General features: G+C 45.0%; 2 protein-coding genes and 1 pseudogene across 16 annotated transcripts; 1 reads left to right on the top strand and 2 right to left on the bottom strand.

Moving 5' to 3' along the window:
* The first annotated feature begins 28700 nt into the window (after positions 1–28700).
* LOC127334703 (serine/threonine-protein kinase D6PK) lies at positions 28701–32442 on the top strand. 3 transcript variants are annotated; one of them, XM_051361232.2, is made up of 3 exons: positions 28701–28978; positions 29454–31172; positions 31359–32442. In XM_051361232.2, exons 2-3 carry the CDS (start codon positions 29653–29655, stop codon positions 32212–32214), a joined length of 2376 nt encoding a protein of 791 aa, XP_051217192.1. In that variant the 5' UTR covers positions 28701–28978; positions 29454–29652; the 3' UTR covers positions 32215–32442. The 3 variants fall into 3 exon arrangements, with proteins under 3 accessions (XP_051217192.1, XP_051217193.1, XP_051217191.1); XM_051361233.2 differs by lacking the exon at positions 28701–28978 and adding an exon at positions 29062–29328; XM_051361231.2 differs by lacking the exon at positions 28701–28978 and adding an exon at positions 29062–29367.
* Positions 32443–33812: 1370 nt separating this feature from the next.
* Positions 33813–45468, bottom strand: LOC127334702 (uncharacterized). Of its 13 annotated transcripts, none has more exons than XM_071826444.1 (16): positions 44903–45454; positions 44672–44789; positions 44450–44515; positions 44116–44234; positions 43566–43881; positions 41685–41784; positions 41422–41577; positions 41065–41114; positions 40621–40705; positions 40183–40257; positions 39633–40091; positions 38672–38764; positions 38428–38523; positions 37973–38066; positions 35039–36424; positions 33813–34179 (listed from the first exon to the last, which is right to left on the bottom strand). In XM_071826444.1, the coding sequence occupies exons 2-5, from the start codon at positions 44781–44783 to the stop codon at positions 43789–43791; spliced, it is 390 nt and encodes a 129-aa protein (XP_071682545.1). In that variant the 5' UTR covers positions 44784–44789; positions 44903–45454; the 3' UTR covers positions 33813–34179; positions 35039–36424; positions 37973–38066; positions 38428–38523; positions 38672–38764; positions 39633–40091; positions 40183–40257; positions 40621–40705; positions 41065–41114; positions 41422–41577; positions 41685–41784; positions 43566–43788. The 13 variants fall into 13 exon arrangements, 9 of the variants coding, with proteins under 9 accessions (XP_071682545.1, XP_071682549.1, XP_071682541.1 ...); XM_071826448.1 differs by having other exon boundaries at positions 38449–38523; XR_011752314.1 differs by having other exon boundaries at positions 35039–38066; positions 43991–44234; positions 44903–45466.
* An 18258-nt stretch (positions 45469–63726) lies between these two features.
* Positions 63727–65091, bottom strand: LOC127329106 (neutral/alkaline invertase 3, chloroplastic-like; annotated as a pseudogene).
* Between the last annotated feature and the right edge of the window lie 6721 nt (positions 65092–71812).

Below are 71812 nucleotides of genomic sequence, written 5' to 3'. Positions count from 1 at the left end.
AAGGGGTGGCCCGCACCCAGGTATGGTGTGGGGGCCCCCTGGCCCATCTTCGTCTCCCCTTCGGACTTCTGGAACCTTCCGTGAAATATAAGATCGTGGGCTTTTGTTTCGTCCAATTTCGAGAATATTTCCTGTGTAAGATTTCTGAAACCAAAAACAGCAGAAAACAGGAACTGGCGCTTCGGCATCTTGTTAATAGGTTAGTTCCGGAAAATTCATAAAATCATTATAAGTGTGAGCAAAACATGTAGGTATTATCATAAAACTAGCATGAAACATCAGAAATTATAGATACGTTGGAGACGTATCACTGAGCGGAAGCGCCGCTACGGCACCGGCGGCTAGAGTTTAGTGGGGAGGAGATGAGATGCTCGCGCCCCTGTTTATATAGGTCGGAGACAGGGCGACGGCCGCGCCACGCGGGGCGTCGCCATTTACTACGTGCGGCACAGGCTTCGCCATTAACGCGGCCGTAGACTGCTGACACGACGCCTCGGTGATTGTACTGGCGGAGAAGACGCATCGACGCTGCGCACGCTTGCGGAAGCCGAGACACGCCATTAACGCGGCCCTGCAAAGGCTGCAGCGCGCTGGCCGGAAGTAATGCCGCGGAAGACGAAGCAGTTGTGCCGCTGCCAGGCGGGCCCGTGCGAGGACCGAGCGGACATTTTCCGCGACCGCCGGGCCAGGTTTGCGTCTCCGCGGACGACCCGGTTACTTTGCGTCGCGCCGCTGGAGGTGGTGCCAGACGCATTTCCGGTCACGACGGACACAAACGGTCGCTCAACGTCCGTTTGCGTCGGCCGCTGGAGATGCGTTGAGCGATGAGCCCATGACGGACGAGCTCTGCCGTGCAGACGAGCTGCAGCTGCTGTACAGGGACGGGACCCGATCGACCCGGCCACGAGTGAATGCCACCGGCGCCGGCTCCACGCTCGCATGTGTGTGATCCGTGTCGTGCATGTCACCAGCGCGCGCGGCTTTGGATACCGTCCCGTCGGAACTCGGCATGTGTGGCCACGGCGCGCGGTGCGTGCTGCCGTGGCGGGTGAGGTTGGTGCCCAGCCGACGGGGACAGGATCAGATGAAGGGTGCGTGCGTCTTGTCACCATCTTCTCTGCCTGCCTTCGTGTCGACATGCGTGCGTGTATCCCGTTTTTGTCCCACCACTAATCCACGTGTAACGTGCCGAATCGGGCGCAGGGGGGAGCGAACCATCTGCGATCGTCTCCTAGGTTCAGCTAGCCCGAATTCGCAATTCGGAGAATAAACTGTGCGATGGTCAACAGTCGGATCTCTGTTAAGGTGTTTTATACTATATTCGACATTTCTCTTAATGTGAGGGTTCTGTTTCAAAAAAACAAGTCGTCCCAACAGGTCTAACGATGTACTGTAGTATTATTTCGCGCTGTTTCTTTTCTATGATTGGTCATCGAAAATGACAACATCCGTTTGCGGCGTTCCTGAAAAAAAAACCCTATTTTGCAGTGAATTACAATAAAAAAACCTGTGTACAACTTTTTGTGTGGTTTTCATGTGTCTAGCAATTCCGTGACCTCCAAATGTCAATGGTTGATATCAAAGAAGAGCAAAAACAACTCGAGTAGCACGAGGAACCATCAGACAAAATGTGTTGGCCCGGTCTCACGGTCCTAATTGCTGCACTGACCATTGCCCTATGGTAGGAGTAAACAAGACAATTTGCCAAACAATCCAGGTAGGAGGAGTTTGATTAGCTTAGTCAAGGATTACTCGCTTACTTGTATTCTGATATGAAAATATACAATCCGTATTTGTTTCATTCCCCGTGGCATACCCACTATCATCATGAACTGAATTTTCCCATGTCTAATCTTTCATCTGCAAAAAACACCACTTACTTTCAATTTACTTTATTTATGTTATTTACTTTCAAACATTGTTTAAACCTCTTTTTCACAATCCACATTCACTAGTTTCCACCTCAATGCTTGCAGTCAATTCACTGAAGACCGGCGACATGTTGGGTGTGACAACAATGTCCATAAGAGACACTTGCCAAGGCTCTTCGTTGAGATCGATATAACAACATGAATAATATTTCCACAAATTTACTTGCAAGCATCACTCAGGCAACCGCTTGCATACCTCGGACAAACTATTTCAATATAATCTACATTCTACAAATTTGAAGATCAACTAGCAAGTCCTTCAATAATACTATCTAGATAGTAAACAACGAATTTAAGCTACATTAAAATTAATGACATCTAATAGAGTAGGTAAGACTATTTCATTTTCTGTTTTGTTGATTAGCGAACATTAAACCAATGTGTGAAACCTAGAATGTAGACTAACATGGAACCAAAATTTATTCTAGAATTTAGATTATTGTGGGATAGACTAAGTACGTACTTGGCATACACATTTAAGATTTTTATAAGTATGAAATGTGCAAATATCTTTATCTCACTGCTAGGAGAGAAGCAATTCTTTTATATATAGATCCACGGAGAAATACATCTTCAGGGTTTAGATTTTCAAACACAATCTCGAGTGTTAGCTTTTTTTTAAAACGGGATTCGTTCTACTAAGTTTGAATTGAACGGTACTTTGCGGTGGTTACGCCATACCGAAGAAAAGTCCAGCGGATTGCGATGACCGAGGTCGTGCACGCTTCAACCAATATAAAACTGCCCCCGCTGTAGATTTAAGACAGAGCTCAACTAGTAGTCACAAGCGTTACTGATAAAAATTTCGTGCAACTTATAAAACTGCCCCCGCTGTCACGAGGCAATACAGTCACTACTTGTCACGAGGCATGCTTTGCACTTGATAACATGTTCAAGATCGACTTGGACAAAGGCACAAAGAGTTGAATAATGGACAGCAGAATCCAAAGCCGCAGGATCATAGGATTCATGCATGGCCCAGATCGTCATCCAGGCATGCCTACGAGTAATGGATGGTCGGTACCGCTCGCTTATAATTTGGGAAGACATCTCGATCACCCCCATGCACGGTCGAGTAATGGATGGTCGGTACCGCTCGCTTATAATTTGGGAAGACATCTCGATCACCCCCATGCACGGACCCGTCGCAATGTTTATCCCTGCCACCTTTTCTAACGGTGACCAAGTACCGTTATTTAGGGGCTTCCCTAGCTAGCGAACGATTGCTAGGGAGAGAATGAGCGATCGGTTTCTAACCGATTTTTTTTTCCATTTTTGGCAAAATTTGGACTGTAGTGGAGGCTATTGAGGAAAAGTTCTGCATGCATGTAGAAACAGACGAATCTGCTGATGTCAGCGGAATATTTTCCAAATTTCCAAATTCAAAATGTTTTAACTTTCATACGACAACTCCAAATTAAGATCCGCTTTCACCAATAAATCCGTCTCGACGAGATCTTCAAAACTAGCACCCATGTTGATATGTTTCGAGAAACTTTTTTCTGGCTAAAAGTTATCAACCCTCTCCTATTCGAATAATCAACCCCTCCGTACTTGAGTGATCAACGGTAAATGTATAAAATTATCAACCTCGTGCAGGGTATTGAGGGAAAGTTCTGCATGCATGCACAAATAGACGAATCTGCTGATGTCAGCGGAATCTTTTCCAAATTTCAAAATTCAAAACGTTTTAACTTTCAAACGACAACTCCAAATTAAGATCCGCTTTCACCAATAAATCCGTCTCGACGAGATCTTCCAAACTAGCACCCATGTTGATATGTTTCGAGAAACTTTTTTTCTGGCTAAAAGTTATCAACCCTCTCCTATTCGAATAATCAACCCCTCCGTACTTGAGTGATCAACGGTAAATGTATAAAATTATCAACCTAGTGCAGGGTATTGAGGGAAAGTTCTGCATGCATGCACAAATAGACGAATCTGCTGATGTCAGCGGAATCTTTTCCAAATTTCAAAATTCAAAACGTTTTACCTTTCAAACGACAACTCCAAATTAAAATCTGCTTTCACCAATAAATCCGTCTCGACGAGATCTTCAAAACTAGCACCCATGTTGATATGTTTCGAGAAACTTTTTTTCTGGCTAAAAGTTATCAACCCTCTCCTATTCGAATAATCAACCCCTCCGTACTTGAGTGATCAACGGTAAATGTATAAAATTATCAACCTAGTGCAGGGTATTGAGGGAAAGTTCTGCATGCATGCACAAATAGACGAATCTGCTGATGTCAGCGGAATCTTTTCCAAATTTCAAAATTCAAAACGTTTTAACTTTCAAACGATAACTCCAAATTAAGATCCGCTTTCACCAATAAATCCGTCTCGACGAGATCTTCAAAACTAGCACCCATGTTGATATGTTTCGAGAAACTTTTTTTCTGGCTAAAAGTTATCAACCCTCTCCTATTCGAATAATCAACCCCTCCGTACTTGAGTGATCAACGGTAAATGTATAAAATTATCAACCCCAAAAGTTAATTTTATTTTAAAGATTTTACCAAATATTTTTTTGTTTAGAAGCTATCAACCCGGTGTCCTGTTATTTATCAACGGTAAATATAAATAACTACCAACCCTAAAATCTAACTTCATCTCGAATATTTTGGCGACTCTTTTTAGTTTACAAGTTATCAATCCTAAGATTCGTTATTTATCAATGGTAATTATAAAAAAACTACCAACCCTAAAAAGTATTTCATTTAGAATATTTTAGCGAACATTTTTTATTTTACAAGCTATCAACCTGGTGCCTCGTTATTTATCAACTGTAAATATAAATAAATAATAAACCTAAAAAGTATTTCATTTAGAATATTTTAACGACTCTCTTTTAGTTTACAAGCTATCAACCCGGTGACCCGCTATTTATCAATGGTAAATATAAATAAATATCAACACTAAAAATTTAATTTAATTTAAAATATGTAGCGTCTCTTTTTTTGTTTACAAGTTATCAACCCGGTGCCCCGTTATTTATCAAGGGTAAATATAAATACCTAGCAACCCTAAAAAGTAAATTTTATTTAGAATATTTTGGCAACTTTTGTTAGCTTATAACTTAAAAAACAGTACTTAATTTGAGTAGCAAGTGGTAGTTCATTTGAGTTGCAAGTGGATCTTCCCACCCGTTATTTTCCCCCTTAAAAACCACTGGCCCGAAAAAAGGGAATTGCAAAAGAAACCCCTTAAACATGAATTACCGTACGAAAAATAAAACCCAAAAAGGGAATTGCAAAAAGAGAATTGAGAGTCTGCCTCGTGCTGAAGAAAGAGAGTGAGATGCTATGTGTATGCATGCAACAACTTATGAAAGCGTGCTGAAAAGTGGCTCATTAAATGCAAATTCATGAGATGCTCTGTGCATGTGCATGCATGCAGTGTGAACGCTCTTGGCTGCATGCAACTTGCAAAGTAGTAATACAAGCTGTTAGTGTAAACACGTGTGAACGCAATTAAAACACTATGTGACAAAAAGGGAATTGACTCGCTCCGCGAGCGCTTTCGCGCCATAAAAAGTGATTGCTCGAGCAATCGATTGCTAGGGAGGGGATTCGGTTATTTAGGGGTGCCGTCTCGATCTAGCGTGGAGTGCTCGCATCGCTGACTGGTTCTTGCTGCATTACGTATGATGGATACGGCTGATGCACGGAACAATTAACTCGAGTGATGACGAGCGGTCCACATGCAAGTATAATTAAGCACCGCAGTTCGTACCTGCATCGGAGCCATGAATATACTACACACAGACTTGCCCCCTAAAAGAAACGAATTTTGGCACGTAGATGCTATGCACCTCATAAACCCTAAAGTTCGTAGTAATTTTAAAAATTAAAAAAAAATCTGAACTTTTCTGAAACAAAAGATGACCAAGTATTGTACCCGTATAAATTATCTTGGCTCGAAATAATTCCATGGCATCCTGGACAAAAAAGACAAATCTATGACGAATATAGCATGAATAGTACATGAACATGGAGATTTCTGATTTTGTCTTTTTTTCCCAAGATACAATGATAGTAATTCCCTTGCGATTTTATTTATATGAGTACAATAATTGGTCATCTTTGGTTTGATGTACGGGGTGCTTGGCACCTAAGAGCATGGATATATTTTCCCTAAAGAGGAGTCCTACTACATGCAAGAGTAGTAGAGCCACTAGTGCAGGGTTCGTTTTGAAAAATTCGGGACAGAAAGATCCAAGGAAGGAGCGACGGCATGCTACAAAGCACCCTGTCCTTCCGTTTTACAACAACCGGCAACCGTCTTGGCCGGCGAGCGATTCTCCTCCTTGTGTTCCTCCATGTATACCGATGTGCGGCTAGGTTAAGTCTAGGCGGCACAGAGTGCAGGTCGGTTGAGAACGACCATGGAGTATTGAATTGATGCACTAGCCAAGTTTACCAAATGTTCGAACTGTTGGAAAGGGGAAAGGGCTAGGTTATGTATTTTAACACCCCCCCTCACATATAGGCTAGACAAACGAGAATACACTAGATGTGGGTAATCGGTGGCCGCAACTATTTGGAGTAAATTAAATAGTGTGTTGGGTAGGATTTGATCTTGTGACCTTGTTGCTCTGATAACATATTGAATTGGTGCACTAGACAAAAGTTTTCCAAAAGTCTGAACTATTGGAAAGGGCTAGGCTATATATTTTAACATAGAGCGCAGCCACGCACATGCCATGGGGGAGCTTGGCCATCGCGAGCACGTCTCCTGCAAGTTGTCCTCCCCACCTCGACCCATCTCCTCTTGTGTAGGTGCTCCCTTGGGTGGGGGGGGTTGGCCATGGAGGTGCCTCCATGGAGATACTCCAACAAGACACAATTTCGGTTGAAATAGGTCAAAACCGAACCTCCCTACTGGAATCGAGTCTTGTCGTGGAATTGAGATTGGCCAGGGCCGGCGGGAGTGTTAACTCGCATCCAGTTCACCACAAATGTCCACCAAAAACTGGCTCTGGGAGGTATTGTGGTGTCAACATTCGAGACATTGCAAAATATTTTGCAGTTTTTACAGTTTTTGAAAATCTATTCGGCGCGAAAAAAAGACTTGTACTAAAAATATTTAAGCTTAACCATTTTTTAGGGATCTGCTAGAGCCCTCCCGTACAAGTCTCTCGCTGCAGCTATTGATTATGAGTGCACGCAAGGCACTTTCTAAGGACGATATGAATGCACCCCCGTTGATTCATGTTCTGCCCATAAACGCGGTTGATGTGCACACGTTTGTCGACCGTGCTGCTGCACAACCGCACCTTGAGCGGTTTGGTGATCAACATTTGGTTGCATGCACGGCTGCAGCATTTCATGTGTGGCCGGAGGGTTTGGCGATCAGTCAAGTCAAGCCCACGTACGTAAAAAGGAGGAGTTTGACAAACAAGAAGGGGTACTAGGATCGATCATTAGCAGGTGCATCAGGTAAATTAAATCAATGGACTATGTTTGGTGCCTACGGATAGATGAGAAAAAGATGGATTGTTCTAGTGTAGTATTATCTGGGTGGTGTAGTCGTGACGTGGTCGTGTTGACTCGACAAGAGTGACTGCTGGTCTGATAGTTATTTAACTACCTGTCCAACAGTAAACAATCTGGCTAGCTCAAAGAAATTTTGGTGGGTGTGGATAGCTAGAGATAGGAATAGGAATAGGATACTGTGGTGATGGAGGAATGAGGATGCTGGCTGCCCACCTGCCGTGAGCGCGAAAGCACATATACAGCATCTGAGAGGCAGGCCAGAAACGATGTCAGATAATATCTGTGACGGTGATGATCGTGAACATCGATGGGCTTGCAGTTGCACCCAGGTCCCAGGTGCCAGGTCCCGGGGGAGGGGAGCGATGGATCGGCGCAGGCGGAAGCGTCCAAAAGGAGGGTAGAGATCTATCGATCGCGGCGCAGACGAGAGCAGGGCATTGCGCGGCTAGGGACGTACGGGGCCACGAGTGAACGTGTGTGGGTGGAGTGACCACGCGCGCATGGTGGCGTAGTAACAGATTTCTTCTATGAGAGACCGTGTCATGCTCGTGCATGCCACTAGCGGTAGCGGCGCGGGCTTTGGATACCGTCTCGTCGGCGGACCGTGGCGGGTGAGGTTGGTGCCCAGCCTATGGGCGACACTGCGACAGGATTAGAGGCGCGATGCGTGCGTCTTGTCACCATCCTTCCCTTCCATCATGTTTGCCTTCGTGTCGACATGTGTGCGTCTATACGGTGGTTTATGTACACTCCGCATTTTTAATATGTAGGTATATCTAAATCTTAAAAAAAAAAGTTGTAACACCTTTTCGGTACGGAGGAAAGTACCACTCAGGTGTTGAAAACGTAGCAACGAATTGCAACACACTATGTTCTCCTTGCTTTTGTTCTTTTGTTACCTTGCCTACAACTCTTAAGTTAAGGCCTTGTTTCATAAACTAGTGGTTCTGAGACGATTAGTGGGGTTTAATCTAAAAGGGATCGGGTGAAACCACTTCCCTTGGCTAATCCCCTGAAAAACTCTTCCACCCTCTTCCGCAGCAGGTTGTGTCGGTCAAGAACCGTGAGATCTTGGGGTGGCTACTCAGATAGGCATATATGATGCATCGGGTGTCGCTCGTGCCTCCATGGACGACGTCGCCGCGGTGGGCCGCAATCTCTCCAGTGGGAGTAAGAGAGGAACACACGAGGATGGAGATAAATGCGAGGTCTAGATCATTGATAAGGGATACAGAAAAAAATCGCTACCATCTCGTGGTTTCCCGGGGATATATGGGGATCAACCCATCTAAACCCTGCCTACAAAACGGCCCATCGAGGATTATTTAGGATCTCAGTATAGGCTTGTTTTATCCCCCAAAATTACCTCTGAATACCCCTCCACAAAATGTGGCCTAAGTGGGTTTGTTGTCTCGCTAACAACTATTTGACCGATACAATAATATTTTTACAAGTATGAAGTGTGCAAACCTCCTTTTTTTTCTAACGCGGCTACGAGATCGACCTAGGTCACGGTGGTTCTTACGGCTATAAGATCGCGTGAACAAAATTGAGAGGGGTCTAAGCTTCATGGAGCCACGTAGGAATGACTTCGTCTTCAACCCGAGCTTGTCGCTCTGCTTCCTCGCTGACCAATTTCCTGACTTAGTTGACATCCATGAGATGCGCCTAGGCAGCACCAAGTTTAACCCATAGGACACCTAGATGACCCCAAAAGTGGAATTATTCGAGTAGTATTGGCCATTTTCCCTACTTTTCTCCACATTTTATTGAGCGGTCATGCTACAAATAAAAACAGCATGGATAGTTATAAAGATGGTATCCTTACGAATTGGATAAGAGAATTCTTACTATTCTCTCTCTCTTTGTTTCAATTCAAGAGGCAATTGGAAAATAGAACAACAAATACAAAAATATGTAATGAACTTTAGTACTGAATGGTACGGTCCGGTCCAATGCAACATTTTAGTCCCTCGTGTTTGACTGTTTCATAGTTCTATATACAGTTGGAATGAGTTTTCCATTGGATGAACCGCATTGCTGATATTTGTCATGAGAAGAAAAAATAAGAGTAGTATGTTTATCTAACTCCAAAGACAGAGGCTAAGCTGTTGTACATCATGCAATATAATATCTTCACTGGATTATTCTACGCCGTGTTTCTCCACCATGTGTAAGCCACCCGATGGATATTGCCATCACGAAACCACGGCAGGCGTAGCGCCAATCGAACACCTGACTCTCGTAGAAGGGTTCTTTTGCCTAGCACCTAACAAAATGAACAGGGCATCGACCGCAAATCATGATCCTGAGATTGACCAAGGATTAGCAAAACTACTAGGAATAAAATTCTAGTGCCGCCGCGCTAAGTGTGCGGACTAGGCTGTACGTGCGTTTAATTTTGTTATCGAGGTGACTAAACAGAATAGCATTACCCGAATCTTGAACTTAAGACCACAAAACTCTTGCACCCTAGTAAATTGATGTACTAGCCACTACGGGAGAGCTCCAGTCTACCGACGGCTGCCAGCCGTTGGCACAGCAAAGAAGGCCGTCGGCACATCGCCTGGCCGTCGGCGTACGGCAATTCTCCCGTAGTGAGCTAAACTTTCAAAAAATCTATGTTATATTGTGATTCAAATTCATATACTAAAGGGAGTCTAACTTCTGACGAGCGGAGTGAGGCCCGTCGTCGGTAGGTTTGGGACGAAGTGTAGCGGAGTCTGAAGTTATCCCATTCGTCGTGCCCAGGGACGCCTGCGAAGGTGGTGCGGGCGGGGGGGGGGGGGGGGGTGCGGCAGCCCCCTCGATAGGTACGGATCGTTGGCACCGCCTATATATACATCTTGTAAGCCGTCGGCTAGGGTTTATCAGATTATAAGATAACCCACGGCGTTTGTAAACACTTCTCGATATAGTGAAGTTTTGCTGGCTGGCGTCCATGATTTTTCCCCTTCGGTGTTGGAAGGAGTTTTCCACGTTAAATCTTGTATCTCCGCTGCATTTACTTTTATCGTTTTTTGTTATTTGCTTATCGCTTTTATAACAATCTAAACTATTGAAAAAGGTAAGAAATATATTTTAACAGCCGCCGGTATATGTTTGGGCCGTACGTGCCCTTAGATTTATATCGATCGAGGTGACTAAATGGAATGGCGCTAGGGGTGGTTGCAACGGACCGAAGAAAATCCAGCTGATTGTGATGACCGAGGTCCTGCATGCTTCAGCTAATATAAAACTGCTCCGGCAGCAGATTTTCAAACATATTTTAGACAGAACTGGAGTAGCTACTTACAAGTGTACTGCTATTATAGTGTACATTTTTCGATCAATGAGCATAGCCTCAGCCTCAGCATCAAAATAATGCACACAATTTTTTTCTTTATTAAATTATTCGTAATGCTTTACAAGGGGAGTACAAAGATCAATCTCGGAACCTTCTTCATAGCGATAACTCGCTATACCTACGATGAAGGGGGGGGGGGGGGGGGGGCCATGAACAAGACCATACTCCCTGATGGTACACCAACATACATCATCCAAAAAGCAAAACCCTGAGGGTGTGCCATTACACACGTCGAAGAGTTCGCAACCGTCATCTATCTCGAACTCATCTCCAAGCGAGATCAAAGTATTGACCGTGCCAGGCCTGCCGTCGATATCACCATAACACCAAATAGCTCCACCATCCTGCCCGCGTCCAGCAATTCTCGCCCGTCTTCGATACCCCGCAGCTCCACGCCGCTGAGAATCATCGACGACAACGTGGTAGATGAACACCACTCCACCAAAAACCACCTCCATCCAGTCGTTGCTCAAAAAATGATTCCCCAAGAGGTAGCACGATGCAGGAAGGGCCGTCATCGTCCGATCCTGGCTGGATCTAGGGTTTCCCCCAGAGCAGCATGAGTGAGTTTCTGCGGACTGCGACGACGATGCCTTCAGAAAGAAAGCGACGCTTAACACCGCCATCGCCCGCCAATCTTGACACGGTTTTCACCGACAGCCGCGAGTCCCCAACTCGGCGAGAGCAAACGGAGAGGCAGCAAAGATGATGTCTTCGCAGGGGAACGGCGCCAATAGCCGCCGCCATCATCCGCCAAGAACGGAGTCAAGGCTCGGTGTTCACCGGTGGCCCCTTCGCCGCTAGCTCGTCGTCGACTAGATCTTCATCGCCGGGGTAGAGGGATCTCGTGATCCGCCACCCCAGCAACCATGCCGACCTCCTCCGGCGAAGAAGAAGGCCACCTCCACCGTCGAATCCAAGGCTACTGCCCCGGACGACCTTGTACCGCGGGAGAAGCCCAAGATTATCGGCGAGATACATGGCATGAACCATGCTTTGCACTTGATAGCATAAACTTTATTTTTCTCCGAAAAAGTCCATCGTTCTATTAGTACAAAAACCCTAAAAATAGAAGAAAAAAAAGGCACCCGACAATTACAAACATGGCAAGTCATGTACTCTTGTACGTAACATATACTCCTCACGATCATTGTACTAGCATTGTATTTCCTTTCAAAAAAAAATACTATACTCTATTTCCCCATGCATCCTCACGATCGACTTTGACAAACGCACAACGAACTGAGTAATGGGCAGCCGAATCCAAAGCCGTGGATGATAGGGATTGCACGTAGCATTTCACTCCAATGAAATGGGATCTTATGTGATCGGAGACTTGAAGATGGACCGCGACCGATGGCCTCGGCCTAGATCGTCAGCCAGGCAATGCTTACGAGTAATCGCTACACCGTGTCGATCGTACGTGCGGAGTGTGGTGGTGCACAGTGAGAATTAGGGAAAAATATCGATAACTACCCCTGCCACCTTTCTAACGGTGACCAGGTACCGTTATTTATATGTGTCGTCTCGATCTATCGTAGAGTGTTTGCTTCTCTGACCGGTTCTTGCCGCATACGGTGATACGGATATGGATACGGCCGAACGATTAACTCCAGTGACAAGCGGCCGGAGGACCCCGCGCCCAGCAGGCCCACATGCCCGTTGAATTAAGCACGGCAGTTCGTACAGACAGACACAGTTGTTTATGGTTTTGAGTACTTGCAGAGTGTAGCGCTGGGTTCGTTTTGAAAAGCTTGGGGAGGGAAAGATCCAAGGAAGGAGCGACGGCACGCTACAAAGCGCTCCGTTCTTCCATTTTGCAACAGCCGGCAAGCGTCTCGGCCGGCGAGCGATTCGCCTCCTTTTGTCCCTCACCGCATACCGATGCGCGGCCAGGTTAAACTCTAGGCGGCGCGGTCACAGAGCGCCACGGAGGAATTGACACACTGCCGCTTTGCTTAGACGATCTTCAACACTTTTTTTCTCTTTTCCAAACGGGTATTTATCCCTTTTCATTCGATGCAAACGGAAATACTCCCTCCATCTATAAAACGATATTACGGATTTGTTGAAATTTAAACGTATCCATACACTAATAAAGTGTTCAGATACATTTAGATTTAAACAAACTTGTGAAATTCATTCATGGACATAGGTAGTAGATTGTCAATAATAAATTACAAGGATAGGATAATTGTGTCAAACAAAATTACAAGGATAGGATAGGAAAAGAGAGGAAAAAAACCCACCACGGCAACGTCACTATGCGATGAAAACTGTAACAACTATAACAACAAATTTAGATTACACTACTACAACAAAACAAAATACACAAAAATCAACATGCATGGGGACCATCTCCCCCTGCTCTTGTTCGTCATGGACATAGGCCCACTCACTCAGATACTCGGAATTGCCACTAGTAATGGACTTCTGCGCAAGGTTCGTGGACGGGGTTCTTTTCGAAAATGGACACTTTAGTACTTGCGCAATAGTCCGGCCTCTGCATAACTAAGATGCACACAGCCGCACACAGATTCGTTACAAAACCACACAGGTGTTCTAATATAAAACATAGTTCAAAAACATGAACAAAGACTAGCTAGGAGGATCCAGCCGAAGATCAAGCTGCCACCCATGTTGGGAGAAAATATCCCTGGCCGTATCCTCCAACTGTGAAGACACCTCCGTAAAGAGGTTCCAGTGCTCCACACGCTGCAACGGTATCCATGAACGAAGCAAAGTTGTGCACCGGTAGATGACCTGCAAAAAGGAAGAAGAAATATTATTAAAAATCTTGTCATTTGTACATAGCCACAACGACCAAATGATTGCAATCGCTCACATCCTAATAAGACATTTAAACCTAATATCCACACCATTGAGCCAGTTGCCAAATAAATTGACAACCCTTCTGGGTGGGTATAAGGTAGACCCTATTTGGACGGCTGACCATATAGACCTAGCTAACTTACATTGGAAGAATAAGTATTTAATTGTCTCGTCCTGATGGCAGAAGACATACTTTTTACTTCCATCCCAGTTGCGTTTGGCAAGATTATCTTTAGTAAGAATTACCACCCGACGAAGATACCAGGCAAAGTTTTTTGTTTTTAGTGGTATCTTCATCTTCCAAATTTTGGAATTATTATTGACCGGAAGTTCAGGCTGAATTAAAGCATTGTACATGAAACCACTGAGAATGAACCATTCCCGGTAAGATTCCAATGAAATACATCCGGTCCTTGCGTCAATTGAACTAACACAAGCCGTTGTAACAATTCCTGCCAAGAGGTTTGTCTGGGACCGATGAGACTTCTTCTAAAATCCACATTTGGTGGGAAATTTTGCAACACCTTAGCGATAGTATCGCTTTTGTGGCGCACTATATTATATAATGCCGGATATTGTTCTCGGAGTGTGGTGTTACCCAACCATTTATCCTCCCACAAACGAATTTCCGATCCATCCTTAATAGAGAAAGATCCATATAGAAAGAAAAACTTCTTTGTTTCCATAAGACCAACCCAAAAGTGTGAATCTCCTGGTTTCCAAATAACCTGAGATAAAGCCTTTGAGCCAATATACTTCCTCTTGAGGATTGTTTGCCATATGCCCTCTTCGGTAAGTAGTTTATACAACCATTTACCAAGAAATTCCATATTCTTGACCTGGAGGTCTTGAATACCAAGTCCTCCATGATCTTTGGGTTGACTGATACGTCTCCAACGTATCTATAATTTCTTATGTTCCATGCTTGTTTTATGACAATACCTACATGCTTTACTCACACTTTATAATGTTTTTATGCATTTTCCGGCACTAACCTATTAACAAGATGCCGCAGTGTCAGTTCCTGTTTTCTGTTGTTTTTTATTTCAGAAAAGTTAGTTTACGAATATCCTCGGAATTGGACGAAACGAAAGCCCACGGTCTTATTTTTCACGGAGTCTTCCAGAACACCGAAGAGGAGACGAAGAGGGGCCACGAGGCGGCCACACCATAGGGGGGCGCGGCCCCACCCCTGGCCGCGCCGCCATATGGGGTGGGCCCCTCGGGCGTCCCCCGACTCTGCCTCTTCGCCTATATAATCCTTCCGTCACGAAAACCCTATGACGGAGAGCCACGATACGAGAATAGTTCCAGAGACGCCGCCGCCGTCAACCCTATCTCGGGGGTTCAGGAGATCGCCTCCGGCACTCCGCCGGAGAGGGGAATCATCACCGGAGGGCTCTACATCACCATGCCCGCCTCCGGACTGATGCGTGAGTAGTTCATCCTTGGACTATGGGTCCATAGCAATAGCTAGATGGTTGTCTTCTACTCTTGTGCTATCATGTTTAGATCTTGTGAGCTGCCTATCATGATCAAGATCATCTATTTGTAATGCTACATGTTGTGTTTGTTGGGATCCGATGAATATGAAATACTATGTCAAGTTGATTATTGATCTATCATATATGTGTTGTTTATGATCTTGCATGCTCTCCTTTGTTAGTAGAGGCTTTGGCAAGTTAATATTTGTAACTCCAAGAGGGAGTATTTATGCTCGATAGTGGGTTCATATCTCCATTGAATCTGGGGGAGTGACAGCAACCCCTAAGGTTGTGGATGTGTTGTTGCCACTAGGGATAAAACATCAATGCTTTGTCTAAGGATATTTGTATTGTTTACATTACGCACAGTACTTAATGCAATTGTCTGTTGTTTGCAACTTAATACTGAAAGGGGTGCGGATGTTAACCCGAAGGTGGACTTTTTAGGCATAGATGCATGCTGGATGGCGGTCTATGTTCTGTATCGTAATGCCCTAAGTAAATCTCATAGTAGTCATCATGATATGTATGTGCATTGTTATGCCCTCTCTATTTGTCAATTGCCCAACTGTAATTTGTTCATCCAACATGCTATTTATCTTATGTGAGAGACACCACTAGTGAACTGTGGACCCCGGTCCATTCTTTTACATCTGAAATACAATCTACTGCAATCATTGTTCTCTTTTGTTTACTGCAACCAAACATAATTCTCCACACCATACGTTTAATCCTTTGTTTTCAGCAAGCCGGTGAGATTGACAACTTCACTGTTAAGTTGGGACAAATTAGTTTGATTGTGTTGTGCAGGTTCCACGTTGGCGCCGGAATCCCTGGTGTTGCGCCGCACTACACTCCTTCACCAACAACCTTCACGTGGCCTTCATCTCCTACTGGTTCGATAACCTTGGTTTCTTTCTGAGGGAAAACCCGCTGCTGTACGCATCATACCTTCCTCTTGGGGTTCCCAACGGATGTGTGCTTTACCGTCACAAGCAGCTACTTTTCTGGCGCCGTTGCCGGGGAGATCAAGACACGCTGCAAGGGGAGTCTCTCACACCCAATCTCTTTACTTTGTTTATTGTCTTGCTTTATTTTATTTTCTGTCTTGTTTGCTTTCTTTATATCAAAAACACACAAAAAAATAGTTACTCGCATTTACTTTATTTATCGGTTTACACTTGTTTATTTCATCATGCCTCTCCCTAAGTTCACTTTGAAAGATATATCAGTAGGGCGTGGGTCTATCATTGGAAGAGATAATATAGAAGAATTTTTCACTCATGTTAGTAGGGTTAACGATTTTGAAGATAGATCCTTGGTGGAACTTGCTCCTAATTATGAAATTGCTACTGCCTCTTTAATGCACATGTTGGAAGCTAGATTTGTTAATCTTAATCCTATAATGCAACATATGTTTCTTACACTCTGTGATATGGAAGAAGGAGAGAAGAAATATTTTGTTTTAGAAACCCTTCTTAAAGAATTTGGTGATGTAGCTAGAGAAGCTAGAAAAGTCTTTATTCAACATAAGATGCTTGGCTTTTGTACCAATTTTGCAAATACCCTTGAAAAGATGGAAAAAGATAGGCTAAAATACACTAATGAAGCCAATTGTGAGGGGGAGACTAAAGTACCAATACCTTATAAGCTCATAAGAATGCATGAGGCACTAGAAAAGAATTTTGATTGGATTGTTCTTGAAAATCTGTTTGACGAGGATAGTAAGCCTAAAAGTAATGAAAGAGGAGCTTCTGAAACTTACATAGATAAGATACAATACATTGTTGAGAAAACCCCCAACTCCTCTGTTGACGCTTCTTCTCTTGATGATACTTGATTTACACTTTCTGCGCCTAGCTGAAAGGCGTTAAATAAAAGCGCTTATGGGAGACAACCCATTATTTTATTTCTGCATTTTTTGTTTTATATTTGAGTCAAGGTGCTTGTTACTACTGTAGCAATACCTTTGTATCTTTATTTTATTGCATTGTTGTGCCAAGTAAAGTCTTTGATAGTAAAGTTGATACTAGATTTGGATTTCTGCGCAGAAACAGATTTTTAGCTGTCACGAATTTGAGTTGATCTCTCTGTAGGAAACTTGTAAAATGCTGAAAAAATTCATGCGTGATCCTCAGATATGTACGGAACTTTCGTTCAACTAGAGCTTTTCCATCTGAGCCTGTTAAGTGCCTCGAAAAAATTCAGCTTTACGGACTGTTCTGTTTTGATAGATTCTGCCTTTTATTTCGCATTGCCTCTTTTACTGTGTTGAGTGGATTTCTTTGCTCCATTAAATTTCAGTAGCCTTGGGTAATATCCAGAAGTGTTGGGAATGATTGTGTCCTTGCTGAACATGTGAATTTTTGATTATGCACTAACCCTCTAATGAGAATGCTTTGAGTTTGGTGTGAAGGAAGATTTCAAGGATCAAGAGAAGAGGATGATATGATATGATCAAGAAGAGTGAAAAGTCTAAGTTTGGGGATGCCCCCGTGGTTCATCCCTGCATATTTCAAGAAGACTCAAGCGTCTAAGCTTGGGGATGCCCAAGGCATCCCCTTCTTCATCAAAACTTATCAGGTCACCTCTAGTGAAACTATATTTTAATTCCGTCACATCTTATGTACTTTATTTGAAGCGTCTGTGTGTTTTTATTTTTGTTTATGTTTGAATAAAATCAGATCCTAGCAATCCTTGTGTTGGAGAGAGACACGCTCCGCTTTTTCATTTGAACACTTGTGTTCTTCGTTTTTCATGTTCATGGCGAAAGCTGAAAGCCGCAGCACTTATACTTATTGTTATTTGGTTGGAAACAGAAAATGCTTCATATTGTCTTGAATAATTTGATACTTGGCAATTGTTTTGAGCTCTCAAGTAGATCATGTTTAAGCTCTTGCATCATGTAGTTTAAATCTATTAGTGGAGAACTACCGTAGAGCTTGTTGAAATTTGGATTGCATGATTGGTCTCTCTAAGGTCTAGATATTTTCGGGTAAAAGTGTTTGAACAATAAGGATGACAATGTAGAGTCTTATAATGCTTGCAATATGTTATGTAAGTTTTGATGTACCGGTTTATACTTGTGTTTGCTTCAAACAACCTTGCTAGCCAAAGCCTTGTACTGAGAGGGAATGCTTCTCGTGCATCCAAAACCTTGAGCCAAAACCTATGCCATTTGTGTCCACCATAACTACCTACTATGTGGTATTTTTCTGCCATTCCAAAGTAAATTGCTTGCGTGCTACCTTTAAAAAATTCATTCCTTGTCTTTGCAATACATAGCTCATGGGAAAGTAGCCTAAAAAACTATTGTGGTAAAGAATATGTCGCTTATGTATCTTAGTTCTTATAAGTTGCTTGTTGAGCGGTAACCATGTTTCTGGGGACGCCATCAACCTGTTACACCTTTGTTGAATATCATGTGAGTTGCTATGAATGTTCGTCTTGTCTGAAGTAAGGGAGATTTGCCATGAGTTGAAATGGTTTGAGTATGCATATTGTTAGAGAAGAACATTGGGCCGCTAACCAAAGCCATGTATCATGGTGGAAGTTTCAGCTTGGACTTTAATCCTCAGAATCTCTTATGAGAATATTATTGTTGTTGAATGCTTAAAGCATAAAAGAGGAGTCCATTATTTGTTTTCTATGTTGTCCCGGTATGGATGTCCTTAAGTTGAGATCTATCAAAATCGAGAAATCAAATGCGATTTATCTCCTTGGACCTTTGTACAGGTGGCATAGAGGTACCCCTTTGTGACACTTGGTTGAAACATATGTAATGCAATGATAATCCATGGAAGTCTGAGCTAATTAGGACAAGGTGCGGGCACTATTAGTATTCGATGCATGAGGCTTGCAACTTATAGGAAGTTTTATGCATAACACATATGAATTATTACTACCGTTGACACAATTGTTTCCATGTTTTCAAAATAAAAAGCTCTAGCACATGAGTAATCCCTGCTTCCCTCTGCAAAGGGCCTTTCTTTTACTTTATGTTGAGTCAGTTTACCTATTTCTTTCTATCTTAGAAGCAAACACGTGTGTCAACTGTTTGCACTGATTCTTACATGTTTACTTATTGCACTCATCATATTACTTTGTGTTGATAATTATCCATGAGATATACATGTTGAAAGTTGAAAGCAATTGCTGAAACTTAAATCTTCCTTTGTGTTGCTTCAAAACCTCTTATTAAGAATCTATTGCTTTATGAGTTAACTCTTATGCAAGACTTTTTGATGCTTGTCTTGAAAGTACTATTCATGAAAAGTTTTTGCTATATGATTTAGTTGTTCAGTCATTATCTTTTTGTTAGCAAAACTATATACCATTGCTTTGAGTCACTTCATTCATCTCATATGCTTTACAAATATTGTTGATCAAGATTATGTTGGTAGCATGTCACTTCAGAAATTATTCTTTTTATCGTTTACCTACTCGAGGGCGAGTAGGAACTAAGCTTGGGGATGCTTGATACGTCTCCAACGTATTTATAATTTCTTATGTTCCATGCTTGTTTTATGACAATACCTACATGTTTTACTCACACTTTATAATGTTTTTATGCATTTTCCGGTACTAACCTATTAACAAAATGCCGCAGTGTCAGTTCACGTTTTCTGTTGTTTTTTATTTCAGAAAAGTTAGTTTACAAATATCCTCGGAATTGGACGAAACGAAAGCCCACGGTCTTATTTTCCACGGAGTCTTCCAGAACACCGAAGAGGAGACGAAGAGGGGCCACAAGGCGGCCACACCATAGGGGGGCGCGGCCCCACCCCTGGCCGCGTCGCCATATGGGGTGGGCCCCTCGGGCGTCCCCCGACTCTGCCTCTTCGCCTATATAATCCTTCCGTCGCGAAAACCCTATGACGGAGAGCCACGATACGAGAATAGTTCCAGAGACGCCGCCGCCGTCAACCCTATCTCGGGGGGTTCAGGAGATCGCCTCCGGCACTCCGCCGGAGAGGGGAATCATCACCGGAGGGCTCTACATCACCATGCCCGCCTCCGGACTGATGCGTGAGTAGTTCATCCTTGGACTATGGGTCCATAGCAATAGCTAGATGGTTGTCTTCTCCTCTTGTGCTATCATGTTTAGATCTTGTGAGCTGCCTATCATGATCAAGATCATCTATTTGTAATGCTACATGTTGTGTTTGTTGGGATCCGATGAATATGGAATACTATGTCAAGTTGATTATTGATCTATCATATATGTGTTATTTATGATCTTGCAGGCTCTCCGTTGTTAGTAGAGGCTTTGTCCAAGTTGATACTTGTAACTCCAAGAGGGAGTATTTATGCTCGATAGTGGATTCATGCCTCCATTGAATCTGGGGGAGTGACAGCAACCCCTAAGGTTGTGGATGTGCTGTTGCCACTAGGGATAAAACATCAATGCTTTGTCTAAGGATATTTGTATTGTTTACATTACGCACAGTACTTAATGCAATTGTCTGTTGTTTGCAACTTAATACTGAAAGGGTGCGGATGCTAACCCGAAGGTGGACTTTTTAGGCATAGATGCATGCTGGATGGCGGTCTATGTTCTTTGTCGTAATGCCCTAAGTAAATCTCATAGTAGTCATCATGATATGTATGTGCATTATTATGCCCTCTCTATTTGTCAATTGCCCAACTATAATTTGTTCACCCAACATGCTATTTATCTTATGGGAGAGACACCACTAGTGAACTGTGGACCCCGATCCATTCTTTTACATCTGAAATACAATCTACTGCAATCATTGTTCTCTTTTGTTTACTGCAACCAAACATAATTCTCCACACCATACGTTTAATCCTTTGTTTTCAGCAAGCCGGTGAGATTGACAACCTCACTGTTAAGTTGGGGAAAAGTAGTTTGATTGTGTTGTGCAGGTTCCACGTTGGTGCCGGAATCCCTGGTGTTACGCCGCACTACACTCCTTCACCAACAACCTTCACATGGCCTTCATCTCCTACTGGTTCGATAACCTTGGTTTCTTTCTGAGGGAAACTCGCTGCTGTACGCATCATACCTTCCTCTTGGGGTTCCCAACGGACGTGTGCTTTACCTTCACAAGCACTGACACAGCACACTCCATTTAGCCAGCCGATATTTACGTTTCTCGTAATCCCCTTACCAGAAGAATCTTGATCGGAAATAATCCAATCGTTTTAAGACTCCTCTGGGAAGTTGGAAGAAAGATATCATATATAGTGGACGGGGTTCTATATTGAGAACTTCGATTTTTGTGGATGGTGCGGCCATTTTCATTGCCCCAATCTAGGAAGATATTCAAAACCTTTTATCCATCTTTGAAAGCTTTGGTGAGGACACCGGGCTTTGCACTAATTTTTAAAAGAGCTATGACCCGACTCTACGACTCGAGTAGAGTCTCGGGGGCTACTGACATGGGTATACCATATCAGATACTCAGTATTACCATCCCTCGTGCAAAGTCCGGGAAGCAATAGGCGAAGGCCCATGAAGAAACCGACATGAAGTCGAAGCCTAGTTCACATGTAAATAGGAAAGTTAGGCCCATATCGGGTGTACCGACATAGGTTGTGCAATTAGACCCCGTGGTGGACTCTGAGACCTAACCTACTATATAAGGGCTAGGAGGAGCCACCGAGAGGGGAGAGATTCCACAACTCGCAACACCCTATAACCTTAGATCTCGAATAATACAATCTCGACGATTTGCCTTCGATCATACTTTTCGTCGGCTACCTAGTATGGCTAACATATCTGTTGATTCACCAGCGTTCTCCTTCCTTGAAAACCAAGTCCATCGTTATGAGCATTGATAAGTTTACCCCTTTTCATCGGTGGCCTCGGAGTGCTCATTATTGAGAAATTTGCAAGAGCCCTTCATCTTAGACGACCATGGTTTGAATGGAAGTACAAAACAAAAATTTGGGTGGGAATGGGCAACATGTGCTCCAACCTTGACATGGATCTTTTCTATGGCGCTACCTTTATCACGGTATGGAATGGCCACATGACACCTTTTCGGGAGGCACCGTGGCTAAATAGTTCCAAGCCAAAATATGTCGCAGCACTCATTTTCAACGCATCCAAGAGAAAGAAATGGAATGTCAAAAGTGCCATGCATGATGATTCTTGGATAAGAAAGATAACTCTAGATGAAAATTTCTCCATGGCACATGCTAGTCAATTTGTGGATCTTTGGGCAAAGATAAGAGAGGTGCACCACAATAAAAAGCATGGAAGGTGACATTGTTTGGAAGCTAGCGCCAAATGGGCAATACTCTACGACATCGTCATACAACGCACAATTCTTAGGCGTTATGCTGACATCAATGTACACCTTGGTTTCAAAGATTTGGGCCCCTCCTAAGATCAGTTTTTCGCTTGGCTTGCTCTTCAAAACCGGCTTTGGATGGTTGATTGTTTGCAAAAGAGAGGTTGGCCTAATTGTGTATTGTGCCCGCTTTGCAAGCAAGTCTCGGAGTCCGCTTCTCACCCTTCCTCCAATGCCGCTTCACCATCCATCTTTGCAGATTTCTGATGGATTGGCTTGGCCTACATGATATTCATCCCGAACAATGGTTCACCCTTTCTCTGAAGAAATGGTGGTTAAATATGGTGTATGGTTCCACTACCAACCGCAAGGTGGTGGTGTCTCTCAACCTCCTTGTCTCTTGGGAGGTGTGGAATGAGATAAATGCTCGGGTCTTCCGCAAAAATCATGCCCCGCCTTTCGTGATCCTCTCCAACATCAAGAAGGAGGTTAGACTTTGGGTGATCGCGGGTGCAAAAAAATTTGAGCGAATAATGTCGGGAGAGTAGTATTTTGTAATTTCGGATCCTCGTGAACTCTTCACGTAAAACCTCTTCTTAATTAATCGAATGGAGCAAATCTTTTCGATCTCGTTTAAAAAAACCAAAAACACTCAACATGGATGGAGACGGACTCAAACTAGATGATTATCATAACTCAACAAGAGCCTCCATGGAAAACACCCTTCACCCAATGCTTCACACTCCAGTGAACATCAACAAAACCTCATATCGATGTGCCCTTGCACCGGTATGCAAACCAAAGTTATGCATCATTCCACTAGCTACTTGCTTCTACTTGTTCGTTCCATCAATCAGCAAATCCTTGCCATCCATTTCTAAAGACCTGCCCAATAGGGCAATAGATCAAAAGTGAAGTTATATGGAAAATAATCTCGCATGGAGTCCTCAAATTTTTTCTTCTGAAAATCAAAAGTAACCATGTTTCTGATGTTGATCTCCCAACAAATGGCAGCCATGCCCACCATATGATGAGCATCCCCATAAGGCAAGAAAGCATGAAATCAGGCCATCGCTGGCCACATGGAATTTGGACATATATTAGTATCCAAAACTTTACCCACAACCCCCCCAAATGACTCTAGGATGAACACTGGAAGAACAAATGTTGCGAGGTCTCCATTTGGTCACAAAATGAACAAAGATGTGATCCTGGCCATTTTTTCTTGTTCATTGCCCCTCTAGTCAAGACATTGTCCTGAAAAAGTTGCCACATATAGTTCTAGATTTTTTACGGTATTTTTGATTTCCATATGCATCTATATTCAAGCCCATCAAAATCTTTGTCTAACCATTTGTAAATAGATTTAGTGGAAAAGTTGCCAGACTTATTCAAACCATAGGAAATCAAGAGCCAAGTTTAGATAAGATAATATTCCATTGATCCACGCATCAAACAAGGCTGAAAATTGGTCACAAAAAGGAATATTGTCAAAGATGAGATCTTTACACAATCTCACTATATTGCCACTACGCAACACCTCTATTCTACCCACAAAATAGATTTGTTTCACCTTCAACAACGATTTCCGGCAAGGTGAATTATTAAATCTAGGTTTAACGGAGGTCACACTTTTACCTCAAAGATACTTAGCTTTGACAATAGACCGCCAAATGCCATTTCCCGTTTCTAATTTCAGCTACCACTTACGAGGGAGACTAATCTAATACTATTTCCTGCTTCTAATTTAACAAAGAGCTTGTTTGATTCAAAGAAATTATGTAGGATTTTTGTAGGATTTAGATCAATAGGATTTTTTGCTACAAATGTTGCTTGATTCATAGGATTGCAATCCTTTTGAATTCCTAAACAAGATTTATTTGTACTATATTTTAGAGGAATTTTTTCCTTCACTCCAACATCTTTTTTTTTTTGGTTTTCTATGCAATCAAACGCTAGTGGATCTAAAATCCTATAATTTTTTATTTTGTAATATTGAAGAGCACATGCCATTCTACCCGTGTAGTTTTTCTATTCTTATGTTATTAAAATCTGGCGAATCAAACGAGGCATTCTTTGTACTCCCTCCGTCCTAGTTTGTAAGTCACAATTTTTGAATATCTTGGCCCAAGGTACTAGCTGAGTACCAAATGCATTCAGCCTACGGGTGCTACTGCTCTCGTTGACGGTATCGTCGCTCTTTGCTCCAAGCAGTTGGCCGTGACCCACTAGGGTGTCTTCCCGTCCCGACAGTTGAAGCAGCATTTCGTTTTGAAACGTCAGCTCGATCCCGCCAAGATCTGTTTGCTCTGCCTGGAACATCATGTAGGAGGCTCAGCACGGGTGGTACAGCGTGTATAAGCGTACATACCCAGCCGGCGTCAGCCCGGAAGGTGCGTACATAGTACATAGGCACGCAGCGGCGCTGGCAGCGGCGGACCGCAGCCGGCGATGGCGAGGTGACGGTGACGCGATGGCCGCCCAGTGAGCAGAGGCCCGCGCGTGGAGCAAATGAATGCGAACATAAACGAGCGCGGTGGTGGGGCAGCGAGCGGCGCGCGGCGCGGAGACAAGGCGCGCACGAGGCGCCTGTGAAGCGAGCGGTGGGCAGCCGCGGCCGGCCGGCCGGAGTGAGTGGCACAGTGGTGCGCCCCCCAGCACAGTTCTGTGCTACTATGCCACCGCCCGTCACGAGCTCATCCCATCCGCCACCCGCTACAGCACGCGCGCTAGTTCTACGCTTGTTTTCTGATGAAAAAGCAAAGCAAGCGCGCACCGGTTAAATTAGGGAGATGCGTGCTCACTGCTCAGCTCAGAGCACAGTGATTAGGTGGGTAACCACGTGCCGCGCGGCAGCCGCAGCGGCAGGACACGACGGAGCACTGCCTGACGTGACAGACCACGGTAGAACAAAATCGCCTCCCGCGAATATAGCGGATATATGAATCCGATGCCCGTTTCATGTTCCCCTTCTTTTTTTCCCAGGCGGCAAGCTCGCTCGCTCATCTGTCAGCTGCAGCCACCACTCCAGTAAACTGTTGCTAGGCTAGCCTGTAGGCCGTTTGAACATGTCGTCTGATTTAAGAGCAACTCGAGCATGCCGACTCATTGGGTCCTAGTTTATCTGAATCTACCCGAGCGGACACGCGAACTGGCTATGCATGTTTCAGCGCGGCGATCTAAGAGCATCTTCAGCCGCGTCCCCCAAACCGTCCCCCAAAGCGCCGGATCGAGCGTTTGGGGGACGTATTTTGTTCGTGCCGCGTTTGGGGGACGTCGCTCCCCAGCCGCGTCCCCCAAACGCCGCCCCCAAACATTAAAAGTACTTTTTTTGGCTAGAAAAAAACTATTTACTAATATTCAAATCGGTTGAACATAAACAAATTATATATAAAACTTCAGAAAAATATAATTAAATACATATAAACTATCTACTTCTTCTTCTTCGCTGATGACCCCACCTCCTCGTCGTCATCGCGGTGGCGCTTCCTGCTCGTCACCTCTTCCGAAGAGGCGGTGTCAGCGCCCGACGCGTCGGAGTCCTCCTCATCGTCGGCGGTGCTCGTCGGCTGCGCCTTTGCCTTTGCCTTTGCCTTGGCCTTGGCCTTGGCCGCCTTGGCCGCCTTCGCCTTCGCACGGGCCACCGCCGCCGCCGTGTCCTCGCTCTCTTCTTCCTCCGCGTTCTCCTCCCAGCCCAGCCATTCCTCCTCGCTGTCAACTGGCGGCGGGGAATCGTCGCCGCTGCTCGGCGTCCTGGCTCTCTCCCACCAATGGCGCCAGCCAGCAGGCTTTCCCTCGCTGGAGGTGTCGGACGGGAGCTGGGAGATGTAGCTCATCGTCGCTGGAGGTGTCGGATGGAGGCTTGGATGAATGGTGGCGTACATACGGCGTACGTACGGGTCTTATTGAGCGCGGATGAACGGCGGCGCAGAAGTCGAAGAGAGCAGCGGTTGCTCTTCCGAGGAGTCGGCGCTCCATTCCGGCGGGGTTGGCGCGTCGTCGACGCGGTTGCCAATGCGACGGTTCCGCTTCACGGCAATCGCACCGTCGCTACGTATGTGGCGGTTGAGCGTCCGAGCGGCCGACGGGTCGGGCCCGCGCCTCCTCGCCTCTCATTTCGTTGTGTCCGGCGTGCCGGTGCGTCCCGTGGGACGGGGACGGGCTCGGGACGCCGGACACACCATCGAACGGGCGCCGGACAAAAAGGCCTTTGGGGCGCGCGGCTGGGAACGTTTTTTTGCCCGGCGCGCCCCAAATCGCTTTGGGGGACGGTTTGGGGGACGCGACTGGAGATGCTCTAAGAGCATCTCGCGTTCCCAAATCATCCCCAAACGGCGTCTGATCAAGCGTTTGAGGGACGTGTTTTGTTCGTGCCATATTTGAAGGACATCGCTCCCCAACCGCGTCCACCAAACACCACCCCCAACATTAAAATACTTTTTTTACATTTTTATCAATAAAGAGAAGAAATATTTCACAAATTAATACATAATTGAGAACATGGTTTACACGAAGATATAATTTGAAACGTGGTTTCCACAAACTAATACATAGTTTGAACCATGGTTGACAAAAATATAATACATTGCAAAATAACTAAACCTAACTAGTGTTGGCATCGCAGGTTCGTGCTCCGCATCTTGTTTGCTGTCTTTGCTTAACTGAACATTTGTTAGTTAGTGCAAAATCCAGTTAACTGAAATGCAGTCTTTTTTTGCTCAATTCTCAGAATCATACAAGCTTGGCTGATGACAACACATTGCTGGTGAGGAGGATTGCTGAACTGGAGCAGGAGATTGGGAAACTAAAGGCACTGAATGAAAACTTGGTGAACAAGCACATGTTGGAGATGAGAAATAGAGATAGCAAAGAACTTAGGGTAGTTACTGTCGTTTGTGCTTGTGTACTAGTGTATGCTTGTGTACTGGTATATGCTTATGTAGCTTTGATCACTAGGGTTATTATTTCATGAGATTATGTCAATGTTACTGTCTTTGCTTCTGTAGCTTTGATCACTAGTGTACTCTTCCGAATCTATGAAATAAAGTTACTGTCTTTGTCAAATATTCCAGTGTTGCAACTTTGCAAGTAATGAAAATAGTATGAAATATCTCAGTACATTAAACAACTGAATAAGTTCAAATTCAAACTAAAATATGGAGGACAAGAAGCAACATAGTTCACTCATGACTTAAACATTGGACATTGTTGATGCATATACATTGCAGGTGCATTTTGACTTATTTGGATTTCCTCCAGGACATCTGCATTTAGGTCAGGAATGTTAGACTGCCTTGCTCCATCTTGTTCATCACCAAACAATAGCCAATGTGCTGATCTAGGCCCAGTGTTGTATGTGTTTGCCCTATTTCTTCCTGTTGCGGGTTGTGATGGAGCATATGTGCAGGCCCTTCTCTTGTAAGATCCTCTTCCTCTTCCTATTGTAGGATGTGATGGACCAACATCTGTTCTTCCATGATCAGGTGTTCCTTTCTTCTTGCTCTTTCCTCTTCCTCTTCCTCTTCCTCTTCCCATGTCTGCTAATGCACTTGTGCTTGCTCTTCTCTGTGCAGTTGTGACTCTTGCTAATGGAAGAGACTCTCTAGCTGCAGCCACAAAGGTGGTCTCAGCAGGCAAAGGACCTTGAACCCTTGGAAGTGGTAAATGAGCTCTTTCCTGCATGCATACTGCAAAAATATTATAGACAATGTTAGATAAGTGTCACCTCTTGTCCAATATTGTAAACCATGGTTTGCTGGTTATGCATTGGATCACCAGTGGGATCCGGGTTTTGGGAAATTATGTGCTCCAACATAGATGGATCATCATAGTCCTCATTTTCCACATCTACTTGAGCATTCACTATGTTCTAGTACTCCTCTAGCCACTTGGCATGTTTTTTTTTTTTGTTGTGATCGGGATTTCCACATATTGTGCAATGCATGGTCATTGCGTGTCGCTCTAGTTAGTATTTTAACTCTCTTTTTTTACCTTGAAGGATGCATGCCATTTATCTGCTTGGATGGATACAAGTTGCTTTCTGCATCCGGGTCGTATTCTTGTCGACCTCTGCCGGTGTTGAGCACTGCCGATGGTTGAAAAAACAACGAGTAAAGTAAAAGAGAAAAGAAAAAGAAAAGCCGCAGCGTGTGTAGACATCCGAGACGGAGACGCGAAAAGGGCGAGGAGAGAGACGGGTGAGAGCGAGGCACGCTACGCCTCGCCTCGCATCGCAACAGGTAGTGTTATTTAATGGCGGCCATAAATAAACCGGCGTAAATCCTAGGGTGAGGTGTGGGGGGTGCGTGGTTTTATTGGGCTGCGGTGGGGCGCGTCGCTTCCATAGCGTAGCGTAGGGTTGCCGTGGTAGAGAGAGAAAGGCACGAGCAGTGGCTGGAGTGAGGGAGATAGGATAGGCGAGAAAGGGAGAGGAGGAGCGAGAGGCTGCTCTCATTTCGTCTTCCTCTTTTGCTCCTCGTGAACTGCGCATTGCTGCTCCTGCTCCTGCTCAAGCTGACTGCCGCCTCTGCACTTTGCATCTCTCCTCCTCCCACCTCCTCGCGCCTCCTTCACAACCCTAAATCTCGCATCCGTCGGCGCCACCGCCGCCGCCGTCCTCCCGCCGGTAAGATTCTCCCGCCCCAATCCCCCCAGGTTCTCTTGAGAACAAATCTGGTTTTTTTCGTTGCCTGTGTTTGTTGGTGCCTTTTGCTGCTAGCTCTAAGCTTAATCCCCATTTTGTTTCCCATCTGCTCGTGTCTTGCTGCCCCTTGAAGCCCAGAGGTTTACGGATCTCGCATCATTTTGCAACAGAAAAACGAAGCAAAACCCCACCTCACCTACCGCATCTATGTTCCTTTTGCTTTCCTTCTTTCTATCATTTGTTTTTTCAAATTTTAACTATTGAGTGGGGAAGCCGGGACACTGGGGGAAGATGTTATGAGTAGGAGGGCACCAAGATCGGCTCAGGCTCCAGTTCGTTCTTGAGATTCCTGTGCTTTTCTCCTCCACTGTGTTAGTGCCAATAAGGTTCCCTTTTTTTCCTGAAAAAACAAGCTACCTCGCACCATCTGATCCAGTTCATGCTCGTTCTCTCGCAGGGTCGCGTGATGCCGGTTCCTGATCCAAAAAAGCCGCCTCTTTGCTCACCAAACTGCAGTTATAACAGCTCCTGAGTCCCGACTTGAAGTGCATCAGCCGTTTCGCGGCATCCACCAACACCCAGATGCGGTTGCTGCTGGCAGCAGAGCTCTGCAACTCACTAGCGCTCTACTAGGCACCAGCTCTATCCCGGCGAGGATGGGTTCATCAGGGTGCTCGGAGATAGTCGAGATGGCGGACGACCCCAAAGACTCCCGTCCGGGCGGGGGCGGCGTGACCCACCTGCGGGTGCGGGTGAAGCCGGCGGGGCAGGAGCACGGGGCGCGCTCCTGCTCCGTCGAGGACGACCTCGACCGGCTCCTCAGATCCTTCAACGTGCGCACCTCCGCCCGGGCGTCCGGGCAGACCAGCACGGACCGGCGGCTCATCGCGCTCGGGAAGGCGCCCATGTCCAGCTCCGAGATCATGGAGTCCGTCAGCCTCAAGCAGGCGCTCCGGAAGATGTGCATCTCGCAGGCCTCCGAGATGGCCGCCTTGAAGCGGATCTCCAAGCCCGCGGCCGCGGCCGCTGTCTCGTCATCCAACGCCTCTGATTCCGGGGCCATTAAGAAGCTTTACGATTCCGTCGTCGTGGTTCACGCCATCGGCGAGGAGCAAGATGCGGAGGCTAATAAGGTTGGCAAGGCCTCTGTTTTGCCTGAGAAGGCTGTGGTGAGTTCGTCCGTTGTGAAGTCAGCTGAACCATCAAGCAAGAAGGTGGTGCCCCCCAGCAAGAGCTCGGCCAACAAGCATTTGCGGTCAGCTTCTCCAACCAAGGCCAAGGTTCAGAAGACCAGAATCCAAGATGTGATGGTGAGCGAAGATCCGTCTGCAGGGAAAACCGTGGCGAAACAAAGGAAGGGGAAGTCCCCGAAAGCGTCTAGCCCGCGGGCTGTTCCGGTAGGCGGCTCGCGCCTGGTGAGGCCAGTGTTCCGCAGCAAGTCCTCCACCAAGAAGAAGGTTAAACCCGAACCATCTGCAGCTGTGCCGGCCATTAAGCATTCTGAAGCAAAAGGTTCCAGTTCTCATGCTAATAAACTGCAAGAGGCCATTCAGGATGAACCCAGAACTCCGCCAACGACCAACAAGAAGGGTGCTGACAGCTCTTTCAGTGCCGAAGGATATGGTGTTAGTGGGATCCCTGGTCCGCAGCCCGGTGACTTGTCAAGGTCGAAGGAAAAGGGTGAAAGCTCCCAAAGCTCGAAGAGCAGCATTGGCGACTACAGCAATAGCACCAGCACGAGCATCAGCGAAGATAGCTATGGCAGTTTCAGTGCTAACGGAAGCAGGCCTCACATGTCAAAAGATGTGAGATGGGGAGCCATGAAGCGTGTAGCGATTCAACAAGGGACCCTAGGGCTGAAGAACTTCAAGCTTCTCAAACAACTTGGCTGTGGGGATATTGGAACTGTTTATCTAGCCGAGTTGGTGGGTTCGGACTGCATGTTTGCATTGAAGGTTATGGACATTGAGTACCTAATAAGCAGAAAGAAGATGCTGAGGGCTCAAACGGAGAGGGAGATACTGCAGATGCTTGACCACCCATTTCTTCCTACTCTATATTCGTATTTCACGACAGATAATCTGTCTTGCCTAGTCATGGAGTATTGTCCAGGAGGTGACCTGCATGTCCTAAGGCAGAAGCAACCCACTAGGACCTTTTCAGAAGCCGCCGCTAGGTACGTAACATCAGTAATGGTATTTCTGTGTTCTCTTATCTACATACTGCACTTGAATTTGACACAATGAAGCTGCTTTACATTGACTGAACCAAAGTCCTATTAACTTATGTGCTGACATAATCTAGCTGAAAGTTGCGTTTTGATTGAACTTTTAACTCATAAAGATTATTATCATTGGTGCAGGTTTTATGTGGCTGAAGTTCTTCTAGCGCTGGAGTATCTGCATATGTTGGGGGTTATATATCGCGATCTGAAGCCTGAAAACATACTTGTTCGTGAAGATGGGCACATCATGCTCTCTGACTTTGATCTGTCCCTGAGGTGCTCAGTTAGTCCAATGCTCGTGAGGTGCTCATCAGTAGGAAGAGATGAGCCTCCTAGGCCTTCGGGGCCTTGTGCAGAAAGCTGCATTGATCCACTGTGTATACAACCATCCTGGGCCAATTCTTCATGCTTCACACCTCGGATGGTACCTTCAACCCCTTCCAGAACACGGAGGCCCAGAGCCGAACCCCCGAAGAAACCATCACTTCTGCAGCTTGTTGTGGAACCAACTGATGCAAGGTCAAATTCATTTGTTGGGACCCATGAATACCTTGCCCCAGAGATAATCAGAGGAGATGGCCATGGCAGCTCGGTCGACTGGTGGACTCTTGGCATCTTCCTATATGAACTGCTCTATGGCAAGACACCATTCAGGGGACCTGGCAATGATGAAACACTTACAAATGTGGTCTCGCAGGGGCTGAAGTTCCCTGATAGCCCAGCAGTCAGCTACCACGCTCGCGACCTGATCAGAGGGTTGCTCGTGAAGGAACCAGAGCACCGGCTAGGCTCGAGGAAAGGAGCTGCTGAGATCAAGCGACATCCTTTCTTCCAAGGCCTGAACTGGGCCTTGATCCGTTGGACTGCACCGCCCGAGACCCCGAAGAGCGTCGACACCTCAACCATTGCGGCAGCGGTGGCACGGAAGAAGAAGGAAGGCAAGTGTCTTGAGTTCCGGATGAATGGGGACGACATCGAGTTTGAGCTCTTTTAGTAGTGGCAGTAGTAGTAGAGGTAGTACTTTGTATTCTGATGAAGAACATCCATACCATGGTAGCTAGTAGAAGGTAGTAGTTTCACACTCCCCCACTCCCCCCCCTGCAGTTTTTTCTGTTGAAAATGAGCATCTGTTGTCACCTGCCAATGTTGGGATGTAGTGTATGGTCGGCTGTTGTGCCTGTAACTTTATTCCTTGTTAATACCATCAGATATCAGATCGGCACGGGTAGTTGTTAGCTTGTCATGGGGGCTTTGTGCAAGCATTTTTCTTTCGAATGCAGCCATGGTCTTGCAAGCAATTGCAGCTGGTAGAACATGCTGCTGTGCTGTCCATGGGTGGTATCTGGAACAAACTGTTACTAGTTACAGTAGTTGTATTGCTGGGAAGTATCAGTAACTCGACTAAGGTCGAGTAATAAGTTATGTAACATGTGTCTTTGTTGGTTAATATCATAAAGTTAGGAGCACAGGTTCGGCAGTTCTGTGTCTACTACTGACTTCACAATTATGGACTGACTTCACAATTATGGGTTGGGTTTTGCTGATAGAACGTACACTAGTGTGCACCAGTTACTGCCTGCGGAGTAGCATAAATGTACTGGCATGAATCATCTCATTGCTGCACTGACTGATGCGATGTGATTGTTAGGAGGCCGGGTAAGGGCATCTCCAACGCTCCGACCCAAACGGACGTGTTGGAGCGTTCGTTTTTGGCTGTTCGGAGACGCAGATAGACCAGAACGTCCGTGCCTTTTTTTGATCCCAAACGCACAGAAGACCCAAATCACTATTCCTACTAGATTTTGATGTGCGCCTTGGCGCACGATCCCGTAAGACTCATTGTAGGAGGTAAAATGATAATACATCTTCTTAGGTTTTACAAAATATAGCGAACCACACTAAATTACAAATAGAAAATCATTCATTTATATACCACCAGTTGATTCTGCCAAGAGCAAACTAATGGTTGTTGATTATGCCAAGAGGAACAAAAATAAGTGAACACCAAAATCATCATCTACATGTCCAGCATGGTCTTTAAAACTCATGGCACAAAGGACATAGAAAATTAAGCCGATTACATATTATCTGACAGCACACCGACTCAATAAGAGGATCTATAGAGCTAACAACACAAACACGAGACACGGTCATCCGAACTAAGAACCCGCAAGAACATACAGCGCAAGGTTCCTATAGGCATGCATTCCCTAGTAGTTTTAGTCACGAACCACGAACCCATAGAAACCCTGCAATAGGCGCACAACTTGCATGGTTGATTCCTCGTACGGAAATCGCAAACCAAACGACACAATTGACCAAAAAAGAACCGGGTGGGCGGCGCGATCCCGTGGGATTTGAACCAATCTACAACATGTATAACAGCAGTGAAAATTATCTTAGGTAATGGGGATGCATTTTACATGATTTATAAAACAAATACATCAAGATGAAATTATAACTGAAACACGAAATCAGAACGGAGCAGCATACACTTATATACAATGAGGGATATACATAATAACTATTATGCAAGAGTAGATTGGTAGAAAAGAGAAGACAGTTAGTAAAGTGTAGAATGTACACCGAGAATGTATTAAACGCAATTACTGAAACCAGCAGGAAATCAACAAAGATAACGGTAAGTATATACACATGGTTCTGAGATAACAGTAGGTATATACACACAAGGTAGTACTCAGGTAGTACTCAGGACTAAGTTCTCTACCTACAACAGAATACAGAAGGTAGCAATCTCAATCTAGGTAACGATGATCACACCTCATAATCTATGTTGAATTCGAAGACGTGGATCTCACTTTGAGAATGGTTGGCCTCAAAGTCAAGGAGGATGGAATTATGCTTGCCAAGCTATCTTCATGCTCATAGACAGGGTGTGACGGCAGAAGACGGGAAGATACGTCATCCCTTTTAGCCATGATGACCAGTTGTTGCGTATCTGCCATCATTATTCATGTGTCAAGAAATAGAATCACTTTGAAACTGGCAATTCTTCAACAATCTAGATTAATGTATATAATCTACCCTAAGGATAAGTTTGGTAGCCAAGTAACAACAATTGCATGTCCCCTCTCGACTGACTATACTTGGATGCTTGAACTTCTGAAGCAAAATACAGTAACAACAGTAGCAAAATAGTGGTAGCGAAAGCCTCAAACATAAGAAAATGTTGAACAACAAACAATACAATAAGAGACCCTCTTTCATGAATATCAAGAGAGCAACTATTTAGCCAAAAGTAATTAAGTGTAGACACAGAGTAAGCTCACAATATACTTCCATGAGCCGAACAATCAAGTCAAGAAGGAAAAATTAAGCACGGGTGTGTAAATAGAGAGAGTGATTGTGAAGCAATAGTTTATGGTGTAAAAGGGAACATTGATAAATTCAGCTCTATGTTGTCAGACTAAAGATATCCATAGGTAGATCGAGAAAAGGAGATAGCCGATTTCCAAAGTCTAGTAATCATACGATCTGATTTGCTGAGAAGGAAATGTCTTCTTTCTTATTTTTCTGGAAAGTCATACAATATAAACAATATCTGAATTTTGAATGGATTTAACTCCAAGGCAATTTATGAACTATTCTTTGTTTTGTATGGCTTTAACTCCTACGCGATTCATGAAATAATTGCCCATACTTAATCCATAAGACCAAAAATGAATACAAATGGGTCCTTCTCTTAATTAAAGCCAATGATACATTTCCTATATCATGTCATGAGTAAATAAAAAAAATGAATACATCAAGTAAAAAAACTAAATATTATTTGAATATGCACCTATAAAGTTGAATACCTTTCATAAGATCATCAACCTCATTCCATATTGCAGCTTGTAATTTTCACCCTTGATTCCTGAATCACTTAACACTATATCTGAAGTAAAAATATAACTTTCTAGTGACAACACCAGCAGAAATACACTGGCATATTCAATCTGAAGCAGACAGTAGCCCAGATTCTGTTAGGAATCAAAATCTATATGAAGAAAATATACGCTAAATATCTCTTACTAATGTGTACAACACCAACAACAACAAAAAACACAATCGCATATTGTTGAAGGGAACACAACATATATTTAGTTCCTAAGTCTAGTTAGGAATGAAAAGCGCTTTAAAAAGCAGAATACTTGGTCATGATGCACTTACTGTAGTTACTTTGCTAAATTATAAAGCACATTAAAAAATGAGGGCCTAAGCAACCCCCACTTCATATGGTTGATAGACACATTAAAGAATAAAAACTATCTTGCTATCACAATATAAAAGATGCGTATACATAGGTGTTGAGCGGTTATAAATCCAGAGTCACCATTCCTATAAAAAAAACTAAGAAGAATTGGCGAATAAGCAGGAAAAATATTGGCTGATCAACCATACCAATATGTCCCCAGAAGCAAGGAGCATCCTGCTTATGGGTTGACAGACACATTACAAAATATAAACTATCTTGCTATCACAATATAAAAGATGCATATACATAGATGCTCAGCAGTTATAAATCCAGAGTCACCATTCCTATAAAAAAAACTTAGAAGAATTGGCCAATAAGCAGGAAAAATATTGGAGTATTGGTTTAAGAACATATTGGATACCGCCAAGTTATCCATAAGAGGCAAAATTTCTATGCGCACCAGCAATCCCAAAATACATTTTGTGCGATAGGAGAAGGAACTCTTAAATTTTCCATCTGAAACAACTATTATCTAAGAAAATGGAACAACACAATAATTTTATTTCAGAAAATTGGAACTTGAGGCTCATCTCTGATTTGATGGCAATTTCTTTTCTCATCAAAATAAAAATACAGAAGAAATTGAGAGGATAAAAGTCAATATGACACCAACCATTCAGTTGCTAGCACTTTCCAATTAAAATATGGCAGAATAATATACTGTACTTTTCCAGTATTGAACTAATTAGAGTTGCCAGTACTATGCAGGAATGGATTCGCTATTTTTTCGATGCAAAAGAAGCCATATTTTGGGAGTGTCTTGCGCAGCCCCGCACAGCGCAAATGATAAACAGACAGAGAGTAAGTAGACACGGAGATTGTATGAAAATATATTACACCTAGCAGTAGCATTGTAAGAAACGTGTCTTGCAGATAGACACTACTCAGACAAATGGTCTACACAATCTCACCTCGATAAAAGTTCCCAATGGTTCTCAATTAGCACCTAATACAAAAAAGGCATGCAATTAAAGACAATGTCAGTTAAGGGGTAAGAAGCGTCTTTCAAATCTCCATAAAAAATCCAAGTAACACCATCCATTTGTTTTGTTCAGATAAACCGCGAGCCTTTCACATGTAATAGAACAAAGTCTTGAGCCCAGCGTAGAAACGTCATAGGCAAGTGAAAGCAGAGTATATCATCTAAAGTAGATAGAGACGATGGATACTCACTTGCAGCTGATCTGTGGCACTGAACTTACAGACAATTAAACATTAAATTGTGGGCTGAAACTGCATGACAACCTTTCAGGCAAAATATCTAAGCCCCGACAACAACGCAAGTTACATACTTACAACCTATCTATTAACCCAAACATTCAGCTGTTATTTCACCCTTGACAAATATAAACCTTTCAAATATAATTAACTACTAATTACATACTTATGGACTACTCACTTCTTGGGTTAGTTCAGGGAATGACTTCTTCAGCTTACTAATACTATCAGCTCACAGAGCTTTCATGCCAGTAAAACTTCAAAATGACTATGATATTATAGAGACTAGTAAAATTGCACGTGCAACGCACGTATAAAATAAATAGAAAATTCTTTGTTCATCCTAAAATCAACAAACTTTGTTGTTGGATAGCATTCCTGCATTCGACGCATGATTGCGAGTATTTCCTTTACCCGATGAGACTCTATTGGAGTGAGATTGCGAGTATTTCCTTTACCCAATGAGAACTATATTGGAGTGAATTTAGGGGGAAATGTGTAATTGTGGTGTGAACCTTCTATGATTTATTATAGGACTGGGGAGGGCTGTGTTCTGTGCTGCACCGTAAATGTTTTACCCGTTCTAAATAAGAAGTCAACAACCAAGTTTAATTATTTATATTATTGTTATACTGCAATGATGCAGCCATGTAATCTCATTAATGTGATGATTATGGTCATTATTATTTTATTTTAGGGTATGAATAACAATTGTGTTATCAGCAATATGGAAGAGAGAAGATTTTTTTGCAGTGATGAGTATATGTAAGCAAATTCTCATCCCCACAAAAATGTTACAAATGGCCCGTTCCTCTCTAGTAAAATAAGAAAAAAAATTAGGCTGACATGCCAACTACTCGATCGTTCTAAAAATACCAGTGATACATATTTTTTCATACAACAAGCAAGTAATTTCATAGAGTGCACCTCATCTCATTTGACAAGAAACAACCGGTCTGAGAGTCGTCTTATTTCACATGAAAATCACATACATTGTACACAAGAAAATCACATCATCTCATCTTTCAAGAAACATCTAGATATACTTGGTTGTGTTACACATGAAAATCACACGTACATTGTCAACTATATTAGTTAGATACGCTACATTATTTGTAGATTCCATTTTTAAAAACTTCCAACAATATACATATTAGTTTCACAGTGTACACATTTTCATACCCTTCATCTCATCTCAAGGAACATAATAAATTAAAAGGAAATACATCACACACCATACTGAAAATCAATTGAAAATTGCAGTATTCGAGAAAACCTGGTAGTGGTAGGCTACTGTATTGATATAAGCATCTTTTTTCCTTATGTCTTGTTTTTTGAACCATTCCATCTTTGTTATCCCTCGGATAAACCTGCATATATTTTATTAACAAGTAATACATGGAAATAAAGAGAAAACTTGCATGCCATAATTATTTTAAGAAAATGCACTGATGCTATTTAAATTGTTTCCTCGTTTAATCACTTGCAAGTTACTGCTAGATTGAGTTTAAACTTGATTTCTCTCTGAATCCAAACAAGATGGTACAGTATAGCTGCTACTACTTTGGTCATTTGTAACAATGCAATTGCCTGAAAGACCTCTATGTACACTATGTCAGATTGATCAGATAATATGATGGTATGTTGTTCCCTCATACGCCGCTATTGTTAGAAGATGCACCTGATACCATACATACATAGTAGAAGTATGTACATCAGTTCAAAATGCACCTGAAGAACCTGAAGCCATACATGCTGTTTAAATGGGGAACACTCCCCTGATCCAAATGGTGACGCGGCTCGACAGATATTCTTCATGTACTATGCCTGTGATGAAAACAAAATGGAATCTTAAAATCATCAGGAAACACTGTAATTAGTGAACAGTTGCGGATCAGAAGTTAACGTAGCCAAAAATAGCACAATAGAAGAAGACGATAAAACTAACTGAGTAGTAAAAATGACGAAAAAGTACCCAGAGGTTAACTTAACCATCATTTTTTGACCTCCCTTGTTGCTTCAGAGTAATTTGACCTTCTTGACCTCTGAATGTATATACACTCCATCTCTGCAAACAACAGTATATAAAAAAGTTCCATATAAAAGTGAATTTGCAACCATGTAATGTTCCAAAAACAACTTATAAAAGTGAACTTGCAAAGTTACCCTCATGCAAAACCTATGCAAGATCACAATTAGATAGGTCTCATGAAAAATTGAAGTTAAATGCAGTAACAGTTATAGGGTTAGCCCAAGCATATCAGTAAAAACCAGAAGGAAGCATCCTAGGAAAATATTTGAACTCGCATGTGTAAACTGCGAGTCAGCGAAATTCACTAATCTACATATCACTTTGACTAACGATATGATCTTGCTACATGCAAAAAATTAATTGATGCCAAAATTGTAATGTAATGCATAATGGATTGTCAAACAAGAAAGAAAACAGAGCATCAAGGTCAGATCATACATGCGTTTACCATCACAGGGTATTTCCAATTATCCCACAGCTCCGTCTTCTTTTTCGGAATTCCACCTTGAGTTCACAATTTTATTCTCTTTCTTGTTCTCAAGATTTGGTAGAACCCGTGTTTGTATCCTGATCGTAGCACTAATCCCTGACTGAAGAGTAAAATGACAATACTGAACCTCTAAAGCACTCTATTCGCGATATGCACAATGCACTGATACCCGAGTGGTGTACAAACACATAATCTTAATGTAAAACAGAAAAACCAATTATTGAGACTACACACTGAATTGCTGTAACAGTAAATTGTGCCAAAGAAGAGCAACAAATGCATGTATACGCTATGTAAAGCTTGTAACAAAGCGTGGTGGTAATAATAGAGAGATGACTACAACTCTAATACTAATCAAATTCCCACAAGAGAAATCTAAAGCACGGATTGGAGAATCATAAAATAAGCAGATACCTTCAGGATTCTAGAGTGCGGGCGGCGGGGGACGGGCGGCGGGCGAAGACGGGGCGGCGGGGGGGCGACGGGCGGCGGGGGACGGGCGGCAGGCGGGCGACGGGCGGCAGGGGACGGGCGGCGGGCGGCGGGCGGGCGGCAGGCGGCGGGCCGCGGGCGACGGGCGGCAGGCGGCAGGCGGCGAGCGGCGAGCGGCGAGCGACGAGCGACGGGAGTGATTAGCGTGATTAGCCTAATTATTGATTAGCCTTGATTTGTGATTGGATTGTCAGCCCCGGACTGTTTTAGCGTTAATGTCGGGTGGCCTTTGAAGCGTTGGATGAGTGTTTGACGGCTGCGATCTTTTGGATCTGCCCCCTCTGGGCCTTTTTATACTGGTATAGATAAACATTTTTAACAGTTTAAAAATAATGCACACCAGAGTAAATAACCTTGCTTTACAGCCCATTTTCCATTTTCCTGATACAAGATATATGTCATTTAGTATTAGACATATAAGTTACTAAAAAAAAGATAAATCACCGGGCACATTTAGAGAACAATGACATACCATGCTAACATCAAAATCCGAGCCTCGGTATGGGGAAACTCAAGATGAGAGGAAATAATTTTGATGCCTTCTGGGCTGTTCCAGTAAGTTAGAAAACAACTCATTCATATGTAATAGCACCTCACAAAAAAATACCATATAACTGCATCAAAATGGTACGTGACTAATGAATGAGCTTACATAAGAATTAACAATGACTACTTCTGTTCACTAATACTTCGTGTATAAGACAACTTAGCTTTCCAAAACATCTTATATTAGTGAACGGATGGAGTGCTACATCATTATTTATAGTGATTCACATATAACAGTCTTGTTCTAATATGGATGTTAATCCACTATTTAAAGTTATATCTACAACTTGGAAATGAAAGGAGGACTACTATGAGAGCAAAAATAACGGCATACACATGTTTGGAAAATTGTGAAAGAACTTACTCAATCATGCCAGATGAGCTATCAGCATAAGTATAGAAAAGCTAGTCAATCCATTCTACTTCCTTGGAAACAACTTTAATGGAACCTGGAAATATATGGAAACGTTACTACAAATAGACCTAAGTAATATGTGGTTCACTGTCAATATAGCACATTAAATAACTTATATATGCACCATATCTGGAAGGAGCAAAAAGAAGGACAAGGTCGATTAACTAAATAGCACTACAATGACAAACAAGGTCTTATCGAATGAGTAGACCCTCCAAAATAAAATAAAAAAGGTGCAGAATGTTGTCACATGCTGATCTGTACATATATGGGATCACCTAGAGTTCCAAACACATTATGGAACAGATTCTAAAATAATTTGAACCCCAAAAATGAACTTGTGCAGCGTGGGAGAAAAATGGGAATGAAACAAAGATTAATACTGAAGCTTACCATTTAGCCCATTTAGTTGCAGAAGGACCAAATGGCTAGATCACCCAAACCTGAAATGTACCATGAATCATGCAAACATTAAATAAAACGTGAAATACAATTAAGTTTTCCAATCATATAAAAATCTATATAAGCCAAGAAAATGGTCCGAAGTTCACTAAAAAACAGTACACGTTCGTAGAAAAAAAAGGTGCAACAACATAAACTCAATGGTTGTGCTAACGAAGATAACAACAGATGATTCTGTCATCCCACGGAACCTCAGTGTATTTACATTAATTCAAAAAGCCCTATCACCCAAAAGGGCAAATTAATTTTATGTCCACAGTGCAGCACAAAAGGCAGTAGGCAAATCACCTTTGGTAATCAAATGTATCTACAAAGGAAGCATAGGATACGAATCAGTAGTCCACCTTGTGTCGAAAATAAGAACATCCCTCCTTGCTTCACAAATGGTCCTTCCTGGGAACGTGAACACAACATAAGAGATTGCAAAGATGCTGCCAGCTACATCTGTATATGAAGGAAAGGAAACCAGTTGTCTTGGTGAGAGTAGTATGGTCTGCTCATGCACAAGCAAGGAAAGAAAAGGAAAGGTCCACAATTAGTGAGTAGTCCACCTTGTGTCGAAAAGGAGCACATCCCTCCTTGCTTCACCAATTGTCCTTCCCGGGACAGTGAGCACAACATCAGAGACCGCGGAGATGCTGCCAGCTACATCTGCAAATCAAGGAAACGAAGCCAGTGGTCTCGATGAGAGTAGAATAGTCTGCTCATGCACAACCAAGCAAAGAAAAGGATCGGTTCATATTTAGTGAAATTTATATTCGAAGGGAAAGAGAACACAAAGTACTGCTAGACTTGAAGAACACATATGAAAGAGCTCTCTTCCGATTCACAATTAGTGAAATTTATATTTAAAATGTATACATCATGTGGGGAAGAGGAAAGCTAGGAAGTGACAATAGAGATGAAAATCATGGGACAACATCTAGTATTTAAGAGGGAGGGACGCGGGCAATGTAATGGTATTTAAGTGCCCAGAAGCCTACTTAAGCTAATTATATCATAAATGAATATGAAAGGGAGAAAATAAAGCTTATAGCTCCTATATAAAGTATAAAACCGACCACAACCAAGCAATTTCGTCCCATTTGAACTTTTGATAACATCTACTCCAAGAATTAGATACTCAAATAGCACTATTAAAGACATTACAAAATAGAGTTTTTACGTCTGGAAAGAGGTACTGAAGCATACATCTCAATTTAAAATGTCAAGCACATAAGAATCTAAGAGTAAAAGAGTAAGATCTACATCAGCTTTTGCAGGCTGAAGTAAATAGAATAGCTAATATATGTGCAGCTAGAACATATGTAAAATATTAGAAACCATTCCAAGTCCTCACAAAGTCAAAAGAAATGTGTGTAACTTAAGTTGTACCTTAGCATTCAATTTTAACCATAGATGATGAATTGTATCCATGGATAAAACACTAACCTTGTATCTAAAAGATTATGGTCAAGATAAATAAGTTTAGTGGTACCTAAGTACGCATGCTACTTCTGAAAATAGTTATTTGGTGTACGATTATTAGTGATCATGAAGTAATGGAATTCCTTTCATTTCTTCTCTTGGCTTATTTATACAGGAATGCATGCAATGGAGTTATAACAAAAGACAACACAGAAGCTTTATACAATTTTAGGACAGTGTGCACTGTAGTTAGTAAATTCAGAGATATGCATAGGTTACAGTCTGCTGTAACAAAATATCCCGATACTGATCATATGGCTCTGTTTTAGCTCTTGTCTACATTCCTACATTAGACAAGGAAGTGTGAATTCCCCACTTACTGGCCAAACCACACCACGACAGTTTTCAAGTTTCCGAATACGACACTGTATTTTTCAGAGATCTGCAGGTAACTGTTAAAGTCTGCAACTCGCATGTACACCAGCGATCATATATATACTAACAAGAAGTGAATTTGGCGGAAGATACAAGACGGTTCTCATGTCGCAAAACACAAATCTCTACAGAACAATACGTAATATACAATGTGATTTTTTCCCATGGTACAATCAGCTTAGTTAAAAAGGAATGAACCTTAACTTGACTTATGGTACGCAGATCTAGAATGAACACATAAATGCTAACCAAATCATTTCCTTCCTCACTTGACCAGTATTATCGTCCAATTACTAAGCTCCTAGCCTCCTTTCATTTCTGATTAAACATTACATTAGTTTGATATGTGTCATGTTTGTGATGACACTGAAATCTGATGTTTATGTATCTGCACATGCATATTTATGTACACGGGATGCCACCTCTAAATCGGGCAACATAGAAGAACTTGGCGCATGCATATTTTATACACGGGATGCCAACTCTATGTATCTGCGCATGCATATTTTATATTCTCACAACCATGTATCAGATCAACACAGAAGAAAGCCAAAAAAAAACATATTATTGGCGCAAGTGTAAGGTTCTACCTGATTGGTTGAGGATTTGGGCGCCTAAGCTCCGGATAATTTCTCATCGCCGGCGTCAGCTTGGATGATGGGTGCTGACAGGCTCAGCGTGCTCCACCGATAGGGTGACGCTGCAACACCAGGCAACACGCCTCGTGATGCTCAAGACATCTGGCCTTGCCTTGTTTTGGTTGCTGCTTCCCGTGCCATGTCATGCCGCTGATGATATCCACTCTCAAAGGGATCAGTGGTTCCCTTCCAAGTAATCTCTCGGTTTTAGTCTGTGGTTATGGCAGTGGCCGAGACATTGACGATCTGACTCTCCTATAGCTTCAACCTGTCAATTGGAGAGCAAACAGAGCTAGAATTCAAATACCTACAACCAGGGAGAATATCTGAAATTATAAAGTATGCAAGTATATAGCCAAAGAGGGGACGCATCATACAAATTGTGAACTTCTTTGATGAGAGAATACCAAATAAAGTATTCAACATAATCTACCCGACCAATGACAGGTTAAATCCTAGCTTGCCATTATATAAGAAATCTGCAGATGTTTCTGTATCTCACGCTAACTTTCAATAGAAAACCACCACCGGAATTGGTTCTTCTATTTATTTTCTTCATCTTAACAACGAAAGATAGAAAGAAGAAATAAATACAGACATGTGCTTCTTCCACGTTAAAATCTGCACAAACAGAAACAGCAAGATCTGGGGAATCAATATGGCAAATTACAACGTACCAATATATTATGCCAGAGAGCGAGTTGCCAAACAAATCAAAAGAAAGAAGTGAACGTCAAGTACATCATTTTAAGATATCTGCATGAGCTGCATTGGCTCACGTTCACGCCATATATGGAAGTGGAAGAGAGGAAAAACAAAGAAAAAAGAAGTGGTACCTGTGAATGCTTTGCACACTCTGACATCCAACTCTGGAGGCAATCTCAAAGGCACCACTACATTTCCTGCAATATCAAGTGAAACAATATTAATCTCTCGTTGTTGTATGAAATTTGGTCTAAAATTGCAGACGCAATAACATTGCGCCAGCAATAATTTGGTCTCAAGTGCTGCAATAACAAAATCCTCCAAACAAACCAGAAGAAGAAAAACTGAATCACCATTGTGTGAATGTTCAGAAGCCTTTTTCTGGCTGGTCAAGTTCATTCTCTTCTTTTCCTGCCTAACTTTGAGATGAGAGTTTCTCTTTTGATAAATGTGTTTGCTCCTCATCTAAAGCTACATCAGACCCAGAACAAAATAAAATTAGAAGTTCATCTAAGAGTGATTAGAACTCGAAATCTGGAGGAAATGGTGCCTAAAAATTATCAATTTGGGAAGGAAAAACTAACATCGGCACCCTCTCTCATGTTGTTCGGAGTTCAGCCCATCTCGACTCGACATTACCGTCCGTCTCTGTGTCTACAGAGAAGCATCTCCCTCTGGTGCTGCTTGGCAGCGAGGCAGTAGATCGAGGTGGAGCTCGAGGCGCTGCCGGCACGCCCCGCCATCTCCATCTAGGGCGGAGCTCGAGCAGCCCCTCCTGCTTGCGCCGTCGATGCGCTGCTCCTGTTGGCCGGCGGTCGTCCAAGGAGGCGGAGTGGCGCGGTCACGCGAAGGCTGGGGGTTGAAGACGGAGAAAGGGAGAAGGAGAAGGGCGGGTGGCCAGGGAGGCGGAGCGGCACCGGAACGGCGCAGAGGACCAGCCGGAGCAGGGAGGTGGCGGCTGGGATGGGGGTGCGGGGCAAGAGGAGGAGGCAGACAGAGGCGGCGGCTGCACGCGAATGGCTAGGGTTTGTTCCAGGGGGCTCTGATTTTGTCTCACCTCACACCCATTCATGTCCAATCAGCGAACCAGACGTGGCCTAGACGCGAGGCAAGCGACCCAACCGGCCCGCGCGAAGTGGCTGTCGTGGATGCGCTGTGAGGCCCCCGTTGGGGGGCATCTATTATAGGTTAGATTCTCTAGTACTAGCTGCCATGAACCAGCCCGGCGAGCTCCGCCGCGCCCGTGCTCGCTGCATCCCGGCAGGCCGCGCCCCGGCGACCTCCGCCCCCGCCCGTGCCGCCCGCGCGTGCAAGCTCCGTGGTAGGCCGCGCCCGACGAGCTCGCCCTAGGCCGCCGCACTCCGTCGCGGCGCCCTCGCCTCGTGCTCGCGGCCGAGAGGTGCGGCACGGCGAGCGCCCGCAGCACGGACGGCGCGGCCATATAGGTGCTTTGCCGCGAGCGCACAGGCCAGGACGGCGCGGTAGAGGAGAGCCCCCGCGCGGCCAGGACGACGCGGCGTGGCCGGAGCTAGGAGACGCGGCGCGTGGCTCGGCCTGGCGAGCGAGGGCGGCGCGGGGCGGGCGCGCCCGTGGCCGGAGCGAGCCTGCGCGGCGTGGCGAGGCCGGCGCCGGCGCAGCCGTGGCGAGCGCTGCCCACGCTCGACGCGGGCGCGGCCAGAGCGAGGAGACGCGGGCGCGGCCGGAGCGAGGGCGGCGCGGGCGCACCCGTGGCCGGAGCGAGGAGGCGCGGGCGCGGCCGAGAGCGAGGAGACGCGGCGCGGCCGGAGCGAGGGCGTCGCGGGGCGGGCGCGCCGTGGCCGGAGCGAGGAGGCGCGTCGCGGGCCCTGCGCGGCGTGGCGAGGCCGAGCGAGGAGGCGCGGGCGCGGCCGGAAGCGAGGAGGCGCGCCGCGGCCGAGCAAGGAGACGCGGGCGCGGCCGGAGCGAGGCGGTGCGGGGCGGCGCGCCGTGGCCGGAGCGAGGAGGCGCGGCACGGCCCTGCGCGCGGCGTGGCGAGGCCGGCGACGGCGCAGCCGAGCGGGCGCCACAAGCTCGACGCGGGAGCGGCCCCGTTCGCGCGCGGCGGCCCTGTTCCTCGCCGCTGTGGGCACGGCCCTGTTCCTCGCCGCCGTGCACGCGCCCTCGACCGTCGCCCTGCGCGTCGCCGTCGACGAGCTTTGCGGCCGGAGCTCGTTTTGGCAGCGATAAATTCCGGCATGGATGAAAAAAAGCGAGGAGTCAGCGACGGGGTTCGGCCGGTGTCGGCGATGGCGGCAGTTGGCCAGGCCAGCCAAAATCCGGTGGCTATGCCGGTCATCTCCATGGGAAAAAGAAGAGAGAGGAGAGAGAAGGTGTGGGCCTGGGCGGATAGAAATGGACGTCTTGAGCTGTCCCGAGCCATCCGGACAGACAAATTGGATCAGTGATCGATTTCTAGGTTTCGTCGTAAACCTAATTGGTTACTTCCAATTACGTAAATCAATAGTCATACCCAATCGAAAAAGGATATTATCCAAACGCATTTCCCGTCTCCGCACTTAACTTAGCAGTCTATGTAAAAATAAAAGGACTATTCTCTTTCTTTGGGCCAATAACTCGAGCTATACTAATTTGGTATAATCAAAATACACCTTTGGTACAAAATTGACAATCTCACAAGGATGAAATATCAGTAATTTTGTATTTACTGGTTGATCCCATCTTTTACAGAATCAATTCCTTTTTTGAATGTACAAAATTTTTGAAACTTTGGGTATTCAGGGAAGCCCTTGTTATTCCCAATAAAATTGCCCGATAATAGATCGATTCATCCAAAGCTCGCCCTGCTCGTTCCGCTCGCAATAGTCCGGCAAAGTCCGCCCAAATTTAAATCAGGTTTGGGTCGCCCCGGACATTAATGGCCGTTCGTTTTGCATTTGGATCTGCGCATTGGGACGCGTTTTTACCCAAACGGACAAAAATGGTCTCCAAAAATTGGAGATGCACTAAGAAAACTGGTAACTCGTTTGGGAGCGATTTCCTCTCTTTTGGAACGGAGCTAGTTTATGGTAAAAAAGGAAACGTACATGCAAGGATGACTGTTTGGCAGCTTCAGTTTTACTGTTTACCTATTTATGCATCTTGTTTCAACAGGCACATGCCCTAGTTAATTTTTTCCTGCACATGCTGAAAGATCAAAATATTTTTTAGCGAAATAACAAACTAGCAACTATAAGTTCATAGATTACTCCCGGGAACACGTGGGACTTTTTTGTTAAACTTGAAATGAACTTTCTGGAATTAAGAAGCTCGGAGTAGCCCGGGAGCCAAAAATCTCGTTTCCCTGAGCGTTGCTAATAGTAAATCAGTAGAACAGCATGATAAATCACAAAATGGGCATTTCCTCTACAAAATCCACTGTAATATGTACAAATCTAGTCGTATATCCCATTTGCTGGCCAGGACACTGCGCTAGGCGAGGAGCGCAGCGGCATGGTCCTGTGGCGGCAGTGCGGAAGCGCGGCCCTGCATTGACGGTGTGCTCGACGTTGTCAGGCTTCGGGCGGCGTGGGTCACCTTCTTCGCTGCTGACCGAGCCTTCGTGGTGGGGATTAGGGCAGCCGGTCCGGAAAGGAACCGGCGAGCGGCATGGGGTTGCTGGCTTGTATCTAATAATGGTGGTATGGCTCTAGTGTTCTTCTTGTGACAAGTTCTTTTTTATGTTGGCCTCCTGAATCTGGCCTATGATGAGTTCCTATCTTCCTCTCGAAGATTTCTGCAGTTTGGTGATATCTAGAGCGGAATAAATGTGGTTGTGTACACCTCTTTCTTCATCCAGTGTGGTTTTATTTAGGCGAGGCGCACCTTCTATCGGTGTCATGAGACATGTCTTAATATAGATTTCCATTAAACAGAGGTGGAGAATATCATGGTGGCTACGATCGAAAGTTGGTAATGGCGGAGAAGGTACTTATTATAAAACAACACGAACTGAATAGATTGCGCCGTGACCTCTAGGGTCCGACTCTGCTCTCTTTATATAGCACATCATACACGGTACAAAGGTTGTTAGGATTTACACATATCTAAACAGCTAGAGAGCTAACTGATTCGGTTAGCTAAGGAGATAGGATCGACATCCTCTATCCTACTCCGTTTAACAGCCCCTCTCGATCCAAACGAGTGCTAACCAAATTCAAACCATACTTTAGTCTGTCGAATAAATCTCTTCCAAGCGCCTTTGTAAAGATATCAGCTAACTGATCTTGAGTAGAAATAAACCGAACTTTCAGAGCTCCAGCTGCTACTTTCTCTCGAACAAAGTGGAAGTCAACTTCTATGTGTTTCATGCGCGCATGGAAGATAGGATTCACTGTGAGAAACATGGCTCCCAAGTTGTCACACCACAATACTGGAGCTTGAGACTGAAAGATCCTTAATTCCCGAAGAACTGACTGTATCCAAGTCACTTCAGCTGTACCATTGGCAATGGCTTTATACTCGGCTTCTGTGCTCGATCTACTCACTGTTGGTTGCTTCCTTGAGCTCCATGAGATTAAGTTTGGCCCATAAAACACTGCATATCCTCCTGTAGATCGTCGATCATCTGGACATCCCGCCCAGTCTGCATCAGTATAAACACTCAGCTCTGTTGATGTCGAGCGAGTAATATTCAGTCCTGTACTCAATGTCCCTCTGACATATCTCAGAATCCGCTTGGTTGCAGCCCAATGTGCATCTGTCGGAGCAGCCAAGAACTGACAGGCCTTGTTCACCGCAAACGAAATGTCTGGCCTTGTCATACATAGATATTGTAGAGCTCCTACCGTGCTTCTGTAAACAAAAGCATCTTCACTCGACAAAGGTGCGCCAACTGTTCTGCTAAGCTTGTCAGATGCTGACATTGGTGTACTGCTGACTTTGCACAACTGCATGTTCAGTTTCCGAAGAAGATCAGCAGCATATTTTGACTGAGTGAGAGCAATACCATTGGACTGCCGAGTAACTTCAATACCGAGAAAGTACGCGAGCTCTCCAAGATCCTTGATGGCAAATGAGTCCCGAAGATGGCCAAGCAACTGGTTAACTGTCTTTGAACAAGAACCAGCAATGATGATATCATCTACGTAGATGAGCATATAAATGACAGCTCGCGAACTGACGAAAACAAACAGAGAGGTATCTGCTTGTGAGGGAACAAAACCAAGTGACTGCAGTTTGACGCTGAGCTTCGAGTACCATGCCCTCGGTGCTTGTTTCAAACCGTATAAAGATTTCTGGAGCCGACACACATGGTTTGGCTTGTCAGGATCAACATAGCCTGGTGGCTGATGCATATAAACCTCCTCCTGGATGTCGCCGTGGAGAAAGGCATTCTGAACATCGATTTGCCGCAAGGTCCAGCCGCGAGACACGGCGATAGACAAGATCAAGCGCACGGTCGTTGGCTTGACGACAGGGGAGAAAGTGTCGGTGTAGTCAATCCCCTGCCTTTGGGTGAACCCCTTCGCCACAAGTCTGGCCTTGTAACGATCAACAGAGCCATCTGGTTTCTGTTTCACTTTGTATACCCATTTGCAGCCCACAATATGATGACCACGAGGTGGTTCCACGAGACGCCAGGTATTGTTCAGATGGAGAGCACGACATTCTTCATCCATTGGAGCTTTCCAAGCAGGAACACCGAGAGCATCTATATGTGAGACAGGTTCGGCCGCAAACGCCCGCTTGGCAGTGTCATAGCGAACCATGCCATCAGGTAGTCGTACTGGCTGAACAATGTTGTTGCGAAGACGGGTGCGCATCGGGTGAGCAGCAACAGCAGGTGGTGTCGGAGTGCCAGTAGAGGGCGATGATGGCGACGATGCAGGAGACGAGTCAGACTCGTCATGGGCCGGCCCAGTAGGCGGAGTGGATGGTGACGGAGGAGGTGGTGACTCTGGGTCTGGATCGCCATGAGCCTCTGGCGGGTCAGCATGATCGACGTCGGGAGGTGCATGCAGGTCATGCAGACGGCGATCGACGTCGTTGTGAGCTCCACCTGAAACAAGAACAGAACTAGGAGCAGGATTAGTAGCAGGTGTCCTATCGCTACATACTGAATCAGCTGGTTCAGGTAGGAGCAAATGATCTTCAGTGGGTAGAGAGTATTTGGGTGAGTCAGCTGCAAATGGAAAGATTTGTTCATCAAAAACAACGTCGCGTGACACGTAGATAAACTCGAGTTTCCGGCTGTTATAGGGTCGTAAGTTGGGCCAACAGGCACACCCAAAGACTCGAAGGATGTCATACCGAATAGGAGTTTTGAAGAGCTTGTGTGCTGGGGTATCGTTTTGGATGACACGACTAGGCATTCTGTTGATTAGATAGCATGCAGTCAAGACAGCGTCATCCCAAAACCGAAGAGGGAGAGACGCATGAGCAAGGAGGGCTAGTGCTGTTTCTACGAGATGGCGATGTTTCCTCTCGATGGCACCATTTTGCTGATGGGTATGAGGGCATGATATGCGGTGTGAGATGCCAGTTTCAGCAAAATATCGATGTAGTTTATGGTATTCCCCTCCCCAATCAGACTGGATGGACAGAATTTTCATATTAAAGGATCGTTCAACACGAGTTTGAAACTGATAGAAGACATGCTCAACATCGGACTTGTGTTTCAACAAATACACCCATGTGAATTTACTAAAATCATCCAAAAAACTTACATAGTAACTAAAACCTCCTGCAGAAGTAATGGCAGGACCCCACACATCTGTGTGGACAAGATCTAAAGGGAAAGCAGAAGCTCGACTAGATGGTTCATAAGGCAATTGATGAACCTTTGCTTGTTGACACGCATCACACACATGCGTTGCTAGCTCTTTATTCATGGATGATACTAATTTATTTGTGGATAGAATGGCTTGGACGATGGTCGAGGTGGGATGTGTAAGGGTACATTGCCCCTATGTGTGGTTTTGGTAATTAATGACAACCCCTATGGACTAATGTTTTCACTGAGTTTATATGAAGGAATATTCCATAGGTTATACTTGCCATGAAGATAAAGATATACCTTGTGTATTGGCATCAAGATCATCGGTATGAAGATATATATGTGGTATGATCAAGAAGAAGAAATGAAGATGGAGTTCTTATGTGGAACTCAATATTAGCCATGCTCTATCTTAAGTGAGTATGAGAAGATACAAGGTTGAGTTGGGCAAGTTCAAGATGAGCATCTTGTGTGGATCACATGCTTGAAGCTTGCCGTCCATTTGGTGATAGTGAAGATGTGCATCAATGAACCTTTCCCATCATAGTGTATGGGGGAGCATTTGTGAGTATTCACGAAGCGACAATGATCAAGTGATGGGATGCGCAAGGCAAAGGTATGACCTTGATAGGTTTTCCTTTTGCCGGTCTCGAGGTGGTTGATGGGAGACCGGATTATAGGATAGATAGCCGCACTATCAAGAGGGGCTTTCGGTTGGGTAACTTGATCACATCGTCTTAGGGAGCTCAACCCTTTGCATACTTTGCATATCCTTATTGCTTCTTGGTGTTTCTCTATGTGAGGTTCTTGAGCTTGTTGATAGTTTTACAACAAGCCCAAGTTCATCGAAAACGGAGTTCACATGCATCTTCTATTGCGTTTTCGAGGTTGGGTGATTTTACCGGTTATTCATGAGATAAGGTTCTACCTTTTATATTCATGATAAAATCCCCTCCTACAGATTCTTGGGTTTTCACTTTCCATAAGATAGCATTTGTTGTTATCTTCCAAACAAAATTGGTTTCATGCGATTCGGAGTTCGGGAGCAATAGTTATTAAAGAAAAGGGAAAAAGGAAAAAGAATAAAAGGAAAAAGAAAAAGGAGGGGCCAGCCGATCGGCCGGTCTGACCGGACCGCAACCGGCCCACTGGTCCGGGGACCGGACTTGGCACCGGTGCCATCCGGCTGTGTCCGGTGGCCATTGGGCCCGTGATGGTCGGAGGCCCGGTGGCCGAGCCGCCCGCCGGCGCTCCCGGTCCCGACCGGCGCCTCATCTCGGGCCGCCTCCGCCCACCGGCCCACACGGCCTCCTGCCCTCCGCGCCGCGCCGCGCGGTAATGGGCCGCTGCCGCCGCGCGCCGCGCCGCTGCCCGCCCGCGCGCCGAAGCCCTTGCCGGGCCGCCTCCACATTGTGAGGCCCACGCGGCCGGGCCGCTTCCCCGAGCGGCTTGAAGGCTTTCGCCGCTGTGCGCGCCTCTGCCCGCCGGTCGGTGGGCCGGTCCGGCCGGACAGCCACCGGCCTCTCCGGCCCAGTCCGGGTCGGCCCGCCGACTTGGCCATTGGGCGTCTTTTTTAGCCCGATTTTAATGCGATTTGCACCCAGTTTTCTCCCCAACGGTTAGTTTTCTCCCTAGACTATAAATAGCCCTTCTTCCACCTTGAGCAAGTAGTTCTTCCCATTCTCTCTCCTCCATTGCTACTATTTGAAGAACTTGCTCTCCCCCTTGATTCCTCCAATCATTCTTGCTCATATTTGAGGATTTGGGAGAGGAGATCTAGATCTACACTTCCACCGATCGATTTCTTCTCTAAGTGAGGGAAACTCTTGGGATCTAGATCTTGGAGTCTTTGGTTGACTTTTCCCCTTGTTCTTCCTCTCCAATCTCATCCTAGCATCCGTTGCTTTGGTGGGATTTGAGTGTGAAGGACTTGAACACCTCCGGTGTTCTTGCTTTGCATCATTGCATAGTGTTGAGCTCTCCACCACGATTTGTTCGAGTGAGAGACCGTGAGCTTGTTACTCTTGGAGGGTGACCTCCTAGTTGGCTTGGTGATTGGTGCTCCGGTGATCTCTTCAAGAAGATTGTGAAGAGGCCCGGGCTTCTCCTTCGTGGAGCTTGTGAAGTGGTTGTGGAGCTTGCCATCTCCGGAGCGGAGGAAAAGCTAACCATAAGGAAAGGGCCATTATCCTTCGTGGGTGTGGTTCGGAGAATAGGGTGAGCCTTCGTGGCGCGGGGAATCCTTCGTGGGACCTCCACTCCTCCAAACGTGACGTACCTTGTTGCAAAGCAAGGGAACACGGGAATACATCCTCGTCTCCGCGTGCCTCGGTTATTTCTATACCCGAGCTCTCTTTCCTTGTGATAGCCATCGTGCTTGAAGTACATATATCTTGCTATCACTTGTTCTTCATATATCTTGTGCCTATCTTGCTTAGCTCTAGTTGCTATTGTTACACTTAGTTGAGCTTAGCATATTTAGGGTTTGTGCTTGTAAACTAAACGATAGTTTAATTCCGCATTCATACAAGACAAATCCGCAAGAGTTTGTAATTGCCTATTCACCCCCCCCTCTAGGCGACATCTCGATCTTTCAGGATGGCCGAGGCGTTGGTGCCACAAATCCTTGGATGGAGCGGAGTGGAGGGCTTGGCGATGGCGAGGATGTGGCACGGGGTAGAGTCCATGGTGGCCTCTACCTTGTAGACGAGTTTGCTTCGTGGTGCGATCCTTGATGAAAAAACAGTCAGGGTGAAGTTCAACAAAACAGTGATTATCAAAGGCAAGTTTGCTAGCTGAAAGGAGATTTTTAGACAGTGCAGGGGCATGTAGAACATTTTTAAGACGAAGGGGATGAGTTGAACCAGGTAAAGATGATTCACCAATATGTAAAATAGGCACGTGCATACCGTTTGCCACCTGGATCTGATCATTGCCTTGGTAGGCATCTTGGACATGTAGGCGGCTCATGTCATTCGTCATGTGGTCCGTCGCACCGGAGTCCAGTACCCAGTTGTCGCCATAGTCGTTGGCGTTGGAGGTGGAGTAGGAGTAGGAGGCTTGCCGGTTGGAGGTCTCTGGCTGAATGGCGTGGTTGAAGCGAGAATAACAGCGGAGGGCGTCGTGACCATAGATACCGCAGATCTGGCACGTGGACTTGCCACCACCGCGTCCACGTCCTCCTCCTCCTCCCTGAGCTGAGCCGTCGCGCCCAGGGTTGTGGCCACGGCCGCCGCCGTTGCCTCCTCCATTGAAGCCGCCTTGATAGCCGCCGTAGCCGCCACCGTAGCCGTTGTGGCCACCGTTGTCATGGAAGCCGCCATGGTGACGGCCTCCTCCATTGCCGCGGCCATCGCCACGACCACGGCCTCCGCCGCCGCGACCACCTTGATAGCCACGGCCACCACCGCGCGAAGCATTGTTGGCGGAGTGCTGAAATTGGCCTCCCGAAGCGCGATCGCCATGGCGCGCTTCATAGGCCGTCATGTGACCGTAAAGGTCGTTGAGGGAGAAATCGTCTTTCCCTGCAAGCATAGACATCGAGGTGGTGAAGTTCTCGTGATCTTCTGCAAGCCCAGCGAGGATGTAGGAAACGATCTCGTCGTCGCCGAGCGGGTTGCCGATGGTCGCCATCGTGTCGGCGATCTTCTTGATGTTCTGGAAGTAAGTGGACATCGTCACGTCCCTCTTCTTCGGCCTCACTAGCGCGGTGCGGAGCTGCACGATCCGCGCTTTGGACCTGGACGCAAAGGTCCGATCCAGAGCCTCCCAGACCTGGGCCGATGTCTTTAGGAGCTGGACATGGCCAAGAACCGGCGGGGTAAGGGAGGTGAGCAGACCGCTGAGAATCTGCTGATCTGTCTTCCGCCAGGCCGCGAACGCCGGATTGGCAACCTGCGTGGAGCTTCCGGTCTCGGCCGGGACGAGTTTTGGCGGCGCGGGATTGCTGCCGTCCACGAAGGCCATCAGATCGTTGCCGATGAGAGCAGGCATTGCCTGGGCCTTCCAGAGCAGAAAGTTTTCCTGATCCAGCTTAATGGGAATAGCGGCGCTCAGTGTGGCGGTGATGTTGATGGGAATGGCGGCGGTGGGTGGTGGTACGGCTGGAGCCATGGATGAGATGAGATCGGTTTGGCTCTGATACCATATAAAACAACACGAACTGAATAGATTGCGCCGTGACCTCTAGGGTCCGACTCTGCTCTCTTTATATAGCACATCATACACGGTACAAAGGTTGTTAGGATTTACACATATCTAAACAACTAGAGAGCTAACTGATTCGGTTAGCTAAGGAGATAGGATCGACATCCTCTATCCTACTCCGTTTAACACTTATTGCGGTGGAGACAATGCGACAAAGGTTCTCCCTCTCTGTCGCGTGTCTGGTTGCAAGCGGGGGTGACAACACATTTGGATTGCATTCCTTGCGGTGCTCCCAGAGAACGAGCCACGGCTTTTAAGGTACGCAAGGTCTGACCTGATTGTAGCTGGTAATGGCCCTACTAAAGGCATTGCTTTTCAAACTTAGAATTTCTCCAGGGTGAAAACTCAAGATCTTCGACGGGAAACGACGACAACACTTGTTGTATGTCTGTTGTCTTTGGTGGTGGTTAAAGTGCTACTGCTGCGAATGGTTCAACACACGACAAGGGGAAAAAAAGGTCTTTGCTTTCTTTTTTCTTTTCTTTTCTTTTTTCTTGGCTTGGTGCATCCTAATGTATTTGGACATCTTGTTCGTTTGAAGCTTGATGTAATTAGTTTTTCGTGATATTAATATATTTTCTTTGTCAAAAGAATACGCACAATTCTTACATAATTAAAGGCAACATCCATGAAACCCTAGAGGTTAGATTTGTCGTTGGACCTACACAATGTAGGTCTTCCAACCATGCTTCCTCTTCGGATTGTTTGCACCAGTCATGAAACTCAGAGGATTAAGAATTTCCTCTTCTTCGTTGTTCCAAAGTATTCTAGATTTTTTAGGATTTTCTAGCAGCAGTTTGGCCACAAGGAAGCCGGCAATGGAACAAGTTTGGAATAACTGGGCCTGCTTGCAAATGAACCCCTCACGCTTGTCGCTTGGTATGGTAGTATTTGGGCCATTTATCCATGGAAATAGGTGTTTCAACCACCTGCACAGCTCTTGCGGCGATCTTGGGCATGTTCGTCTTGATACATGCCACCGTGAGACGCAAAAATGAAACAAGAAACTGATTGACATCTACAAGCAATAGCACAAACTGAGCACTCCACAAAACCAAAGTATCTTGCAAACCTGGAACAACAATGTTTGCCAGGAACCTCCATCATGGCATGTCCAAGTCTGCAACGAAGCAAAAAAAAATATTTTAAGAAGAAACGCAAAACGACCTCTGACTCACGTATTTTTAGGGTCGCTCCCAGTAATAAATTTCCACTCCTGATCCTCAAGAGAAGGATAACACATCTTTATTGGCATCTGCCACTAGATCAGACCATTTTGCTTCCACTAGATCCAGAATAGCATGAGATCGATCGGCTGTAGTCACACTGCTTACTAGCTATAGAGCACACGTTCCCCAGAGAACAGAATCGGAAATCCATGTGAGCTCGTTGCAGGTATCCGATGAAATAACCCCCTTACGGAGGGATCCATTCAACTAACCAGGAAGATATCTGATAATAGAACAATATTTTAGCGATACATGCTAGACCTGCCTATGTTAGTTAATCTGCTAGAAAAGAAGTGATGCAGGGTAGAGACCGCAGCGATGTTTGGCCGTGTGGGAGTGTATGCCGAACGCAGATATGTCCTAAGCAAAATTTGTGAGAAAATATGCATCCATGCCGTACAGATAACATGCAGTAGTACCAAAAATCAACCTAAACTAAAAAATATTTACATGTATACTATCGCCCACGCCAAGGAAAACACAAGTAGCAGGTAAAACAAGTGCCTCATGTCACACAATCTCAATATCCCAGCCACAACTGAGACACCATTTATGTCTGACAGGTCAGCCCGTGGAGCAATGGTCTCTTGCGTAGTCTCTTTCATCTCATGCTCCAGTCTCTTTTTTCTCCGCAGGTATTTCAAGAAATTACTGTTCTTATCACCGTAAAGGTAGCTGCTAACTATGAACGTCATATGTTTATTTTCCTGGACCAAATAAAACAACCCTGCTTGCAAGCGGCGCTCTCTGTACTTACTAAGTGCATCGTTTACCGTGCAAGCTAGTCTTTCCAAGGTTTCAATATTTTCGCTAAAAGCCACCCATGAACTGACATCGTGCTCGCCGATCAGCCAGCCAATCCTCCACCTCCCAGTACGAAGCTCTATTTCGTGCCACAGTGTTGTTGGTTTAAGTATGACTCTGGGTTTACCCAGTGTTCTCGTGCCATACTCGTCACAGATACATAACCTGCACATCTTCTTAGGTCGTCCAATGAGGTTGTTTTTTCCGCAAACTAGTGACCCAACCTTCTGCTTGAAAATAAATAAAAACATCTTTCGTGGATTCGGGTGTTTGATCCTGAGTATGACATCAACATTAAAAATCAATGACCAAAATCTTTCAATCAAAAAATTAATAGAAAAAACTAGTCCTTCGCCTTCTGAGGAAAGGTATATCCATGATACTAGTTCATGTTTGGTTGTGTGGGAATGGGAGTGTATGCCAAACGCAGATATGTCCTAAGCAAAATTGATGAGAAAATATGCATCCATGTCATGCAGATAACATAGCAGTTGTACCAAAAATCAACCTAAACTATAAAAATATTTACATGTATACTATTGCCAGCGCTAAGGACAGCACAAGTAACATACAAAACAAGTGCCTCATGTCATACAATCTCAACGTCCCAGCAACAACTGAGACACGGTTTATGTCGGATAGATCTGTCCCCAGAGCAATGGTCTCTTTGGTAGTCTCTTTCATCTCATGCTCCAGTCTCTTCTTTCTCCATAGGTGTTTCAAGAAATTACTGTTCCTACCACCGTGAAGGTAGCTGCAAGCTAGGAACGTCACATTTTCACTATCCGGGACAAAATAAAACAACCCCGCTTGCAAACGTCGCTCTTTGTACTTAGTAAGTGCATTATCTAACGTGTCAGCTAGTCTATCAATGGTTTCAATATTTTCCTGATAGGCCGCCCATGAAGTGGCATCGTACGTGCTAATACCCAGGGCATGCCTCCACCTCTCAGTACGAAGCTCTTTTTCATGCCACAGTGCTGTTGATTTAAGTATGACTCTTGGTTTAGCCAATGTTCTGGTGCCATACTCATCACGGGTACATAGCCTGAACATCTTCTTTGGTTGTCGAATGATGACCTTGCCTTTTCCGAAAACTAAGGACCCAACCTTCTGCTTGAAGATAAATAAAGACATCTTCAATGGATTCAGGCGTTTCATCCTGATTATGAAATATGTGACATAAACATTAAAAATCAACGACCAAGATCTTTCAAAAAACTAAAAAGAACTAGTCATTCGCCTTCTCAGGAAAGGTAGGTCGTAGTCGTTTAAGGGAAAAAAAAGGCCAAAGTTTTAAATCCGTCTTAGAGTCAAATTCTAGAGTTTCTACCACCGTCGTTGTTTGAAATATTATAACGAGAATTTAGATTATATTAGGTGAAAGAGCGACGCGCCCCTCTGCCATGGTCACGGCCCAAACCGAGCCCAGATCGGGCCCTGTCAGCGTCGCAGCAAGCCGCATCCACGCCGGAGGGGCGGCAGCAAGCCGCATCCACGCCCTCCGCCAACCGCCAGCAGGACTGCCGCCGGGATTCTCCTCTGCTGCGACCGCCACATCCGGAACCGCATCGCCGCCGGGCCGCTGCATCTCTCCGCGAGTTCGACCAAGAAAACTTCGGCCGCCGCCGGCACCGCCCGAGCTTTTCTCGGCGGTTCGCGCCGACGGCGGGGGGGGGGGCAGCGGGGTAAGTGGTGTGCCGCCCGTGTCGCCAGAGGAGGCGACGCGGGGGCAGAAGGTCTCTCAGATGTGGTTTGTATCTCCGATGAACAGAGGGATTACAATTACCAGACTAGAGTAATACTACAGTATACATGTAAGAACTTAACCCGGTAAATGCGTTCGTACCTGCTGCCGTCGGAAATACTTCTAGCTTGCATCTCCATCTCCATGAGTAGAATCGCAGATTCGAACCGGCTATTTGGTGATCTTCAGATGCCAGAGTATATAAAGACTAGGGCGTAGAATAACTTGGTTCGGAACCGGAACTCTTTTTTGGGGGGTGGCAAAGGTCCGGGACACTCCTCTTTTCTGGTTTTGACAAGTTTTTTCTTCTTTTCTTTTTCGAATCGGTTTTGACAAGTTTTGACAATACTCCTAAGAGCATCTCCAGCTGCGTTCCCCAAAGCGTCCCCCAAACCGCGCCGGATTGAACGTTTGGGGGACGTGTTTTGTTCGTGCCGCCTTTGGGGGACGTCGCTCCCCAGCCGCGTCCCCCAAACGCCTCCCCCAAACATTTAAAATACTTTTTTGGCTTTTTTATTTCAATTTCCACAAACTAATACATAATTTGGAGCGTGATTTACACGAAAACATAATTGGGAACGTGGTTTTACACAAACTAATACATAGTTTGAACCGTCGTGGACACAAATATAAAATTTTGCAAAGAAACTAAACCTAACTAGGCCATGCATCGAAGGTTTCCTGTGTTCGCTGCTAAGAAAGAACACTCGAGGGCACACCCAGTCACCTAAACTGGAAAATCCAGCGGGAGGATGGTACCCTTGTTGGTTCTACCGATGAGGCGAACAGACAGAAACCTCCATGCACGTGTTCGCTGCGAAGAAAGAACACTCAGTCGTCCTCCTCGTCGGTCTTTGTCGCCGCCCGTAGTCCCGGCGGCACCGCGTCTCGTCGAAGACCTTGACGCTCATGTCCCTGTCGCCGAAGTAGGAGAACATGAGGATGAAGCCGGCTTGGAGGCTGTGGTGCCGCGCGAACTTCTCCCAGCCGATGTTGAGGTACATCTTGCCGCGCGCGTCGTAGATCACGTCGACGATCCACCGATAGTAGCCGCACGCAGCCTCCCGCAGATGCATCGTGCGCGGGCGATCGTCGCCGGCGACGTAGTCGGCGAAGGAGTCCGGCAGCCTCTGGATGCCGCGCGGGTCGCCCTTGAGGATGAGGACGAACTCGAACCGCACGTCCGGCTCCACGTCCATCTCCGACGATGATGAAGCCGGCGGCGTGGAAGGCGACGGCGAGCGTTCAGCTCTGCCGCGGCCACGACCACGACCACGGCCGCGAGGTCGGCCTCCGCCTCTACCGGACATAGCGTCGAGTCTTGTTGAGATGGTGGCGGCTAGGGTTTGGGAGAGAGGCGCTAGGGTTTGTGTGTGAGAGGGACGATGAGAGGCGGCCCTTTTATAGGCCGGAGGGAGGCGGGGGGCGGTGGCGCGCATTAACGCCGGCACGCAGAGCTAGGCGCGACGGGACGCGTCGCTGCGTCGCCGTGGGAACTGCACCGTCGCTGCGGGAACTGCACCGCCAATAACTTTCGAGTCGCGAGGTAGGCGATGGTTAGGTTAAAAATTTATTGTGCCGCTGACGAGTCGGCCCCGCCACTCCCCGTCTCGCTTTTCGGTGTGTCCGGCGTCCCCGGTGCGTCCCCTGTGGGACGGGGACGGGCTCGGGGCGCCGGACACCGTATGGGGGCGCGCCGGACAAAAATGGGCTTTGGGGGACGCGGCTGGAACGGTTTTTTGTCCGGCGCGCCCCAAATCCCTTTAGGGGACGCTTTGGGGGACGCGGCTGGAGATGCTCTAAACCGAAGTTGAGAAGAGATGGTTGGACAAAGCCCCTGCAAATATTGATGCTTCGTTTGATGCAAAGTTCTCCGTGACACTACAGACGCAGTAATAGGTGATAGTTACGGAAACTTTGTTTACGACGTGATGCAAGCCGAGGTACATGCCTTGAAACAAGGTTTAATTTTGGCTCAAATAGTTGGATGCAACAGTTATATGTTGTTCATGTTGTGAGCTTTAGCTGCAATTGTTGATGACGGCTATCATCCGACTTCTGAATTTTAGAAGGTTAAATTTAAACATAATTTTCGTGAAGCAAACTCTATAGCTCAAGAATTAGCTAGGTTAGCTCGTAGATCAGATCAACAAGTCTGGTTAGATGAGCTCCCAGTTTCTATTGTACCTTTTCCAGTTAATGATGTAACTTCTATTTTGAATGAATAAAGAAGTATGTTTATGTAAAAAAAAAAAGAGAGTAAAATGCATGCTCGGTCCCTAAACTAGTGGACGTGTCGAGAACAGTGCCTAAACTCAGGAAAGGCACCAACACGGCTCCTAAGAGCATCTGACACAGGTAATGGAAGAGCCAATAGAGATGACGTTCGGAGCTTTCCACTTCCGCGTCGGGAAGGAAGGATCGCATTGTCTCGCAACTCCGGTCTCGTCGGGATCGTCAGCGGCGACTCCGATTTCTCGGAATCATCACCATCATTCGAGGCGGGCGATGAGGAGATTTCGCCGCCACGCTTCGCCAAGTCTGCGTCAAGCGGAAAACTCGCCGACATCTTCGGCAACATGTCCTTCGGGTCGCCTGCATATTCAGATCTGAGCAGCGACTCGGAGAGCATCGACAACTTCGGCTTCATCGACAGATCCATCTTAGTACGGGTACCCAGGGTACCTTCACCGAGCGTGCCCCATATCAACTTTAATAGGGGTGTGAGGTCGGGTTCTTTTTTTTTCTGGTTAGACAGGCGCGTTTCAAAAATAGCCGACCAGTTTTGGATCTCAATACAATCATCAGTAATTCTGTGCCGGCCCCTAAGTGGAAGGACCGAGTTGGGGTCACCGACACTCCCGTCCACGTAGGATTTTGCCCCGCCAGACTCTCTTGGTAGCCAAACCCGCCCATTCTCCACCCGCTCTGCCCCCTCCTAATCCGCCTCCCACCCCTCCGAATCGCCGCCTCCTCCCCCGTGCATGGCCATTGCCCGCTCCTGATATGGTATAGAATATGGTATGCAAATAGCATGCAAATATGAATTATCCGAAATTTAATTAGTATAATCTAAAAGTTTTTAACCAGATAATCCGATTTTTGAATCAAAGGCCAAGACCAGTTCACAAGGTTAGTAGTTATTGATTACCGAATTCATTTGGCGAGCATATTTAGCTCTAAATTCTATCAATTCCTGAGTTTTAGCATAAATTGTGTTTCTTTTTTCTCAACAACACAAGACTGAAAGTTTAAATCCCTCTCAAAATTTGCAAGAACTATAACGTCACTGCGTGGCAATCAATTTGTGTTAGCCAGAGGTAGGCGATGGGTGTGTGGCAACCATATGTGGCTGACGAGTCTAGCCCGCCACTCACGACGCGGGTTTTAGTTCTTAGTTGAGTCCGACGTCCCCACATCATCGTCTGTGTAGCGGGGATGGGCTTGAGGTGCCAAACACTATACTGGACCGCGTCGGACGGAAAAGACCTTTGGGATATGCGGCTGGGGTAGTCAAACATCAGGCGCGCCCCAAATCCTAAAAGTCCGCATAAATAGGACAATGCTCATGAAAGTGATTTTATTTTGGTGTGGAAAACCATGTTTTTGCAAGCAGCATAAAAAGATAAATTCAGAGTTGCAACATGTGCTAATTAAGGGAATGTACATTACTTTTTGCGAATTAGGAGCTTCATTACTTAAACAGTGGGATTACAATCCTTTTCAAAGATGTCAACTAAGAATGGTGGCGGCGTGAAGTTAATCCACAAGCACCTTCTTCTACTTAAACTAGCCCCTTAAACTAGCCTTTTTGGCACAACTATGGGCTGCTTTAGACTAGTCACAATGCATAGTATCATATAGAAGTATCATGCGTATGATACTACTACATGTTACTATCTCCACAATGCATGGTATCATATACTAGTATCATAATCTCTATATATTAATTGTTTTGTAGAATCTCAATGCAAATATATGTACAAGATTTACTTGACATTAATTTTTCTAGTAGTATGTGCTATGATACAGTATCTACCTATGATACTAGTACCCTCTCTCACATCCTTAATTGCACTGCCACATCAGCATTTTGCATGCATGGAATGCATGATACTACCTATGATACTCCCATTGTGGGTAGTCTTATTAGCAACCCTTTCAATATACATGAATTTAAGACTAGTAAAAAACCACTAAGCTTCATTAACTCTGGGCATATGCTGGCAATTCCGACCTACTACCACCAGGTTCATCCATTAATCTGAGTACTTGTTGTGCGTCTGTTTCAATTTCAACTCGTCGGTAATTTCGATCTAGCGCCAATCGAAGTCCATCACGTAGCGCCTGGGCTTCCATAATCAACCCACTAAGGGAATGTACATTCAAGGGTGGGTGTTTGACAGTTTCAGTTTTACTATTTACCTATTTATGCATCTTTAAAATATCAAAAAAATTCAGAGATGTGCACCTTGTTTCAACAAGAACTGGACCTAGTTTTTTTTTCTGCACAGGCTTAAGACGAAAATATTTTTTTAGCAAAACAACAAACTAGCATTTATAAGTTCATAGATTACTCCCACAACACGTGGGACATTTTAAAAACTTGAAATGAACTTTCTGGAATTAAGAAGCTCGGAGTAGCTCCGGAGCCAAAAATCCGTTCCCCTGAGCCTTGCTAACAGTAGATCACTAGAACAGCATGATAGCATCTCAATATGGGCATTTCCTCTACAACATCCACTTTAATATGTACAAATCTAGTGGTATGTGGACGATTCTTACATAACCAAATGCAACATCCATGAAACCCTAGAGGTTAGAACTGCTGTTGGACTTACACAATATTGGTCTTCCTACCACGCTTCCTCTTCGGACTGGATGGGCCTGTCATCAGACTCAAAGCATTAAGAATTTCCTCATCTTCGTTGTTCCAGAGTATTCTAGATTTTTCAGGATTTTCCAGCAGCAGTTTAGCTACAAGGAAGCCGGCAATGAACCAAGTTTGGAATAACCGGGCCTGCTTGCCGATGAACCGCCCACGCTTGGTATCGTAGTATTCGGGCCATTTATCCGTGGAAATACGGTTTTCAGCCACCTTCACAGCTCTTGCGGCGATCTCGGGCCGGTTCATCTTGATGCATGCCACCGTGAGCTGCAAATATGTAACAAGAAACTCATTGACATCTACAAGCAATAGCACCAACTGAGCACTCGACAAGGTCCAGAGGTGCTTAACTAGGCCAGTACATATCAATTAGCAAGTAAACAGAAACCAAGGTTTCTTGCAAACCTGCCACAACAATGTTGGCCAGGAACCTCCATTATGGTATGACCAAGGTCTGCAGCAAATCAAAACAAATGTTAAGAAGAAAAGCAAAGCGACCTGCAAGATTCGCAGTAGATGATATTCTAGCCTTCTAGGACTCACGTATTTTTAGGGTCGCTCCCAGTAATAAATTTCCACTCTTGATCCTCAAGAGCAGGATATATAACATATCTTCATTGGCATCTCTGCCACTAGATCAGACGATTTTGCTTCCACTAGATCCAGAATAGCATGAGATTGATCAGCTGTTGCCAAACTGCTTACTATAGACCACAAGTTCCCTAGAGAAAAGAATCGGAAATCCATGTGAGCTGGTTGCAGGTTTCCGATGAAATAACCCCCTTTCGGAGGGATCCATTCAACTAGCCAGGGAGGAATCTGATCGGGATATATGTTAAACTTGTTGACGGCATCATAAGAATATTCTTCTGTTTTGTATCTATAGATTTCATTTAGCTTTCTCTTTTCAAGCCAATAATACTCCCTAATATGGAAAGAGAGTGCCATAAGCCTGCTATTTAGGGCACGGATCAAGTCAGCCGATCCATCTTCTGGGGTAAGCATATCACGTGCAGACAAGAGGGCTGAATAGAACAGAGCCTACACCAGAAATGGAAATGATATATGAAAATCATGCATAAATATCATAAAATTATCCTCACTCATCCACCATGATAGTAGGGAAAGATCATTGACAATACCAGCCCTAATCTTTGCTTGACCATCGTGCGCACATACCACTCTTTAGCTATATCTCTAGATGAAAAGCACGCATGAACATAGGGGGAGTGCGGTTTAAACTTATTGAGCTATCCCTCCCCCCATAATGCATAAAGAAATCCAAAACATATGCTATTTGTCAAATAAGTGACTAATGAGCTTCATGTTGAGTTGTAGCCGTGAGTCCTAGTTACATCTACGCGACCTCACACTACTATACTCTTACATGGTGGCTTCGGCCACCAACCTCCTCTTTGAGGAGTTTTTGGTTCTTCTTGTTTCTATTTGACCTTCTTTTGTTTTTCTTCTTTTTATCTTTGGTTCTTTTCTCCATGTTCTTTGTGGGAGTCACACCCAAGCTTTGTTTTTTCTTCTTGGTTTTTGCAAGCTTGGTTGTGTATTTCCTTACCATCCTCGTTGGTATGCTTCTTCTCCTTTTTGGTGTTCCGATGCCAAAGGGGGAGAAGTTATCTACTAGGACGGGTTTTTACATGGGGACGTGTTGGCTACATATATTCTATGGAGGCTCTTTATGTGAGTTTGGGTATACTCAAGGCAAAGGTATGACAACTTCACCCAAAGCTCTTTGCATGATCTTGTGTTGCCTCCATAGTGTGCATATGCTATATGAACATGTCAAGTATCCTAGTTGCATATATGCATGGTTTGTAAAATCTAGGGGGAGTTATGCCTCTAGGATGTGTATATGTATTCAAATGCATATTCTAGTTATGCACACGTCTAGGGGGAGTTCTGTCTAGATTTTGCAAATCTAAGAACCTCATCATAATATCTTATGCTACTGCCAATTCTTGCGTTGTCATCAAACACCAAAAAGGGGGAGATTGAAAGAGCAAAGTCTATACTCCATGTTTTGTGTGTTTGATAACAACACTTGAATGAATCTCACCGTGTACAAAGATTGTCTTTGATAGATTTGCAAGTGCACGGTGACCTCGCTGGACACGTCATGATCGGAGGACTGAAGCGTAGCTTATAGGTTTTCTGGTTTTGTGTGTGTATCGCGATGTGACATGGTTGGAGAGGGAAAGAGGAAAAAGCAGTTTTTTCCTAACCGGTACTACCGGTACCAGGAGCGGTAGTTCCGCTACCCTACCGGTACCGCCCAACGGTACCGCTCTGGAGCTTTGCACTGAGAAAGTCCCATAGAACAAGTTACGGTACCTCTACGGTACCTTGAGCGGTAGTACCGCTTCAGAGCGGTAGTACCACCTCGGTACCACTTAGGTACCGTAACATAAGTTACGGCACTACCGATGTGTTACCGCTTGGGATCCAGTACTCCCAGAGGCCATTGCGGTACCTCAAGCGGTACCGCAAGCGGTAGTACCGCTGTGTGTCCACGTGGATAAGTTCTGTGGGGGATTTCAAATCCAGAGAGGTACACTACCGCTTGCCAAAGCGGTAGTACCGCTTAGGTAGAAACTGCACATAACGGTTGGATTTCGGGGGGCCCTATATAAAGGGCCCTTCTTCCCAAGCTCGTTTTTATCTCTTCTCTCTCTCCTCCATTGTTGCTGAGCTTAATCCTTGAGGATCTCCCCAACCATCCAACCAATCTTGCCCAAATTTTGAGGAGTGGTGGAGGAGGCCCCGATCTATAGTTCTACCAAGAGAGATTTCACCAATTCATGCTAGTCCTTAGTGGATCTTGTTGTTAGGGTTCCTATGTTGGGATCTTGGAAGAAGTGCACCTATGGAGGCTAGCTTGGTGTTGTGCTAGCCCCATAGGTTGTTGGGAGCCTCCTAGTGTTGTGGAGCTTGCCCCAACCTTGTGAAGGAACCACCGCCTCGACCGGTGCCTTAGTAGAGAAGGGGGAGCCCATTTGTGGAGCTCTCTCGTGGAAGAAGGTGGGGCCTTCCTTCGTGGTGTGGCCGCCTAGCCTCTTGTGTGAGGCTAGCACCTCCTCAACGCAGACGTACTCCCTTTTGTCGGAGAAACTGCGGGGAACAAACCTCGCCTCGTCTCCGCGCCCTCAGATTGTCTTGCTCCTTACTCTTACTATCATGCTTGGTTCCTTTACTTGTTGCACTTGTCTAGGATCATACTAGGATCATCTTGAGCATCAAAGCTATCACCTTTACTTCCGTTGCACTAAAAATTGAAAAAGGCTTAAACTTTTCGTAGCATCCATTCACCCCCCCCCTCTTGTTCGCTACGATCCATTCACCATCTCGTACCTCGGTCTTCCGGTGAGCGACAAGACCTTGAGGGCCTCGGATTGGGATTTCCCGACGGGCAAATTTAGTAGGAGGGTTGACCCCTGGCAAGGGACTTTCCTGGCTTTAGCTGGGAGATTGGAGTTGACTAACTCTTTCCTATCTAGCTTGCCGCTATTGGCCATGAGCATGTTCATGCTTCTTGACTCGACTCATGCTGGGTTTGACAAGGTTCGCTCTCGCTTCTTCTCGGGGGGAGTGGGCGGCAAGCGTAGGTACCACATGGTTGATTGGGCAACGGTGTGTCGTCCTAAGACATTTGGAGGATTGGGAATCCAAAAAACCAGACACATGAACATCTCCATGATGTTGAAGTGGTTTTGGAAGTTATACCAGAACGCTGAATGTCTATGGGCAGACCTGATTAGGGCGAATTACCATCGGGATAATTACATGTTCTCGCCGCTAGTGCCAAGCAAGGGGTCACAATTCTAGAACTCCATCCAAAAGATCAAATGGCACTTTAAGCTAGGGGCGAAATGATACGTCTCCGACGTATCGATAATTTCTTATGTTCCATGCCACATTATTGATGATATCTACATGTTTTATGCACACTTTATGTCATATTTGTGCATTTTCTGGAACTAACCTATTAACAAGATGCCGAAGTGCCAGTTGCTGTTTTCTGCTGTTTTTGGTTTCAGAAATCCTAGTAAGGAAATATTCTCGGAATTGGACGAAATCAACGCCCAGGGTCCTATTTTGCCACGAAGCTTCCAGAAGACCGAAGAGTCAACGAAGTGGGGCCACGAGGTGGCCAGGAAGGTAGGCGGCGCGGCGGGCCGCGCCGACCTATCTCCTGGGCCCCTCGCGACGCCCCCTGACCTACCCTTACGCCTACAAATAGCCTTCGTCGCGAAACCCCCAGTACCGAGAGCCACGATACGGAAAACCTTCCAGAGACGCCGCCGCCAATCCCATCTCGGGGGATTCAGGAGATCGCCTCCGGCACCCTGCCGGAGAGGGGAATCATCTCCCGGAGGACTCTACGCCGCCATGGTCGCCTCCGGAGTGATGTGTGAGTAGTCTACCCCTGGACTATGGGTCCATAGCAGTAGCTAGATGGTTCTCTTCTCCTCATTGTGCTTAATTGTCGGGTCTTGTGAGCTGCCGAACATGATCAAGATCATCTATCTGTAATTCTATATGTTGTGTTTGTTGGGATCCGATGAATAGAGAATACCATGTTATGTTGATTATCAATTTATATCTATGTGTTGTTTATGATCTTGCATGCTCTCCGTTATTAGTAGATGCTCTGGCCAAGTTGATGCTAGTAACTCCAAGAGGGAGTATTTATGCTCGATAGTGGGTTCATGTCTCCGTGAATCTGGGGGAGTGAGAGAAACCTCTAAGATTATGGATGTGCTGTTACCACTAGGGATAAAACATTGATGCTATGTCCGAGGATGTAGTTATTGATTACATTACGCGCAATACTTAATGCAATTGTCTGTTGTTAGCAACTTAATACTGGAAGGGGTTCGGATGATAACCTGAAGGTGGACTTTTTAGGCATAGATGCATGTTGGATAGCGGTCTATGTACTTTGTCGTAATGCCCAATTAAATCTCACTATACTCATCATAATATGTATGTGCATGGTCATGCCCTCTCTATTTGTCAATTGTCCAACTGTAATTTGTTCACCCAACATGCTGTTTATCTTATGGAAGAGACACCTCTAGTGAACTGTGGACCCCGGTCCAATTCTCTATACTGAAATACAATCTACTGCAATACTTATTCTACTGTTTTCTGCAAACAATCATCATCCACACTATACATCTAATCCTTTGTTACAGCAAGCCGGTGAGATTGACAACCTCACTGTTTCGTTGGGGCAAAGTACTTGGTTTGTGTTGTGCAGGTTCCACGTTGGCGCCGGAATCCCTGGTGTTGCGCCGCACTACATCTCGCCGCCATCAACCTTCAACGTGCTTCTTGGCTCCTACTGGTTCGATAAACCTTGGTTTCATACTGAGGGAAAACTTGCCGCTGTACGCATCACACCTTCCTCTTGGGGTTCCCAACGGACGCGTGCTGTACGCGTATCAAGCTCTTTTTCTGGTGCCATTGCCGGGGAATGAAGAAAAGCTACACCCGAGAGATTGCCAACTCCCACGGCAACAGCTCTTTTTCTGGCGCCGTTGCCGGGGAGATCAAGACACGCTGCAAGGGGAGTCTCCACATCCCAATCTCTTTACTTTGTTTTTGTCTTGCTTAATTTTATTTACTACTTTGTTTGCTGCACTAAATCAAAATACAAAAAATTAGTTGCTAGTTTTACTTTATTTGTTATCTTGTTTGCTATATCAAAAACACAAAAAAATTAGTTACTTGCATTTACTTTACCTAGTTTGCTTTATTTACTATTGCTAAAATGAGTAATCCTGAAGTTGAAGTTCGTTCGTTTAAGCAACAAGGGGGAGAATGTTTAAGAGATGCTTGGTATAGAATTAGTAATGCCCATAATAGGTGCACTAAGAAACACTCCACCACTATTTTACTCAGGAATTTTTATGTTGGTATCTCTAGCTGGAATAGGTATGTTCTTGATTGTCTCGCAGGAGGTAACTTCCTAAGTACTCCTGCATTAGAAGCTAGCTGCATTATTGAGAGTCTATTTGGAATACCCCCTGTTGATGAAGTTAAAATTGAAATCTCTCTTGAAGATGTTATGAAAAAATTGGAAACCGTAGAGAAAAATTTTCCAAGTGTTGAAACTAAATTGGAAATGTTACTTGATAAAACTGATGAACTTGATAAATCCTTAGGAGGAATTGATGAAAGAATTAGTGTCCTAGGAATTTGTGTTGTCCATGATAATCAAACCGATAGGATCGGCGAACTTGAAAAGGCTATGGGAACCTTGGGATCAACCTTTTCTTCTCTTAAATATAAGGAGAAAGCTTATGTGGGTAAGGAGCAAAAGTTTATGTATGTCTCTAAAGTGCCTAAACCAAAAAAATATTATTATAGGCCTAAAATTGACAAAGCCCTTAGTACCACTACAGATGGGGGAGCTTATGATAACGATGCTCCATCTCTTGATAATACTTGATACACACTTTCTGCGCCTAGCTGAAAGGCGTTAAAAAAAAGCGCTTATGGGAGACAACCCATGTTTTTACTACAGTACTTTGTTTTTATTTTGTGTCTTGGAAGTTGTTTACTACTGTAGCAACCTCTCCTTATCTTAGTTTAGTGTTTTGTTGTGCCAAGTAAAGTCGTTGATAGTAAGGTTCATACTAGATTTGGATTACTGCACAGAAATAGATTTCTTTGCTGTCACGAATCTGGGCAAAATTCTCTGTAGGTAACTCAGAAAATTATGCCAATTTACGTGAGTGATCCTCAGATATGTACGCAACTTTCATTCAATTTGAGAATTTTCATTTGAGCAAGTCTGTTGCCTAAATAAAATTCGTCATTATGAACTGTTCTGTTTTGACAGATTCTGCCTTTTATTTCGCATTGCCTGTTTTGTTATGTTCGATGGATATTTCGATTCCATTGACTTTCAGTAGCTTTGTGTAATGTCCAGAAGTGTTAAGAATGATTATGTCACCTCTGAACATGCATATTTTGATTGTGCACTAACCCTCTAATGAGTTGTTTTGAGTTTGGTGTGGAGGAAGTTTTCAAGGATCAAGAGAGGGAGATGATACGACATGATCAAGGAGAGTGAAAGCTCTAAGCTTGGGGATGCCCCGGTGGTTCACTCCTGCATATATCAAGAAGACTCAAGCGTCTAAGCTTGGGGATGCCCAAGGCATCCCCTTCTTCATCGACAACATTATCAGGTTCCTCCCCTGAAACTATATTTTTATTCCATCACATCTTATGTGCTTTGCTTGGAGCGTCGGTTTGTTTTTGTTTGAATAAAATAGATCCTAGCATTCATTGTGTGGGAGAGATACACGCTCCGTTGTAGCATATGGACAAGTATGTCCTTAGGCTTTACTCATAATATTCATGGCGAAGTTTATTCTTCGTTAAATTGTTATATGGTTGGAATTGGAAAATGATCCATGTAGTAATTTGCTATAATGTCTTGGATAATGTGATACTTGGCAATTGTTGTGCTCATGTTTAAGCTCTTGCATCATATACTTTGCACCTATTAATGAAGAAATACATAGAGCATGCTAAAATTTGGTTTGCATATTTGGTCTCTCTAAAGTCTAGATAATTTCTAGTATTGAGTTTGAACAACAAGGAAGACGGTGTAGAGTCTTATAATGTTTTCAATATGTCTTTTATGTGAGTTTTGCTGCACCGGTTCATCCTTGTGTTTGTTTCAAATAGCCTTGCTAGCCTAAACCTTGTATCGAGAGGGAATACTTCTCATGCATCCAAAATCCTTGAGCCAACCACTATGCCATTTGTGTCCACCAAACCTACCTACTACATGGTATTTATCCGCCATTCCAAAGTAAATTGCTTGAGTGCTACCTTTAAAATTTCTATCCTCTACCT

Source organism: Lolium perenne, chromosome 2 (genome assembly GCF_019359855.2).
Source record: "Lolium perenne isolate Kyuss_39 chromosome 2, Kyuss_2.0, whole genome shotgun sequence".
Classification (NCBI taxonomy): Eukaryota; Viridiplantae; Streptophyta; class Magnoliopsida; order Poales; family Poaceae; genus Lolium; species Lolium perenne.
Note: the sequence above shows the minus strand (reverse complement) of the source record. Positions and strands in the feature narration are given on the sequence as shown.

What these genes read in the sequence shown, in the direction of transcription:
- LOC127334703 (XM_051361232.2), top strand. Translation starts at nt 29,653, where the DNA reads ATGGGTTCATCAGGGTGCTCGGAGATAGTCGAGATGGCGGACGACCCC. An exon ending in TTTTCAGAAGCCGCCGCTAG is followed by an intron (nt 31,173 to 31,358) that starts GTACGTAACATC and finishes TCATTGGTGCAG; the next exon opens with GTTTTATGTGGCTGAAGTTC.
- LOC127334702 (XM_071826440.1), bottom strand. Translation starts at nt 44,783, where the DNA reads ATGAGGAGCAAACACATTTATCAAAAGAGAAACTCTCATCTCAAAGTT. An exon ending in TTCTGAACATTCACACAATG is followed by an intron (nt 44,516 to 44,671) that starts GTGATTCAGTTT and finishes TTGATATTGCAG; the next exon opens with GAAATGTAGTGGTGCCTTTG. An exon ending in AGTGTGCAAAGCATTCACAG is followed by an intron (nt 44,235 to 44,449) that starts GTACCACTTCTT and finishes CTGTTTGTGCAG; the next exon opens with ATTTTAACGTGGAAGAAGCA.